We start from the raw sequence: 72,089 nt of genomic DNA, 5'->3' as shown, positions 1-72,089 counted from the left end.
CTGTTTAGGCGCAGAATTCACAACCACAAAGGGACACGCATGGGACAGGCATTGTAAATTCTGCGCCTAAATAGTATGTAGGATGGATTACCAACTAGCCCGAACCAACGCTTTATTCACTAGGGTAGCCATATGTATTCTGGGCTTTAACATGCCAAAACCATGATTTGATTATGAGGCATGCCGTGGTGGGGGACTCCAAATTAATTTTGACCACCAGGGGATCTTTAACTTGCCCCCAATGCAAGCACACGGGCGTTTTTGCACATCGCATCCGTCGAAATGCGGCCGCCGAGGCCGGTATTGAGTCCGCTGCCTCCAACTCAATAAATCGCAACATCCTAGCCACAAAGCTACAGCAGTGAGTATAGCCCCCCCCCCCCCCCTCACGAGTGCCTCGGATTCATCTTTCGGCCTTACCGCAAATGTTCTTTTTCGTGATTATGATGCTGACCGGCCGAAATCAGATGCCGAAATGGCGTTTATACTAAATTCAAGCACACATAGGCATCAAACTATCTGTAAATACCGTCAATAAAAAAAAAGACTGTCAAACTCCGTCACGTTCTCCAGTTCACCATCTTATCAAATCTGACTGGCTCCTAAGAGCAGGTACGCCTCCCTTGATTGCCTCAAGACGCCAGCGTAAAAGAATTTGGCGATGCACTAAATAGAATAAAAAACAGATCGTGAAGCTCACCAGCGCACACATAAAAAGGAAACTGAAAAGCAGACAGGCAGCGCTTGTCTGGTCAGCTTTTCGAGTTCCCTTTTTCGTGTGCGTGCCGGTGCACTTAAAGATTTCTCCACGCTGAACTTAAACCTATTACGCCAACTGTACATCTTGTTACGAAATAGCAACCGAGCTATAGAGGAACGGCGGTAGCTCTGTTCCTGTCCTCGCTACAGTGTGTATGGACGGCCACTCCCAACGGTGCTAACTCACTTTCATCACAGACCATTACCAGAGCACACCATTTTGGAATACCGACTTCACAGCCCATCTCAGCAGAGAGCGACAAAGCCACTGACTACATTTTTTTTAAGAACAACATGCCTGCACAAGCGGTTGTAACTTCAATTGGTGTTCGTTGTGTTGCACGTGAGACCGTGTTGTGATATTATGCGGGGATAGGGACCGGTTGTGATCGTGTGTCTGTGCTCTCTCTCTCTCTCTCTCTCTCTCTCTCTCTCGCTGCTTAAACTTCTGGCAGCCCCTCTACTGTTCCCCAGTGCTTAAAATGTTAAGAAGACGCCCGACAGCGAGCATTACCGGTCCAGTGCAGCTGAGAAGCAATAAGTTTTATTTTTCCAAGTGACAATAGATTTACATTACTCTTTTCTTACCATAAGAACACGGGGAGTGGAAAATTAAGGGCACGGCATTTATTATTTCTTGAAGTTCACTGTGAAAATTGGGGTCCGTGACACAATCTAGGATGTGTTACAAGACAGTAAATACTGCGAGTATACCAAGCGACGACGACTTTTTCCTTTTTTTTTCTTTTTAAGGAAGTCGGCGATCGAAAACGACAGGCTAATCTCTGAATATAGCTTCTTGACTTAAAGCGGCTTTCCATCCCAGCAACTTCAGCCCGGTTTTCTTGCTGAGTGGTTAGGCCCGGAGGTTTTATTGTTATTTTTTTCATCTAAGAAAGTGTAGCTTGTCGTCTACAAGCTTTTGAAGAAAGAGGATCATCACGACACTTCGGTTTCTACAGAAAGGGCTCCGTCAAGCGGAAGTCCATTGACGTCCTCCCAACGGGAATCCCAGTCGGCCCATTGAGGGGGGTAAGCCTGAAGGCTTTCGCAGTAGAGCAGCCACAAAAGCGAACCGATATATTACCACTCTACGTCGTGATACTTCCTGCTGGCGTTAGTTTTTTTTCCCCATCGAATGATCACTGCTATTACTATTCGATGACGAGCCGCGCGTATCCAAGGTTTGTTGGAACATTGTCGCAATCTTACGGCAAATTTTGGCTGTCCTCTCATACTGCGCGCACGTCACGAATGCAGTATCAATTCTTGAATGTACGAAAGCACCTGCAATTACTCGGGAACGTACGTTAAGACATGTATGTACACATCCAAATTTCATCGGGAGACGGCCGTTCTTGCCGCTACCGCTGTACCCTGAAAGCCAGTTGTGTTTTTTTCCGCGCCCAAGTTCGCGAAATAACGAGTTAGACTCTCAAGTTGCTTCATTATTCACCTTCACCACAACGCAACAATGTTCGGTCGCTAGTCGAACAGACACATTTGGTAGTAAATCACACGCAACGAGCATTCTCTATCGCAATTATTGGCGTGAACCGCAGTAAGCATTCATGAATTACGATAACATTGCTACCGAACGAGAGTGGTCGTCGCTATATGCAAGGCTTGGGAACTTAGGCACGTCTTTCGTACCATTTTCTCCGCGCCGTGCTTTCTGCCGGTAAATTATGCAGCAGAAGAAACAACCAGCAAATAAAGCATTGTCAAGTTTTTCTACAGTTTAGTTTCTATACCCCTCTGGCTGGCAAGCGAAAAAAAGGCCAACCGTTTGCATCGGGGCAGAAACCAAGAAAGGAGTAACTGTTTACTCCGAGACACAACAAAGGCTAAAAAGAAGCTCTGAGTAAGGAGACTCTCGGTGGCACTCAGACGGCGTTGCGTTTCATTGCACACGTCGAGAAGCGCGTCGATAAAGTAGGGTGCAGTGTTACTTACTTTCTCATGCACAAAAAAGAAATGTTGTTCGTTGAAATTCGCCACGAAGAGCTATAAGAGACAGCGCCACTGACATCGCTCTGGTGGTATCGTATACAATGGAAATAACAGCCGTACGATCATTTACATTCGCATTTTCTTTCGAACCACCGACGTGCTACTTTGGCCCAAATGAAGGTGCGCTTCGCGCAAACGTGCATGCTGCATTCCCTCCAGCGCTTGAAATAACCGCGTGGCGGTGTGCCTGCCGGCACACTCGGATAATGCTATGAACAAGACTGCGTTTCTAGAAGTGGGCCACATGCGGCGCCTCGCTTTCTGGTGCTTACTGTAACAAGAAAATGGAAAGTACGGTGGAGATAGAAAAATTGAGGCAAGAACGGAAACGTGCCTAGAGGGTGCTGGCATTGTTTGGAGCATGTTGAGGTCCGCGCTCTTTATGCGCAGCCAAACCCGTTCGGTGATTCCACCACGTGACACAGCTGGCTGGAAATTGCAACAGAATCCACTGTTTAACAAAGCTTTTTCCTGCACAAATGGTAGGGGGTGGGGGGGGGGGGGACAGTAGACACAGAATTCGCAGTCTCCAGTCAGTGACTGCGCTAAGCAGCTCCACTGCAGTGGAAGTAGGCGACGAGGCGCGGTGTTCGTTAATGTTCCTTTGTGTACATTTACGATGCAATGCAAAAAAAAATACGTAAAAAAATTAATCATTATCCTTATGACATATTTAATGTGATCCTTTAAGAACGCTTTGAATAGCGCAGTTGAATTACAAAGCAATTTTTTTTTCGATGAAAGAAGACGAAGATTGTTGCTTGCTCGCTTGCTCGCTTGGCTCCTCAGTACTTTTAGGGCTTTCTTTCGACTACAAAAAATTAATGTTATCTTTCCGAATAGTTGTTTTTAACATGACATGCTAAGACAATGTTAAGAACTCACGGAAAAAAGACACTCTTTTTCTTTTTGCGATGTAAGAAGACGACGAAGTGTGTTGCTTGCGGACTTGGCCCCTCGGTAGTTTTAAGGCTTTCTTTGAACAACAAAAAAGAATGAAATTTGTTTTTCCGTATGGCCGTCTTTAATTGGACAGGCTAAGACCATGTTATGAACTCGCGGAAAGAGACACTTTTTTTTTCTATGAAAGAAGACGAGGAACAGGGTTGCTTGCTCGCTTGGCCCCACTGTACACTTAACGCTTTCTTTGAACAACAAAAAAAATGAATTTTATTTTTCCGGATGACCGTATTTAATGGGACATGCTAAGACCATGTTATGAACTCGCAGAAAAATTGGATTTTTTTTCACCGGAGGTGCACCGCGATTGTCAGGTAGTAACAAAGCCCTGAGTTTCTTGGGTCAGACCTTTGTGAAATCGGGCACCATTTTCGGGCTTCAATTTCGTCTGCGAGTGTTTCAAGCCACCGACACGTTGCAAAGGGCCGTGGTGTTACAAGGATATCCCGATACCTGTGTCATAGCTGCTTACAGCAGTAAAACTGCGCTATGAAATGCTTCACATAATAAGTGGAATTCACGTGGTGTACGTCTTGATCCTTCGGCATGTTCAGGAATGTGGGATATCGGCCAGTAGCGCCATCTGCCGGTGGTGGTAGCTGTGCAGTTGTGTCATTAAATGGGAAATGAATTTCCAAAATTATCTACAATGCAACCCCTTCTGTATACACACAGGTTTATTCAGTTAAATAATCTGTATGTCATCCCCTCACTGCGTTCCAAGCTTTACTTTGGGGCAGAACGCTTTCTGGGTTCGACGATCATTTTTTACGCTGTCCCGAACTCCACAGCGATATTCAGAAATTTATACCAGAGCTGCGCCTTCATCAGCGCAAATCATTGAAAAGGTGTAATCAGCTATGACTCACTCTTTGTAAGTTCGTAAGTATAAACTTGTGATTAATTTCGCAAAGCTTCTGAAGTTAAAGTGCCCTTTTGTAAAGATCAACTGCTGTGAAGCCACTTTAAGGGGGCATGTACCCTTTATGAGAAAATCAGACGCCCAAGAAACGTGACATTTGCAACGCCTTTATGTAAAGTAGCATTTGTTAAAGGGCAGAACTTGCCTCTAAAACACCAGGGGTAAACAACTTCTTTAAAGTGAGATCCACTTTCTTCCAAATTTCCCGTCCGCCGAACCGAAGTGAATGAAAGAGCAATTTCCAGACAGCAGATCCTAAAGAGGTACGTTTACAAAAGCGAAAAAATGTTTTCTTCAGTTACTCATGTTGTGGAATATGCGAAATAACCCCGGTGTCGCCAATTTCTGACTATGCCTAGATCGTGCGGTGTTGCTTCATTCTCTTGACGTCATATTCTCAGCACACTGTGTAACGTTTTCTATAAAAATTTTCAAGAACAAGCTAGAACAACTTGTATTCATTAAAATGTGAGGCGGTAATACGGTGCCCTTTTCTTCACTTTAGCATATGGAGAAGGGCGCTGATACAGCAAGCGGTGATAGGCGGTTGAATGGAGAAGTTCGTGTTTTGAATGTACTCCTCCAATCCCCCCCTGCCCCCCCCCTCCCATCTACCCCTCGTGGCTCGCGAAGTGGTCACAAGTCCGAAATATCATTCTGCAAATGTTTGGCGATTATGTCAGATGAATACATATCACGTACATCGTCAGGATACCCGCTAAACTGGTTTAGCGGCTATGGTGTTGTGCTGCTACAGGTTTTCATTTCATTTCATTTCATCTTATTTCAGCATTCTTTTTTTACAGCAGAAAAAGAATGCTAGGGCAAGAATAAAAAGCTGCAAAACAGCAGCTTGACTAGGTCCTTGCCATTTTTCTTGGCAACAGGCACAGATTCATACATACATTCAGAGTACATATATTATGCATATACACACACGCATACCAGAAAACTTCCTTTTAGGTTGCCTATGAGAGAGAGAAAAAAAGAGAAGTGCGCACATATTCATCAATAGAAAAAAGACAAGTGCATTTATAGCATTTTCTTTAAACATTGTTCTTTAAACATTGTTACAACATTCAGTTTTCAGGAACTTGCCATTGTAACTCATACAGCCACTCATAACGGTATAATTTAGCACAGCAACATGCTTTCGTGCAAAGGATATGCAAGAAATATAAGCAAATTACCATTATATAAATCATTTTAATCAAATTGCTAAACCGTTTGTGTCACCGGTTCCATGCAAATGCACCGTATTCTGAAAGTTGGGCTGTCAACGTTCGCTTAGAAATATCATTTAAGATTATATCAACACTCTGTAAGGTGTTTAGTAACTTCGGCACGCGATATCCTAATCTAGTAAATTCATAATTTGTTCTTGAAAATGGCAGTAGCCAAGCATACCTTTGCCTCATATTGTACGGTGCATGTGTGGGGAAAGTTAATTTGCATATATCTAAGAAAAATGTATTGTTGTATAGAAGACTGCTTTTGCGCTTTAAAACAAGGTTTGTTTTGTACGAGTGTTCTACGGGAATCAAATTAAGGGAGCGAAATATTGCAGCTGTATTAGCATGGTAAGAGGCATTCACAATATTGCGGACGGCTTTTTTCTGCAGGACTAGTAGACTGTGAAAATTCGTTTGGGAAGTGGTTCCGCATACGAGATTGCAATAATTTATACGAGGAGCAAGAAGGCTGTTGTAGATTAAAAGTTTAAAAGTAAAACATGCCTGAATTTGCATAGTATGCCACAAACCCTGGCCAAAGACGTTGAAATTCGGGCGATGTGATCATCCCACAATAAATGCTCATTAAAAACTACTGCTAGAGTCTTTACTGTTTTTACACGCTCTACCCTTTCCGCACCAAGCTTTAACATTATGTTTCTATCATTTTTTTGCTGTGGTGGAGCAAACAGAATAGCTTTTGTTTTCGTACTGTTTATTTCCAACGAGTTAATTTTACTCCATTTAAGTAAACTACCAAGGGTGTCATTTTCCAGGTGCGAAAGGTAGGCCAGACTAGTTGACTGGAAAAACAAACTGCTGTCGTCGGCATAAATTATGAAGTGTTTTTTTTTTGCTTATATGAACGATGTCATTTATGTAGATGTTGAACAATGTTGGCCCAAGAACGCTGCCTTGCGGAACTCCTTGCAACATTTTTTGAAGAGTTGATTGCTGGGATTTAATTGAGGCGCACTGCTTTCTATGTCTCAAATATGACTGCATAAGTGCAACTGCATAAGCGCCGCGAAACCCATAATGTCGTAATTTATAAAATAAAATTAAATGGTTATTCCGGTTGAACGCTTTAGAATTATCAATAAAAACTCCTGTTGTTAGCTTTTTATCTTCAAAACCGTTAAGAATGAATTCTTTTTGTGACAGTAAAGCAAGCTCTGTCGACATTCCTTTTCGAAAACCAAACTGTTGCTTGGATATGATAAAATGTTTCTCGCAAAATGATGTAACCCTTTTACAGATAATTTTTTCGAATCCTTTTAAAATTACAGGTAATACTGAAAGTGGTCTGTAATTTGAAAATTCGTTTTTGTTCCCTGATTTAAACAGTACAGTAACTTTGGCATACTGCATGGCTTCGGGAAAGACTCCAGTAGATAAAGCAATATTGAATATATGAGTGAGGACAGGTGACAAAAGATCGAGCACAAATTTAATAGGCGTTATTTGCAGCCCATCAATATCACGCGCTTTGCTGTTTTTCAGGGATATGAAAGCTAAGAAAACCTCTTCCGGAGACGTTGGCTCAAAAAAGGCTGAATGTTTATTGGGTAGTACACCCAATAACTCAGTTGCTGTTTTGTTGTAATTGCTTGAGGCTAGAGAAGTAAAGTAGTCATTAAAGCTATTTGCTAGCTCTTCGCCCCTTAACATCTTGCCACCCACAGTAACTTCCAACTGATCTTCACGGTCTGGTCTTAAAAGCTTGTTAAGTTCACGCCAGACTGTTTCGCTTCGACCGTTTGCTTGATTAAACCGATGTTCAAAGTATGCGCGTTTTGTGTTTTTCAAAAGTTTAGGTACACCATTGTGGCATTTCTTGAATGCTGCGAGATCATTAATTGCCTTTGTTTTCACGAATTTAGCATATAATGAATTTTTCTCGCGAATCATCTTGAGACACTCATTCGTAACCCATGGTCTGCGTATTGTAGTGGACCTCCTTGCTTGTTTAAACGGAAAACAGCAAGTATATGCTTCCTTCAGAATGCTTATAAACGTATTGTAAGCGTTGCTTGCATCAATTACTTCAAGCACGGAGCTCTAGTTTATATTCTCAATTTTCGCGCGAAATTCCCCAATGTTTTGCCGTTGATTTCTTGTACGAGAAATGTATCAGCGTGATGTGCATCTCTAAAACAGTGATTAAAACGGCAGAACATATAAATTGGTAAATGGTCACCTAAACTAGTGAGAATCACACCTGAATCTGTACAATGTTCAGAACAATTTGTTATAAATACATCTATCAAGCTGTCAGAGAGATGGCCGATGCGTGTAGGTTCCGTAATAACATTAGTACAGTGATATGACTCGTGAACCATTCGCAATTCAGAAGATTTCGGTGTGTGGCGTAAAAAAATCGATGTTTAAGTCTCCTCCTTTAAGTTACTCCTCCTTTAAGTAAGACCCAGTTCGTTCACTGACACAAAGCTGAATAATTTTTCCAAAAAAGAAAAAAAAGTGTTGGTGTTTCCATCTGGTAAGCGGCATACAACGACAAACACGCATTTTCCACACTGCAGTGCTAGAACTTCATAATCTTCGGTAGCTGTGGAAAAGTCGTCGAGCAAGCTGCACGATAAGCGCTCTGACACAAGCTGCCACACGCCCCCACCGCGTCGACAAGGTCTGTTGACAAAGAAGGTGTTTTAACCAGGCAGGCACATTACTTCGTTTTCAGACGCATACCATGTCTCGGTAATCGTAACTTGAAAATGGAAAGAAAATTCATCGAAAAGTGCAGTGAGCTGGTCATGCTTAGCACGCGCAGACTGCGCATTGCATGTAGAAAGCTAACACAATCACTGTATTTAGGGGTAACAACGTCGCTGGATGTGACCATAAAAAAAAGATAAGAATGGACCGAATGCGCTTTCCTAGCTGTCTTTAGTTACCAATTTTTTGCAGATCCGCTTCACACACAATTCGCAATCCGAGTCGCGGTCGCTGTGGCTGCTTTTCAATGAAGGCGGAATGCAAAACGGTTCGCATATACCACTGGTGCACGTAAACAAACCCCATTGGGTCAAAATTAATCCACAACCTTCCTCTTTACTCGCCCCACAGCGCTCCGTATAATCCACTGCGCAGTTTTGGTACGTTGGTCCTCGCAATTTAATCCTTAATATTCGCCATCCGGGGTACTTGCAGCATCGCCAGAATTACTTCTATGCTCGAGCTACAGTAATTATTCTGCAGTCACTAATGTTTCTTCACGGTGGTCACTGACATCCGTATCATTCAGAATGTACAGTCTTTACCATTAGAAGGCACATTTCTTGCTTTGCCTCAACTGCTAGAAGAAGATCCATGAGATCATGCCCTGGTATTGAGAGTTAATTCGCTCTGGCACCGTGCCGTCAAAATGACACACAAGGAATCTAACGTAGCGGGTAATCAAGCAACGGCGCGTCCCAAAACTTTTTTATATAGTGCACAAAACTGGGGTCAGGCGCAACGAATGTTCAGTGCTAGCACGTTCCGGAAATTCGTAGTATAAAAGTAAAGTGCATCCAATCCCTTCTTCCATCAGCGTGATGTGCTCACTTACGCTGTCAAGGTCACTTCTACGTTCATCCATTATTTCTCGGCATTGACACACTAGACATATGATACAAATCAAAGGGGAAAATCTTAGTCGTTTCAGTGCCTTCAACTTGCGTTTGACCGATTGCCAGAGGCCCGTCAGTAAAAAAGAGACTGAGAAATCCTCAGCGATTCCTCCCGATTTTACTTCGCTTACTGCGATAGCAGCCGCTTCTCACACGTGACACCGCCATCGTCTCATGCGCCACTTCTCCGAGATGCGTACGACGATGCCTTCTTCCGATGTAGCATTGCCCATAAATACTTCGTTGTCGTGTAACCTAAAATGTTCACGCGGACTCCGTGTGATTGAGCTGCGAAAATAAGTATCAAACGGCACTTGTCCGTATTATGTATTGCATGATAGTTGTTTTGTCACATATGCTCTGTATGATGATGATGAATCAACATTTATTGGGCCCCAGATAAATCGGTGGTTCATGATTATATTGCGCTTAGTGTTACACTGATGATTTTAGGTGAAGGACAGGACGTAGACGTACGTACAGCAGACGTACGTCCATGTCCTGTCCTTCACTTAAAATCGTCAGTGTCACACTAAGCGCAATATAATCATGAACGTCCACCAACTAGCCCCCTTCATTGCTTTACTAAATCGGTGGTGCACGCAGGCGCCAGACGGGATGGTTCCCTAATTACGGGACCCATATGTTCCCTAAATGCACTGCTATTGTGCTCCGCATGTAGTGTGTTCTGATCAGTGTACTTTTAGTGACCGTACCCCCCTACAACACTGCCCCTTTCTGGCGCTGTACGCAGCTGTATAGATAAATAAATAAATAAATAAAATCTGCGGAACCCACTTCGCGATGACTGTCGATGGGAGGGCGTTTAGCATTGAGCCAATATAGTGACACAACGTAATGCCACCATTGAAACAAGTTATGTATTAGACGTGCACTGCAGTGGCATTGCTCTTTCGCGCTTCCCTAAGAACCCTCGGCGTCATCTAGCGCCGCTGCCCCGAAGCCTGCGCTTGCCTCCGAAATGCAAGGCGCGCCATACGCGTCACGCGGCAACCGGGCTCCTCCCTCGCCTTTCTTTATTGGACTCGCTTTGCCATCTAGCGGCACTGCCGAGAACTCCGCGCTTGGCCTCCGAGACGAGAAGCGTGGCGCCCGGGTTGCTGCGCATGCTGAGAATTGTTCTCTGGCTTGCCGTACACTCAGTGGCAAATACAAAGCGACCCAAGTTGGCAAGAGGTTCACTGAAGAGCGGCATATACCCAGTGCATTTGTGGCGCCGCCTGCTAAACCGTTGGGTTGCTGTCATTGAGGAAGCCTTGTGATATTGGTTCGATTCCACTCAGCATTTAAGGGATCTTTTTCGCCACTGTAGAGCGGCACCTTCCCTGCGGTCCATATATACCTAGTTCCCCAAGTTGGCGCCAAAAACGTTCATAGAAGAGCAGCACGCACCTACTGGTACATGCCCAATGACCTAAGTTGGCATCAGAGAGGTTCATCGAAGACCAGCACACATTTATTGGCACGTATCGATGGCTGTTTTCAAACCCTGTTCCCGCAGCACAGCAGCCAAATGCGCTACCGATTCGACCATGGATTAGCCGTGGCCTAGGTAGGCGGAAAACGGTTAGATACAAACATACGTAGTTAAACAGCCGGCCCCGGTAATTGTGTGAATTACCCTAATAATGCTAACGCGTAAAAAAATAAATAACTGTAACAATTAATAAATGTAAAGTATTCGAATACAAGCATTTAAAGACGATTATCAGGTTTAACATCGCAGACAATTGTAAAGACGGGAGAAGAATTTATAATAAATGCGTTTTAACAGAAAAGTAGAGAAAGGGACAAATCAGTTTATTATTCATAACGAAATAGCATACACTACAATAAGAATTATAGTATTGGGACTCCAGAACTCAAAATGAGTTGTGGAAGGAGTTCAAAACAAATATATTTGATAAGTGCGTGCATACATAACAGGGGTTAAAAGTTGTTTAAAAAATCATCGCCCAAGCACTCCGTACAGATGTTTAAGCAGCGAAGTTGAAACGTGCAGGCCCGGTGTTTATCACTTGGTTAAGCCCGACGGTTCATTAAGCGACGGCATGGTAGGCTGCCGTATCCTCGGTACGCAGTTGCTGCTTGCGCTAGGCAGCACGAGCCTGTTGTTGTGCCCGGGCTGCTGCATCGGCACGACGTAGTCGAGAACGTTCCCGGTTCTGCTCGCGGTTCCCGGTTCTGATCGAAAGATGCATGTTCCTCGGGAGTGCGTGCGACGCGTGGCCTACCCATTGCGGAGCCGGAGAGAAACTGCTGCGCGCGCGCTTGGCTACACCAACGACGTCACTACTGACGCAGCCATACGCACACCTCTCTCTCTCTTTTTTTTTTTTTCTGTCGCGCAGGCGCATGGAGTTGCGCTGGAGAGGTTTTCGGCGTACAAGCGACAGACGGAGAAATCGACCAGCCATGCACAGCTTTGCTATAAAAACCAATTTTTATTGACAGACAGAGAGAAAAAAAGTGTGCAGAACAAAAAGAAAAGCAGCAGCGAAAACTAGATTGTACAATTTTTTACAGTGTATATTCTAGTTTTTCCTGCATTCTTTTTCTTGCTTTCTGCACAACAGCATCATTCCGGATCTGTTCAGTGGTTTATGGGGGACGCCGTTGTGCGGGACTCGTGTTTTGATTTCGACATCCTCGGATTCTTTACCGTGCACGCAGCGCACGCTAACCGAGCGTTTCTGCATTCTGTACCAGTCGCAATTTGGCTCACTAGGGCGGGGATCGAACCCACCAACCTCGGGCTCAGAAGCGCAATGCTGTAGCCACCAGGCTACAGCGGAGGATGCCTCACTTTCGCGCAAACCCGTACACCTAGCCACGTTACGCATTTCCCAATTCGATAATGTCGACCTTCTCTAATGTGCACAGCAAGCCACCGTCTATAGGGGAAACATACGAGAGAGTGACCGCATACAGAAGTAGAAAGATGGGTGGATGGGAGGCGAGATATCACCGTCGCGTATCTGAAATCACAAGCGAACACTGCACGCAAAAAGCCTTTCTCGTGTCGTTTTTCTCCAAGCGTGCTGCTTTTGTTGGCGGGCCATCTTTTTTTCACACTCTTATTTTTTTTTCATTTTTTTCAAAATGTAAATAGGCATCTCTTGCTCACGAAGGCTTGCCCGGGCGGTCGGATTTTTATACGCTGAATAGTGGAACGGCATGCCCACCTTACCGTGAGATGAAGATGTGTTCTTTTTTTATCGCTATGGCTTCATTTTTCTGAGTGTTTCTCTTCTTATCGCACATTGCACCGAAACAGTAGCCGGCGCTTCTACGAGGCGCCAACATCTTGCATGCATTCAACAAAATAAAAATAAGGCATCGCTCCATTCTTGAATGCAACATTTTACTGCTGTCTTTTTCATTTATTTTACCCCAAGAGAGTCGCCGTACTGTTTTCCCTGAAGAGCGCAGTGTCACTCACAAATGGCGGCTGTGAAGTTGCATGCATAATGCAGTTTACTGAGAACCTGTGCTTTCTTTCGGGTTCTTTCGTTTCTTCCGGGCTCCATTGATGGACTATCGTTTCGAAACTCATGCATTATGCCCGCCAGTTCATGCATGCCTAGTGAGCCAAAAGGAAAAAAGCAGATCCTGATTCTATCTTTCGTTTTTTTTTATACTAGTCCATTGCCACGTGGCATAAGTTATTCCTCCTCTTAGCATATCTTCTATAAAAAACTCTTGACTTGGTGCCTTTGCTGCGTTCACTTCCGGCTTCATACAACACAGAAACAATATCGACACATTTGTTTTTTGTGAAAATAAAAAAATTGCAGGACGCCTAAGCTTAGCATTTAAGAGTGGAACGCGATAGCGTTCAAAGATCCCTGACAGCTTCTCACGCTTCCCGCCAACTGGAGCATATGTAACGCTAATGTTTACTGGGGAACGCTGGCCGCGAACGCTATGCACGTAGGTGGGCATTCTGGTAGAAACGCGACCTCTTGTGTGGGCCGCGATGAGGCGGGGACGAGCGCCATCTGGAGGTATTGCAAGGAACCGGGCGCGCCGCTCCGTGGCCTCCAAGATACGCACGCACCGGCGCGCTCAAATGGCAGACACCATCGCCGGTCTATGTGAGGTAAAACGCTGGAAAAGGGGTTTCTTTGAGTTGTCGCGTAACAGATTTATGCTTTCTCGTATATCCAAATTACATTCCAAAGTTAATATGCCGGTAGGTTGTGTGTAAGTCGTATACTTTATGATTTTTCTACGTATTTTAGCTTGAGAAATTCAATTGGTTCAGTAACTTCTTTGCGCGACATGGAGGGACTGGGTATGGGTGGTTCGAAACTATTTTTGTCGTAATAACGTCCGACACTCGGCACCGGACGCCGACGAGGGACGCCGACTTATGCGTAACGGTGCGTTTCCGTGGGTCCATGTGGTTATCTGTTAGTGAGTGTGGACTCGGACACTTCTTTGAAAACGTGCCGTGTGTACAAGGCTTCGTATTTTGTATATGTTATCGTTCTGGTTGAATTGTGCCGTGATTGTGACTCAGTGTTCGTATCGCCCTCTTGTTGAGATAAACTTTTTCTAAGCACACACACGTCAACACCTGATTTTGTGCGACACGGCGCCCTTAACGCTACCGCGTTAAAAACATTCGCGCTGACAATGGTGGTGATCGACAGTGCGACAAAGTTTGAAAAACTGACGACGAAGTATTCAGTGGCGATTTAGGGGCAAGATTCGAGAGAAATGCGTTAGCATTACGTCTCACAGCTCTGAGGTCCAAAATCCGCGATTTAAACGCGTTCACCACGTTGCGTAGTTTTGTTCAGGAGCTCACTCAACGCATTTGCTGTCCCTTCGAGGAGCGAAGTGCAGCTGTCAATAATCCGCAGCAGACCACAGTCAGGGTGGGTTGCACTATATCAGAGTGCGTATCACTCCTACGGAGACTTTAATCATATTTAAATATAGCCGTTCTGAAATAAACGGGCAATTCCTTCAGAGACAAGATGCCAATGGTGGCGACCACAGGGTGACAGGTGATACACGGTAATAAGTCGATGATGGACAAACTATAATTAATTGGCTTTTAAAAAGTTGATATAAGTGGGCGCGTTATCACCATGGATAAACTGAAGCGAGGTCTCCGTACAAGCCATATAAACCTTTGGATCTCTAAATATTCGATTACCCGCGAAACGGTGACACGACAAATTTCGGCCATCAGAGCGCGCGAAACCAAAACTGCGAAGCTGCAGCGAGCGCAAAGCTGCGAAGCGACCCTCTGCTTACGTCACTTAGCAGCTTCGCAGCCAGCGCGCTGCAGTTCCGTGCTCCTCGCTGTCGCAGAGCGCAGGCTGTCCGCAGCCGGGTGACGTAAGCAGAACGCCTGCCTCGAGGGGTGCGGCTTTACGCTCGCTGCAGCTTCCCAGTTTCGGTTTCGCGTGCTCTGATAGCCGAAATTCGTCGGGCCACAGTTTCGTGGGCGCGTAAGTGGACGAAACGTCGCGCTCTACTCAATCGGCTACGCAACGGAGCCGGGACGGAGTTCTGCCTTGCGCTGCTGGCATCCTCGTTGTGCACGCAAACAAGCGCTCTTGCTGAGCAGTTATTTCCATACGACTGGTGGTGGAACATACAGTGGTCTGAGCGGAACGAACTGTAATCTCTGAGTTACAAGCGTCAATGGTTTTGCCTTCGGTGTCATTTTGTACCCCTTCGAGGTGCAACGCCTGCAACCTCTGCGCTCCTCATAACGTCAGCGTTAATTGTAAGACGCCTAGCAGTGGCTAGGGTGCTGTTTCTACTGCGTAGGGAGTACTTGGTCCGTGTCCTCCGTCGCGCCAACTTTTCAGCCACGCGCATTGTTCGAAAATTGTCATGAGCTTCAGCGGAATCAAGGATGTTTTCAAAAGCTCCTTGAGAGCAACGGATAAACCTGTCTATCGGTAATCGCTATAGGTAATCGGTAAACACTATCTCCTTTTGGGCGAAAGTGTTCTTTTTTTTTTGTCTTGTGCATTGCCAATCTCCTTATGTGCGCCTCCGATGGTTAATATAAACATACGTATGTGTTTGCAGTAGCATTAATCACATTTTTGTTATTACGTCACTCTGCTTCGTCATTGAAACTAGCTCTCAAAGCGACAGCACTGGTACTCTCTGCATTCATAAATTGTTCTGCTTCGGCATCCGCTGAAACCAAGAGCATTATTAAATAAAATCTTTTTGGCTAGAAAGAAGAAGGCTGAAGCTTGGTCTTGTAGTGTCCAGTCGAGTTGTGATTGCATATTTCAATGTGCGCCGCTTTTGTTGGCTAGCCCTATAATATTAATGTAGGGCGCTCTGTACGAAGTGCTTAGTATAATATCGCTTTCACATAAAATTATACAAACGGAGCTAAGGAAATTTCACAACACCTCCTAAACCTATCAGAGCAACCACGGAGTTTCTTCAGGGTTAACTTCAAACAAGTTTGCTTAAATAGTATGCCAAAATGTACCACTTGTACCTGTTTCACATGTTGTAAGCGTGCCTACGGGTGAATATATTTCCTTGTCAACTTCTCAAAAGCCTTAGGCCTCATAAATCATAATATTCTGCATCAAAAACAGGATCACTATGGCATAAAAGGGGTCGCGCACAAATTAATTAAGTCTTATTTGCTATACTGTAGCAATTTGTTGTCACTGAAGTATAACATACCTCAAACAAATCGATTAAAACTGGTGTCCCGCAGGGAAGGATCCTGGGACCGTTTCTATTCATACCGTATCTTAATGAGACTGTATATATTGATGAAACGGCCGATTATATAATCTATGCTCATGACACGACTTGGTCGCGGGGTCGGATCGCGGCCGCGGCGGCCGCATTTCGGGAGGGGCGAAAGGCGAAAACACCCGTGTACTTAGATTTAGGTGGACGTTAAAGAACACCAGGTTGCAGAAATTTCCGGAGTCATCCACTACGGCGTGTCTCATAATCAGAAAGTGGTTTTTGTGCTGGAATATATTTCTCTGCGGCTGAAAGCACGCTCCCGCAGGGCGCGCCGAGTCATTGCGCCTGACGCATGTATGGAACCACGTGTCACTGACGTCACGCTGGTTCTACTTAAACGGCTGTGGAAATAAAGACGCGGCTCTTTCCCCTTGCTGGCGTTTTGGACTACAGTAGTCTCCTGTCTTTCGTCGATCACGCATTGATAGCGGCGGCGCCGATACGACAGTTTTGGCACGTTAAACCTCATAACATAATTTTTTTAATGACACGAATTTATTATGTTCAAGCAAACCATGCACCGAATTAGGTAGTCGAGTCAACAGCGAATTGCCTGAAATTAATGCATGAGCTCAAATGAACTCCCTAAAGCTAAACATTAATAAAAGAAGACCGTTTTATTTCACCCCGCCACACACATGTCCAGCTGCCCACCATTTGGTTAAATAACTGTGAAATTGAAGTGGTAAAAAGCTTCAAATCACTGGGCGGTGTATTTTTCACAAAATGTGACGTGGGATGATCATGTGGACAAGATTATTAATAAACTTTCTAGGACAACCGGCATTATGCGCCACCACTGCTACTACTTTCCTACCTCTATTAACTTACTCATATATAACTCCTTATTGTTGCGATAGCAATTATATCATTTCCATTGCAATTATATTCTCATGATAGCAATTGCCGTCGGGGTCGCCGTCGCCGTGAGGTTCCGTATAAAGTCCAAGGTTGATAAAACCGTCACCGCGCGCCGTATGCTGCATGCGCGAGAGGAAGCGTGCGAGTGTGAGCCGAGATAGGTGGTTCTTGTGGGGAAAGGAGGAAAGGCTATTACTATCTTCTGCAACCCATGCGGGAGCAGGGGTTCAGCGCCAGCAGGGCGGGGTAGGTGGGAGTAAAGGAGAGAAAGGGTGGGAGGGAGAAAGGTAGAGAGTCGTCCTAGCAGCATCAGAGCAGCCCGGCCGGGAGGCTCCAATGGGTTCGACCGGAGGAGTAGGCTGGTGATAGACTGTATGGTAGGTGGCCCAGCAGAATCGAAGTAGTGGCGGATCAGGAAGCCCGAAGTGATGGGATGGCCGTTAGGCTATCCGTCTTCGTAGAAATTTCGTACAGTCTCGCCGAGAGCCCCGACGAGTCGAGGTACTCGACGACACTTAGGAAGGCTGGTAGCCGATTACGACAGGGGAAGAGGATATCTTCCTGTCGTGAACACGGGAGCCCCAGGCGGGGGAACGCCTGCAGAAGTCGGCCGCGGTGCTGCAGGGGAACAGGCCAGGCCAGCAGGAGGTGCTCCAGAGTCTCTTGTGCACCGCAAGAGGCACAGGCTGGCGAGGTGGCTTTCCCAAGACGGTGCCGGCGGGCTGCCGTCCAGTAGTAGCCAACTCGCCGTCGGAGCAGCAACGAGGCATCCCTTCGTGGGAGGCCGTGCTGTGGAAGAGGCCGTGGAGGCCGGCGTGAGTGCGAGTCGGCAAACACGGTTCAATTGTGCGTGCGCGAGCGAGGAATGCGGGCTGGAATGCGAGGCACGGGGATCAGGCGAGGGAGGAGGGACGTTCTGCTCCGGCGACAGCTATGGTGACTCGATGTCCTCCTCGCCCGCCGCTCCGTACATAGTGGTGACAACCGCGGCGTCTACGGCGTTGGGCGCGGGAATGACGGGACGCCGTAGGGCTGGTGCTCGTGTGTTTTGAAAGTGATCTGCGACGTGGCTAAACTGCGCACCCGCGCGCGCCTCCTCTTCAAAGCGATCTGCGATGTTTGCAGAGTGCGCGCAGTGCCGGTAACTTCACATGCACTGGAAACTTCCACGCGCGGGCCTCGCATGCACCGTCGATACGGCGACAGCATGATTGCCGCGGAAGTCACGGCGCCGACGGCGCGAGCGCGCCTAGAGCGTCATTGTAATTGCTATCAGAATAAACGAGCAAATTGACTTTCGTGCTGCCTCTCGCTTCAACGCAAACTAAGCGGCGAAAACACAGAGCCCACGAAGCGCCACCAATGAGCGTATCTTATTTTATTTTTATTTTATTTTTATTTTATTTAAAATGTCCTTACAGGCCTCGTATGAGGCATTGGGTAAGGGGGGCGTTACAGTAGTATTTAAAGAGCATATAGAGCAAATAACAAAACATAATAGACATACATTATTAATAGACAGTGGAAAAATCTATACACATCTTATACAAGCATTAAATCATTGCCCAATATAACAAGGTCCGTAATGTACATATTAGAAAACGACAAAAGATACAGTTCCTTCAATAAACAACGAAAAAGAATGTAGCGACTCCAGTACAAATACTAAACAATACTAAAAACAAGAATAGTAAGCGAAATGATGAGCTCATAAACAAGAGAGCACATAACTGAAAAAACCCGTATTGACTCTTTACCCATCGCAGGTCGCTTTCAAGAAAATGCCCGCGCGGCCTTGCGCGGTGGGGATGTTATCTCCCTTGGCGTTTGTACGGAACATCAACGCCATGTCGACACCGACGCCTACGGCGAAAATCCGCCTGCAGTGTCCATGTACTTGATATCGCAACGAAGAAGAAAAACCAGAAAGCTCGCCCTATGGCGTTCCATTCGCCTCAAGCGTTTGGAAACCCCACGGATTCCGTAAGCTGCAATTGCCGGGAAGCATGTAAATGTCGCACACGAAGAAGGGAGGGACATCACTACACTTTCATGTGTAAAAGAAGAACCCGCCTAGCAACTGATTTCATTTGTGTTTGGATAGCGCTATGAAAAGACCACGCATAGTTATGACTCCTGAAGAGCAGCCTGAACACGGTGAGCGGCAACGAGAGCAGCAACGTCAGTGTGCACAACTGCGTCGTGCTCAGGCTAGGCAGGGCACAGCGGTTCCTGCCGAAAGCAATCCACACACAGATAGGGCGTTTGATGAACAGCGGGAATAAGCTGAGCGACAGAAGGAGCAGCAACGTCAGTATGCACAACGGCGTCCTGCTAAGGATCGGCAAGACCCACCCACTTCAAGGCTGTACATCACATTGGTGTTTCCGATGAGGTGACGCTACAATTTCGCTGGCCAGGCACCTTCACAGCGTCGACTAGAGCGCCCCCCCCCCCACCTTTATTTTTCTTGGTACCGTAGCAAAAAAGATGTACTTTCGTTTCGTTTCCTTGTTCCCATTTGATGCAGTCGCGCGCGCAAAAAACGAATATATAATGTCAGTTTGAACCGTACTCCAGCACCGCGATCATGCTCTTTCGTCCTCTTGCGCCTGCCTAACTGCTCCTAATTGTAGTACTGACTTGCATCGCTATTCAGGCGCTCTCCTACGGACTCCGCAAAATGATCCGCTGTGTGAAACGAGACCCACGCAACAGCTCGCGCGTGAGAACGTCACTGGAAGTGCGCCACTCAGCAAAAACTCGAGAGAGACAGACTAATAAAAAGAAGGTGGGGCTTGTGACGTATTCGCCACGGGATCGTCCGGCTCCGGAATGCGAGAACTGAGGGAAGGAATTTCGCTTGCTGAGGTTGGACGGGGCAAGTGGAGAGGGTGTCTATGTTGGCGGTGACTAAAATGCTCACCCTTCTTTAAATATTTCAATATCTACTGCTAATCAACTAATTTCGAAATTTCTTGCGGTAGAACACTCCTTATAGGGCACGTAACAAGTTCCAGAGCATAACACAAATTTACAGGGCGGCTTGATGAAGGGCCCTTTCAGAAGTGTTTAACTAGCGAGACCGACTTATATTCAAGCGCCCATGATAAACTATAGGTGCATGAACCATAAAGGGGACCCTGAAACACTTTTCTATGTAATGGTAGAATTGTCTCACTGTTAAAGGACGTCGCCTGATGAATCTCAGGCTCCAAATATTTTTTTTAATCCTTCAAGTATAAATGGAGCTGTCACACTGATAACGCGGCTCACCTTTTTCTTGTCATCTCTGCTAGCGCGCTGCGAGCTACAGACGGGAGAAGCCAAGGGCTCAAAGCCCAGCCCGGAAGTTGAGCGTCTCGTCGGCAAGAGCGCTCGTGCCAGCACCCCATGGCGGCCGCGGTAGGCTACACTGCGCGGCACGCCGCGGCTCTCTCGGAGGCCATACGCAGCAGATGCACGAACTGGCAGTGCAAAGTGCAAAATTACTTTTACTGCATTTTTGGGAGCATAGAAATATGTATCTTTCATTTTTTTTAACTCAAACTTAGCAATTGTGTATTATGGAGAATTTTGTCGCGATCCCGAAATTAGCCAATAGCCGTTGGTGGGCCCAGCTGCTTGTGAGGCTCTGCGTGACGATATTGTGGAAGCGAAAGCAAGCGAGCATTACCTGTTTTTTCGATGCGAGATTGTAAGTTTCCTGCTGCATGCCGTGCAAAAATATTTATCTCGAACATTCACAGGAGACCCTTGTACAGATCGCCAACGTTTTCTTTCTGTGTTGAAAAACTGTTTGAGGGCCCCTTTAAGCTTGAAAGAATTGATCACTCAAATCGTGTTGGATTTTTGTCCTGTTAAGTAAATTAGAAATATAGGAGTGTCCGCAGTAACCTCTGTACATAAAGGTTACCTGAGACGCCCGTAGACACTCCACTCTTTCTTTTCTGTTCTTTTCTTTTGTTTTGCTTTCTAGCTTTATTTAAGAAATTAATGAACGAGTGAATTCTGTGGTTTCACGTGCCAAAACCACAATTTATTTATGAGGCACAACATAGTGCGTTGCTCCTAATTAATTTTGACCACCAGTAGATCTTTAACGCGCCCGAAATGAATGGGACACGGGCATTTCTTTTTTTTTCTTTTTTTTTCCTCATTGAAATGTGACCGCCGTTGCCTGCATTTGCTCCCGCCAGCGGCAGGATCAAAGCCCGTGCTTAGCAGCGCAACACGACAGCCGGTAAGCCACCGCAGTGGCTAACTTTGTTACATAGGAATTCCAGATTGTATTAGAGCACTCCAAAGAGCGTATAATGAGTGTGTTGTATGCACAGAAGTGCGAGAATGCTTGGTATGGTTACTGAGGCGCGACAGAAAATGGAGTCAAAGAGACACAAACAAACAGGACGAGCGCCAGGGTGCTTGGGATTTGCTTTTCGTGCAAGAAAAATAATAAGCCTTCTACGTTTTTCTTCCAAAAATTTCACCTTATTCCATCAGTCTATAACCGTACGCTTGAGCGTACGTGGACAATAAAGCGCTTTCTGTTTGTTGGGTAATGAATGCATTGAGTTTCCATAGCATGTAAAATTTGCCGCCGTGGTCTTCAAATCCATATAGATCGCAATTAATTATGTAGGGCAGTTTGGTCGTTATAACTGTGTGCTGTTCTGTATGCAACACAATTGCCCTTAAAAAGAAATTCGCATCTGTAAACCTCCACAGGTTCTGTAGTCTGTACAATAATATTGTCGCTCTGCTATCCGTATTTATCCCCCGGGATCAATGCTAATTCCACAAAAATTCTGCGTAAAATTGGTAAGAACTTTGCAGAATATATATGAAATTGTTGCACCGCATGCGGAAAGGTTTTCTAGGGACATAACACTCATGCGGTGATATTTTCTCTGAGGAGAGTTTCAGGTGTATTATTCATCCTAACGTCACACACGTTTTCTGGCACTACACACACAGAAATCTGTTTTTTTCATTGTCGCGTGCAGTAGTCAAGTACGTGCAACGCCTCGCTTCGGTCCTCCGCGAAGCACGCGAGCAGTGGCGTGTCTGCGCTCACGGACAACTCCGGACAGCTTCCGGTGGCAATGGAGGAAAACGTGTCTGTGACGCAAACTTGTAAAGTGTCTCTTCTTAAGAGCGTCTTCTTAATACTTTGGCCTTTGCGCTACATTTATGGCCTTACGTAAGCACCAACTAGCCCCACGACATGTCCTGCAATGAGAGGAATAGCTACGGTTCTGCGCATGTGTTACCGCGCCGACTAGTCCGGCAACTTTTGAAAGCGCTCTCGGTTTCCGAGAACATGTACTGAATCAGCGTAGCTTCCACGTGCGGCGGTTCCGCATTTGCCCGAAACCGCAAGGGAAAAGCGCGAAAAAAGAAGCAAACTTTTGACCGAGTGGCGAATTTTGTGTTCAATTTTAATATGAGCACTACAGTTGAATAAGACGTATCATGTCTTCTGCTTCCCAGTTTAAACTTACCCGAATGAATCTATGGGACTATATTCATGAGCACTGTCACACGTGTGTACTTTGCCTCCACAGCTTTCCTTTGATTAAATGCTTTTTCTTCGGGTAAATGAGTCGTTGCCCGTGCGCTGATGTGCAGAATATGCTCCCATTATTCCGTCATTGAAATGGAAAAGTCACGTTGCACTGTTTAAAACTGTATAGAGCATTCATATAAGCGCTTGCATGTCTATTTAATACACGCTCGCAAACGAAGATATATCTCCCAGTGAAGTTGCGTTCTGCTAACTACGTTAATTCGTTTAACAAACCGTTGACAGCATAAGTGAATGAAACTATGACGTGTGAATATTCGTGCGAATATTTGTAGGTTTTCTATCTGCTAAATGTGATGGTAAGCTTCTTCTTGACATTTCTTGGTCCTTGAGGCTTATTTCCTAAGTCTCGCATAGCTCTTGCAAATTCCAAATACAGCGCAAGAAATACACATACACATAAAGAAGTCACGAAAGACGCGGACAAGCGCTGCTACTACCAACTGTTTATTCCAGTCGACACACCCTCCGATTTTATCAAGTGAGCCACGCACAAGTGTCGCTCCCCTTATCCTATGCGAAGGTGATAAACATAACTAAAAACTAAACTTTGTGTCGATTATAATAAACAGTTAGTAGTAGCGCTTGTCCGCGTCTTTCGTGTCCTTTTTTTGTGTGTATGTGTGCTTTTTGCGCTGCATTTGGAATTCACAATGTTCACAAATTCACCGACAAGCCCAACAGATGGTCGTTCTGGTATAGCCCGCTCTTTGTCGCTTATATTCCCAAGGTGTCATCATTTCACAAGAGGGAACGACAAAATATTACAAAGTATGTAAACCTGTATGTAAACACTCGAGAAAAATTACGAATGAGTTCGAAACCTGCCATAAGACAAAATTGTGGCCCCCCAAGATTTTATTGTTATTATTTTAATTTTTTTTTTCTGTGGCTTACAAACAGACATTCTCAACGAGGGGCACTTGTATGATCATATAACTGGCTATTGTCGTTATTACGGGGGCCAGACGACAGTCAAAATGGGCGAAATGCCGTATCTCTCGCTAAAAGTTAACTCACCAATCTCTGCGCATCTCTAATTATCCTTCTCGCACCCAAGGCACCACCAAGGCCATAATTATGGCTCCCCAATCACTTCCTTTTTTCGCGTTTTCTTACAAAAAAGTCCACACGATACGTCGCTATCTTCACAGTTTCAACCGCGAAGCACTACTGGCGTACCGGAAGCAAGTATCGACTCATTGGAGCACTGACCGCCGAGCGCAGGTCTCAGAGAAGCAATGAACGTGATCGCACAGGGGCCGGAAATCATTAATATTCATGTTGGTCAGATGCCACCTATCCCTCCCTCTCCCCCTCTCCCGCCCACCTCCCCCACATCCCCACCAATTCACCTTATCCGCCGAATTGCTCCCTCTGTCGCTTCGCCGCAGGCGAATATGATATCTGTCTTACAACCCGCCGTGGTTGCTCAGTGGCTATGGTGTTGGGCTGCTGAGCACGAGGTCGCGGGATCGAATCCCGGCCACGGCGGCCGCATTTCGATGGGGGCGAAATGCGAAAACACCCGTGTGCTTAGATTTAGGTGCACGTTAAAGAACCCCAGGTGGTCAAAATTTCCGGAGTCCTCCACTACGGCGTGCCTCATAATCAGAAAGTGGTTTTGGCACGTAAAACCCCAAATATTATTATTATTATTATGTGTCTTACACTGTGGCGGCGTTTGTTCGGGCCTGCGGAACAAGGCACCACCTGGGATCGTTATTTCCACCCTTTTGTTTTTATATTCAGCTTTCTTGTTAGCGCCGTGCGTATAATGCGCGAAACTGCTCGTCTGCACCGAGATGACGAAGAAGCGAGTGGGATATAACGAACCGACGAGCAGTCTAGTAATGAACGAGTCCAAAGAATGAGAGGCGCCATTCTCACGAAAAGGTACCTACGCCGGCACAGGTCGTAAAAAAAAAAACACATGCCAGCCAATTACGATGACGGACATAATATTAGCGACGTGGGCCAGCCAGTGGCAAACAGCACATAGGAACGAAAAGCTTTGTTGATTCGCTCCTAGGAGAGCGTGGGAGCTGTACCATATTTAGCCGGGTAACCACTGCATATAATTAACAGTCACTCGAGTCAAGGACAGCACAGGATAAATCAACTTCTTTTTTTCTATTTGAGTAGTGCAGCAGTTTTGGGCGATGATAAATTTTGGGTGATCTTCATAACCGTAAGCGCCTCTAGCAGGCGAGTTCGGGGCGGATGTATTTATTTTTTTTTTTCGAAGCAGCGGTTCTAGTAACTGACAAAAATGTTCTGTGCGTATATAGCAACTGGAATACGCCAATCGGCTCGATTGAAGTCCATGGCACTGTCATTTGTTGTAGTTCTTTGTGTACAGTTGTGTAGGTACAAACAGCAGCTATTTAGGGTGTCTGATTTTCTGAAGCAAGACTGCGAGTCGGCCTAGTTGGAACGAATTCATCTTGAAACTTATTGTGCGCAAACAAACAGGGACGAAGAATAGAAGAAACACAAGGACGAAGCGCTCGTCCTTGTGTTTCTTCTATTCTTCGTCCCTGTTTGTTTGCGCACAATAAGTTTTAAGATGATTTTCTGAGTTTCTTCTTATTATTTTATCACGTAGTTTCAAACTTCGTGCGCGCTCTGGGCCCCTCATTTGTTTAGCAGCATGCTACTGTTTACCAACGGGCGTGTGTGTGCCAAAAGCTGCGTAATAGCAATGTTTTCCTTGTTCGTTATTTTAGCCAAGGTGTCAATATCACTGGTACGTATCAGTATCTACCGAGTTCGCGCCGGTTGTGGCGTGACGGTACCATGATGCTCGCTCTAACGAAACAAAATTTTTGTACCCGATTTTGGCACTGAGACAAAAGAAAGATCCATCGGAGAAATTACCGAAGCGAGAAATCGATATACTCATTCGATTAATTAAGGAATATTCACTAATTAACTTAATAATAACTTTACGACACATGTTCTCATTTAAGAATTGCAGCCGGTGTCCTTGCAAGACTTATCCACTTGAAATTAATTTCCAGGATGACACCAGTTACGATATATTATTTCCCAAAATGTGGAACGGCATACATGGACGTCCCAGTTATTTTTGTACTTTAGTGTACACCCGCCGTGGTTGCTCAGTGGCTATGGTGTTGGGCTGCTGAGCACGAGGTTGCGGGATCGAATCCCGGCCACGGCGGCCGCATTTCGATGGGGGCGAAATGCGAAAACACCCGTGTACTTAGATTTAGGTGCACGTTAAAGAACCCCAGGTGGTCAAAATTTCCGGAGTCCTCCACTACGGCGTGCCTTATAATCAGAAAGTGGTTTTGGCACGTAAAACCCCAAATATTATTATTACTTTAGTGCATAAAGGAGCGTTTTATTAAAAAAGTAAGTGGAATAGCACTCCATCTTTTGCGGCAAGTTTCATGGCGCATATCTCCGAAAAAGCGACATTATGGAAGTTCATTCCAGTTGGATACACCTTTCAAACAAACTCGCTACTGAAGCATAACTGCGAGTCGGCCTAGTTGGAACAGATTTATCTTAAAACTTTTTGTGCGCAAACAAACAGGGACAAAGAATAGAAGAAACACAAGGACGAGCGCTCGCTCGTCCTTGTGTTTCTTCTATTCTTTGTCCCTGTTTGTTTGCGCACAAAAAGTTTTAAAACTCGCTACAATTGGCAAATTGCAGTATGAGCTGTAAAGTAAATAATTCAGCAAATGATTAGTAAATTTTTGTTGATCAGTTCAATACGTGTTTTGCTTTTTCATGCAAGTAATACCCACATGTCGGAATAATGCAGCCCAAGGGCAAGCATTAAATTACCTGCAACTGGCTGTCTTTAAAAATTCTATATAGCTTAAGATTATCCCCATGCATATATTTGAATGAATGAATCAATCAATCAATCAATCAATCAATCAATCAATCAATCAATCAATCAATCAACCAATCAATCAATCAATCAATCAGTCAATCGATTAATCTATATCTACATACAGATATGCAATACCGTTCAGAAAACACAGATGGAGGTGAAGCGCTGGGTCCTCATCTGCACGCACGTTCGTTTGAATTACGAGAAATGAAACAACGCGCTCGTAGGTACCACTTCGCACGAATGCGCGCATGAATGTTGAAATTAAAGTCGTAGACACGTGCGGCAACTCCCGTAGTTAATTAACATAAGGCTATCGCGAAGCCGTGGGTCATAAATCAATTGCCATCCTATAATTAGGCTCCTAAACAAACTCGCACATTCCGGGACAGCAGCCAGGCATTGCTCATCGGTCAAGCGTAAATGATATAGGCCCACTACACCGCTACGTAGCCATGTGCAAACTAGATCAATAGGGGAGTTTCTCAGTTCAGTGCAGGTGCGGAGGCCAGCTACGTGTACTGGTCAGAATTGGCTACGACACGCAAGGCCAAGTTCGCTCGCGCTGAAACAGGCAGCGCCCCCATCGCGCGCTCGAAGCGACGGCTCCATCAAACCAACGGAAGCCAAGATTCGGTTAGACGAAAAATAAAATGCGAGAGGTAGGCAAGTTACCACCGTAAATGCGATTTTCTACCCTATACTGGGTGAAAGGTGAAGTGGACATGAGGAAGGAGAGGGACAGCAGGAGTTTCCTACCATCGCACACTATCACAGTGCAGTGTCACGTCCAGTACCATCAACACCAATTAAAGCTAAAGCCATTTTTTGCTCGTCTGTCCTCGAGAATTGTAGAAGTGCCTCCGTCCCTCTCTGCTGAGCTATCTCGTGAGGTCGGCATTCCAAAATGGTTTATTCTGACAGTGGTCTGTGATAAACGCGATCTAACGTATAGTCGCGATCGATTGTAGGATAGAAATCAGATTTGAGAGAGCAAAAAGAAGTGTGCCAATGATCGCGCATTGCCGCATGGCATTCCCGCTGTAGTAAAACACGGTAGGGAGCATGGCATACAGCCTTTATTAAGCAGTGTCCAGCCTAACAGGGCGACGAAGGTTTAGTACAGCCTCGTGGCCTCCGAAATTGAAGCTATCCGCGGCTTCTACAGCGCGGCGCGACGTTATCCCGTGGACTACGCTTTCCGCACAAGGCGATAGCGGCACTCACGCTTAAACAAGCTGAACATGCTGCGCACGCGCCGAAATTCGCGGAAGAAAAATCGAGTTCTTTCCTCGACGTGGCATGGCGTGCGCGTCAATGCGTGGACGGTCACAAATCCAAGTCCAAAGCACCCGTTCTACCATAGGGCAACGAAAGACGTGATACCGCGGACGCCGGAAACAATCGGTGACACAAATGTCCGGTGTGTTTTGGGCACCAACTATATAGTCGTAAGGGAACAGCCCGGTTTTAACGAAGTGCGTGTTACCGGTCGATCTGAGCCGGCTTGCTTCGCGTCACTGCTTGCGGCGACTCGCAGACACTCGGGATCCCAGGCGCAACGTCCAGTCTTGCGTGCGTGTGCAGCCCACTTCTCCCTAGGCTGCCGATTTCCCAGCTTTGAGAGACAGCCGCACCGGTGTGCTGCCCGTCGCCTGTTGTGGGTGATGCTGTATAAGGCTCGCCTGGCTCTGCATGCAGCGGCTAGCAGGTATCTAAACCTTGGAACGGTGTGCAAATGACACCGCAATTAAGCGAAAGCGCAGCCGCTCGGACGCCGGGCGGCGTCTCCGGACAAAGCGTTTCATTAGGAAGTCCCCTCCCTCTCTCGGCGTGGCCACTGGCACCTGCACGAAGGGTGACGGGCGCAAAGCGCGCAGCCGCATCCATTAACTCCACGTCGAGTTTCGTGGGGAAAAAAAAGCTAGACTGGGCGGCATACTCTCGCATTACCGGGGGTGCGCTTTCGCTCGACGGGATACACGATTCGCTCTCATGAGGTAGTGAAATGGTATTGCAAGGCAACCTATCAAAGCACCTCAAACATGTTTTGTTTGCCTGGGGGAACTGAATGTCGTATATTCGAGAAATATTGGGAGGTCCAAAGGAAGCACCATTAAGTGAAGATAATAATACCTGATTGGAACTAAGGAGAAGGGGGAAAATCACATGTGACCGCTATGCTCGAACAGTTCATGTCATTCACCGTGCGTCTATAGAAAAGTTTTTTCGTCACACGAACTGAACGCGATGTCATAACTTCTGTATGATCACGTTGCTCTTGATGATGGCAGCCGCAGTAGACGTGATATAACAATACTGACGGCGTCCTCTGTGCACCCTACGCAAAGCTATGCAACGCCATTAATACCGTAGCATCTCATTTCCTTTATATTGTAATCATGTCGCCTTGAAGTCGTAGCGTGCTCGGAAAGAACAGTAAGTACTGTATTTGTGCTTACAGCGGGACTTTGAGAGAAATGGCTATAAGGTAGTGCACGTTTTGGATTTAGTGGAGGCTCCATGAAGTCGACCCGTTATTCTCACGCGTTGACTTCTACGTAAAGGCGACGAAATGAATCCAACAATGCAGGTTTCGTCATGCCGCGCAAGAAGGAAAAAAAATGAAGAAATGATGTGCTTGACGGCGTAGGTTTCTTGCAGCGAGTACGTTTATGTATATGTAGCATTTGTTGTTTCGTTGCGTAATTCTGTTGGGAGGAGAGCCGGCATCCAGCACATCGGGAGGGTTAGTACAGGTGCAGATATTTGCGTATACAGACACAGATATACAGGGTCTCCCACGTAACTTGAGCCAAACATTAAAAATATGCAAATGCCGTGTAGCTGCAGAGAACCAAGGTAATGCTTCCCGTTGCATGGAGATAGACTATTTTTTCATCCCGCTTAATTATTCTATGTTATTAATTACGTTATTAATTAATTAACTCATTGATTGTTAGTATTATAAAAATAATTAGTCTGAAATTATTAATCAGCTTTTCACATATTATAATTCACTGAAGCGTGTCAATGAGAAAATTGTACGGCAGCATGAAAAACTCCCAATACACCTTTCTGTTGCTCGATGCGTGCTACACAAAAGCGTTTTTTTTCCGAGCGCGAAAGAAGCCCGCGAATGAACGCAAAGTGCCTCGAGCGGCCAGTCGCGCGGCAACGTGAGGGCACAAATAGCCGTCGGATATATATATATATATATATATATATATATATATATATATATATATATTGTACGGTCCTCGTTGGATATTATTGCTTTACAGGACCAAAAGGCAACACCGAAGCACAAAACTTATATGCATCATGCGTGGTCGACACCGCAACATGTGGTGGTTGCGGCGACACATAAACGATTTGTCATGTTCTTTGCCCTTGCCCGCAGTGCAGTGTGCAGAGACAACCACTTTCCGTCGCGCTGAACTAGTTGGACGACTAGCCTGTGTCGGAAGAAAGAATTCTGAAACATCGACGCGACTTAACATAGGATCAGAAGGCCGTGCAAGCGTTACTGCGCTTCTTGAGATCGACCGGCCTGTGTGAACGCCTGTGATTGGAACGTCTTTTTTCTGTTTCCTGCTTCCTGTTTCTTCTTCTTTTTCCTCTGTTTTTTTTTTGTTCTTCTTTTTTTTCCGCTCGCTCTCTGCCATCTTTACAACGCCTATATGCCCCACCCTAGTGCAGGGTGGCCCAAGCAAACGCTCCAACCTATTCGCGTGCTAATGCACTTCCTGGAGCGCACCAGCGTGAGTAACCGTTCATAATGCTTCTGTGCACACACCCTCGTACACATTGTGTTCAATGCCATCTCTTTCTGTTCCCCATTTACCTTTGCTACCATCCTTGGGTAAGCCTACCGGACGCTCGCGTTTCCGACTTCTCTGCCTTTCTTCTTTTTCCTTTCTCTCTTTATCTCTCTCTCTCTTTTTCTGTCTCTCTCTCTCTCTCATTCAGTTCACCATATCTGCACCCTCACTAACATTGTATCTGTAAGCGCCGAATGGCTGGCACTCCTTATCCACTGCAACTAAATTTGCACAAGTCATGCAGCTTCGCATCCTTGCAGGCTCTATCAACAAGGGCAAGAGACAGCAGGGCGTCTTCCAGGACGAGTAGCTGGCCGTGTTGAGTTTAGAACACGCAAATTTGCGTGTTTGCGAGCTTCGATAACTTTCGCGCGTTTCTTCACTCCTTGCGATTACTCGCGCGAAAGCGCCAAGTTTAATTAAGCGAACTGCCTGGAATGGCATTCCATAGTTCCCCGCCATTAAGGAAACACTGACAAATGAAGTGCGAGCACGCTATCCCTGGGAAACACGTTTACTTGTTTTTCTTTTTTTTTTTCGGAGCAGCGCCAAAATTAACTAGTGATGTACGCAACGAACGAAACTAGGGGAATAAGATGCCCTTCAACGGTGACCTTTGAGATTGTCAAACCGCATGCGATTGTGCGAGCAAAGCCAGGTCCTATAGACTGTTTTTTCGTAGCCATATTGCGAAGCAGTGACGTCGCCTATGAGCAGCGCCATACTGGCTTGGGTGAAAGCGGTCTTTTGCATGGCAGGTATACGCTCGGCGGTAGGTTCTGGCGTTTGTTTTTGCGGTCGTGTGGTCTGTTTAGTATGACGTGCGTCTTCTACGTGGTAAACGGTTCTGTGAGACGTGCTGAAGTGGTTTAAGGCGTCATGGCCGGAATTTCTGCTGGCGTTGAGGTAGACGGAACACGCAGCGTGATGTGTGCGCGCATATTTGAGCCTACGATCAGCCTCGGAGATCAATTGTGTATTTCTGAATGTTCCAATCACTAATGTGACCTTATTGCAGTAGTATCCTCTATTTCTAAACTGCGGTTTAGGAGCCATGAAGCATACGCGACGATCGTAACAGCGTGGGTATACCGGTCTGCTACGATAGGAGCTGTGCTGTTATACTTTGACAAGCGTTCAAACTGTTCGCTGCAGGTTACATTGCGTGACTACTTGGTTTGATGGATGAGGCTTCCGCCCCTGAATAAAATAGTTTTGGCAAGCAATAGCAGCATACCTTACAGTCTGAATTAAGCTTGTCCAGCAAAGAGGCTGTTTACGAACTGCGCGAGCGCCCTATGCAGTGGTAGGTGCTGGATTACAGATATTTTTGTTCTATATACCGCATGGGTCAAGCATACCGCATCAGTGGTTATATATTCATAAACGTTGTGCGGTGTGACTATGCGAGGTCGTATTGCGGCGTTAGCCCGTTTTCTCTGGGTTTTTCGAGAAAGAGGATGATAAACGAATTTTTTTTCGGTTGTGCTCGTTCCGCTCTCTACGACGCACTCACACGTGTTACGGAAATTTTGTCCTCAAAAATAGGCATCGCATTCTTTTTATGTGATCCCTCTCACATATTATGGCTGTATACAGGCCAAAAAGGCAATGCCGATGCGCACAGCTTACATATGTATCGTGCTGGTTCACAGAGCACAGTGATTGCTGTGCTGAGCAGCGCCATCGGCCTCATGCAGGAAGGCTAGCGTAGACATATGGTAATTTTAAGCCTACTAGACTTGAAATGCGCGAGAACGATGCCGGTGCATCACAAATATTTGATAGCACCTGCCACTTAGATGTTTCGTGGTTGTCTTAGGTTGGCCGTGCACGAGCATGCGCTCTTATGCTTTGTTTTACTCCCTGCGCCAAGCGATCAGATAGTTAGCAGATTTACCATTTCATGCTGCTAATACAGAGACACCAGTATTTTTTGCTGAATTAAAACCGATATAAGCAAAATAGTTCACAACACCTACACACACCGCGAATGATAATGTGCGTACACCGCGGCTGATAAAGCGCGTCATATTTTTCCTCCCCCAAGAGATATTTCCGCCTACTGTAGTTACCGATGCACCGAAAGGCTACCCTGACGACCTTATATGAACGGACATGGCGCAAATTTCACAAAGTACTATCTAAAACATCTCGAAATCGTTCCGCAGCACGCGACAGCAATGCTCTCAAGCAGCGCCGCGCCGGATCACCCAAGCCAGAGAGGAGGAAAGGCTCTCCACGCGCCCTATCCTCCTCGCCCGACGAAAAGGTCTATAGCTGCACAGAAAGAACGGTGCGTGCTCAAAGAGCGCACGTTTGATGTGCGTGGGTTTGCCGTTGCACACACGTTTAACCAGTTGACGGCCTCCCACGGTCCTCGACGATGGCAGAAATCGCGGACGGCGCCGCGCGACGACGGCGTGATCCGCCTTGGGAGCTGGGGAAAGCGGCGTGGCGCAGTTCGTTCCCTATGTCGCGACCACCGGCATTGCGCTGCACATCAGGCTTGGTTTACGAGCTGGTTTCGTGGGCATTCAGCGAGAAGTCTTCAGCGAGACTGCCAGTCTCATATCGAGACCATAGCAGGTGGGCATATGATTACACATACGATGAATGTTTTATATAGCAAACGGTAAAAACATTAAAACATGTAAAGGGAAATACATAAAACAGGTTCAATGCACAATTTTACAACAATAATACTATGAATAATAAGAGCAACTCACATGAATAGTACACTTCCTGTTACATGTAAATAAATATTATTACAGTGTTCTAAAAACAAAGAAAGAAACAAAGGCGGTAAATGTTTAGCTATAATTCAGAAAATGGGAGTTCCGACGATTATATGTGCATAAGAACTATTTTTTTTCTAACTACTTATTTCATCTTCCAATAACTTAACGAAATCAGACTTCAATACTGTGTTAGTTATAGATGCATCTAGGTCATTCCACTCGCGAACAACACGGGGGGAAAAGGAAGACTAAAAAGTATCGCTATTACAAAGGAACTCGTTTAGTGTATATGGATGATTATGACGAAGTACGCGGGATTTAGAAAAGGTAACGTATGCAGAGGCATTTATTTTTAGTCGGTTGTGTAGTATTTGATACAGAAATTTTAGACGAGCGCGTTTTGCTCGAACAGCCAAAGTTGCAAGCCCTCACTGTCAGTGGCGTAGCCAGAAATTTTGTTCGGGGGGAGGGAGGGGGGGGGGGGCTCACGTTGCAGTTCGGCCTCCTCCTTAAGGGGAAGCTTTAGCTCAGGTGCTCCTATCTAAATACATGTAGAACGAGAATTAGTTTTTCTCGGCAACCACTGCACCAAATTTGACGAGGTTTGTTGCATTTAAAAGAAAAACTTACATTCTAGTGACTGCTTGTTTCGAATTCTTTAGTTAGGTTGTCAATTCTTTATTCAAAATTGGCAAAAATTTCACATTTCCAGAAAGCGAAACTATCAAGTTTAGAACTCTAACTCAAAATAAAAGATGATATCACAATTCTGTGAAGTGCACTTAATAGTGCATCTACAGCGAACAAAATTGATACGTTACAAATGAATCTCAAAATAATTTAGTATTATGTAAATACGGCTTTTTCAGATCCCTTGTGCACAACGTAACCAACTCACGTAAGATATAAACTGACATACCAAATTTGTACGCCTTGACTGTTATAGCATGTGCCGTTTACATAACGTCTATATCTGTTCTTGATTCAAACCTATTAGTTTGTAAACATTGTGCTTCTACTTTTATCGAACTTTCGAGTTTTTCAAAATATTTTAAACAAAATTCAGGCCCTAAATCGAAATTCCGCTTCCAACAGGCACTAGAATTCAACTTTCTCTCTCAAATGCAACAAATTTCATTAGAAGCGACCCAGGGGTTATCTCAGAAAAGCGTTTCTGCGTTTTACGAGTATCTGAATAGATCGCGTCGAAGTTGGGCACGGGCTAAAGCTTCCTCTTAAACAATATGTCGAGCGATCAAATACATGAATAATAACTGCATTGCCATTGCCAAAGATGCTGCAAACGAATTCTTGAACGCTACGCACTGTCAGAACAAGTAAAATATTTTGGTTTTTTTATAAAAGAATATACTCTTATGTGCGGAAAATTGTGGCCAAAGTAACTGATATCAATGCTTCCATGTTTTGCCTATTCAATAAGTAAAGAAAATATCACACCAACTTTAGAACTATATCAGTTCGAAACTAGCAAAGCATTGCATACGGCTGATATGAAAAATGTAAAGGTCATGAAATGAACAAGTTGAGGACAAATATGTTAATGAAACTTTGTCATTCAAGAACCTTGTTCACATTCTTGCATACATGCAACGGCCAGTGAAAAATCTCAATGACACTGTCATTTGCTCCAATGTATTACGTAGGAGCGGCTATCACCGGTCCTGTATCGTGAGTAATTGCACCGAAATTATGGTCGCAACAGTGAGCATGCATAAAAAGCAGGAGTTCTGCAAAATATACGAGGGCAAGTCAAATGAAAGTGATCCAATGCGAATATATGAGAAACGGAGTACCTTATCTAAATGTAGTCTCCATGAGCAATCCGATATTTGTCCCATTGACTACCGAGTCGCGTGATTCCCGTTTCATAAAACTCCTTGGGTTGCTGCTCCAAAAAGTCTGCAACTGATTCTTTCACGTCATCGTCCGACAAGAATCTGGTTGCCTTGTCCTGTTTTCTTCAGTTGCCCCAAAATGTGGAAGTTGCAAGGCGACAGATCTGAGCTGTATGGCGAATATTGCAGCGTTTCCCACTTCGCCAGTTTTATATTAACCACATCAGCGATGTGGGGACGGGCATTGTCGTGGAACAAGATGACCCCATTCGTCAATTTTCCACGTCGTTTGTTCTTGATTGCGACACGTAGCCGCTCCCGCGTTTCACAGTATCGGAAAGAATCGATAGACTCTCAAGATTTAGCAAATTCTATCAGTAATGGCCCGTGACGATCGAAAAAAAAAGTCAACAACACCTTTCCGGCGGAAATGACGGCCTTTGCTTTCTTGGGAATGGTGAATTCGAATGTTTCCACTGTAAGCTTTGCCCTCGTGTTTCAAGCTAGTAGTAGTGGCACCATCGTTCGTCCCCAACCACAATTGCAGACAAGAAGTCGTCACCCTCACTGTGATATCGGATCAGATGTGCCAAAGCAGCGCCGGACTTCTCCATCTTCTGGCGATGATTCACAATCTTTGGCATCCATTGTGCGCACAAGAGCCGATAACCGAGATGTTCATGAATTATGGCGTGAACGGAACCCTGACTAATGTTCACACGCTCGGTCGGTTCATCGATGCTTATCCTGCGTTCTTGTCTCATCAGCTCTTCAACCTTTGCAATTTTGTTGGGGGTGATAGCATGGTGGCTTTGGCCCGGTCTTGGATCGTCTTTGCAACTTTCACGTCCTTCTTTCAACAGTTTGCTCCAACACTTCACAGTGGCCAATGAAATGTAATGTTCAACGTACACGGCAGACATACGGCGACTAATCTTTTGGAGGGAAACACCTTCAGCTGTCAGAAAACTCGTGACACCACGCTGTTCAACTTCTGGAGCGTCCATTACGTCACGCAACTATGTTCAAACCAGTGTATGAGAGCGTTAAAGAACATTTATCCTCATACCTACTTGTCATTTTTGTAAATGAGAGATGCCTGTGTGCTATGCGCATGCCTCGCAGATAATGAACCGAACAATTATTGCGTGGGGTGGGTAGACGCACTTTCATTTGACTCGCCCTCGTACATTAGAAATGCGAAAATACAGCTTGATAAAGGGCAGAAAGGTGTCGCTGGAAACAAAGTTCGCTGCACCTATACACAGAACCTGGCAACAAGATATCTAAATGTACGTATAAGTCTCCAATGAATCTACGTATCTAAGAAAAAGTCGCTGTATATAAGGCATCAAATAAGGCAAATAAGCATGTTGCGCAATCACAGATTCACGAAATCCTAGATCCCGCCCTCATTCCATCCACTCCCCCCGATGTATCGCGCGCGACGGAAGCTGACGCGCTTCCTCCAGTCTTTCTCTCTTTGCGCACACAAGACTGAGCCACCATCATCGGCCCCCATGCCACCACCCCCCTATGCTTTCACTCGCAAATACAGCATGCAGCGCGCGGTCACGACGTTATCACCCTTGGACTTTATGCGGAACGTGAGGGCGACGGCGATGGCACGAATGCGCCCGTAGCGTCCGTATAATTGAATAATATAATAACAGTATCCGGTAAGTGAAGCGTCCCGTGGCCCATTGCTTTCCTTTCCGCAAAAGAAGTAACGAAATCGAACTTTCACCATGCGACAATTCGCTGCGCCACAACAATGTGTTCTTTCTTCCTTCTGTGGGGCGGGATCGCCGAAATGAAGAAACGGACAGTATCACCACAATCGAATGCCTACTTTGGGCCCATAATGTGGCTACCGAAGGAATATCGAAGAAAACGTGAGACGTTTGGTCCACCGAGAACCATGCGCATACTGCTCGGTGTCCTACACCGGCTAGACAAGACTTTCCAGAGATGTTGCTCTCAAGCGAACGCGGTGCAATCCGTCGAGTCCCCCCAGTGATGACGGCGAGTGACCATTGTTCCATTTTCTTGTCTGCTAGCCAGAAAGCGTACAAAACTCTGCTAGGCGAAAATCCACTCGGCCAGAGAAAACCGAACGCGCACCGAACGGCGCCGCGCGGTGGTCGGGGCAACATGAGAAAAACTCATGCGCTCTGGCTGGCTCTGGCAGCCCGCGGGTAGGGTAGCGAGAACAAAAACATTGAAGAGGCTCGGTGGGTCCTCGTGAATAAAGTCAAAGTAGAGAATAAATAAGAATAATAAGTAGAGAAATAAGAAAATAATAAGCATCGTGGGCCTGCTGGACAGCCCAGAGTTGGTCAGCCAGAAGAGGACTGTGAAGAACCGCCTCCCATCTGGCCGAGATGTTATCAATGATAGAGCGTGACCGGGCACACCGCCAGAGCATGTGGTCTAACGTGGCTATTTCTCCACAATCGTGGCAGGTAGCATTGGTGTACGTATCCGGATAGATTTTATGTAAAAGCGACGGATTGGAATACGTATTCGTTTGTAATAGACGGAGCGTTAATGCTTGAGCTCTATTCAGCTGCGGATGAGGAACAAAGTAGGTTCTACGGCTGAGATGGTATTTTCGGTGGATAAACCTAATTGCCTTTCTCTGGATGCTTTCCAGTCTAGATATGTTCGTTTTAGTGTACGGGAACCATACGACATTAGCATACTCAAGGACAGGTCTCACAAATGTGATGTAAGTTAGAAGTTTGACGTTAGTTGGTGCTAACCGCAGGCACCTTTTGAGAAAAAAGAGTTTTCATTATGCACAAGAAGTAATGTTGTTAATATGTAATGTCCAGTTAAGGTCGGACGTTATTGTTAAACCAAGATACTTATGCTGTTGAACTCTAGTTACGGGGCTGCCGTTAAGTGTGTAGTGGGAGTGCGATGGGTGCTTTTTTTCCTTACTGTCATACAAACCGGTTTCTTTGTATTAATGGTCATTTGCCAGTTATCACACCATTCGGTTATTTTTCCTAGTGCAATACTGAGCAGAACTTGATCCTCGTGACAACGTATTTCTCTGCATATTATGCCGTCGTCTGCAAAGAGTTTAATTTTACAATGAATGTTATTTGTAATGTCATTGATAAAAACCAAAAATAACAGCGGACCTATTACTTAGCCCTGTGGGACCCCTGATGTAACAGGCACCGGAGCAGATGGGATGTTTTCGATGACGACGAATTGGGATCGGCGAGATGTTCGGTGTGTTAAATAGGTTAGTATAGTGGAATCATCTGTTTTTCAAAATTAGGGACAATAATTTCAGTAGTTTTGGCTGTTGCAGTGCATCCGAGGGGCAGCTGCACTTTGGTATGGTGTGGTCTGAGATACCGTTTATGATCTCCTAGTTCAGTAGATTAAGGGGGAAGTTGTCACTAATCAATATTAAGTCTAGGATACAGTAATGGGTCCATTGCCAATCACAGCTGTAATTTTGGCAGTTAGTTTAGTGTGGCACACACTATCAAACGCTTTACAGAAATCTAGTAAAAGTAGGTCCGTTTGATTATGATTATTAATACTTAAAGTGAGATCGTGTACCACCTCTGTTAGCTGAATGACTGTCGATAAACATCTTCTAAAACCGTCAACATCTACTAGAATATGTTCTTCCAAATATTCAGTTAAGTGTTTGAGAATAATGTGTTCCAAAATTTGATATGATGTGCTGGTAAGCGAAATTGGTCTGTAGTTAGATGGTAGCGTAGTATCGCCTGACTTATGAATCGGTGCAATTTTAGCAATTTTTCAATCTTCAGGTTGGTCTGACGTCGAAAGTGACTTGCGGTAAATAAGGCCTATATATTTACTGTTATATTCAGCATATCTTTTCAAGAACTCGTAGCGAATGTTATCGGGACCGTTTGCTTTCTTCACGTCTAACTCAAGTCACTTCTTAAATATTCCGGAGTCGTTTATTGTTACTGTGTCAATAGTGGGGAATGATGACGGTGGCAAACATGGAATTGTGTCGTTATCTTTAGTAAGGACTGAGAGAAAGTGTTGGTTAAATTTATCAGCGACTGCCAATTTTTCCTCGCGTGGACGATCTGGTGTCGCTGCGGGGCGTGTGCGAAAAAAGTTACAAAAGCCATTAGGGTTGCGAGTTATAAGGTTAGGCAATGTTTCATTGAAATGGATGTGCTTCGCAAGCTTAGTCTTTAACTTGAGTTTGTCAGTAGCGCGGAACAGTTGTGATTTCTTGTGTACTTTAACCTTTCTTTTTCATGTTACACCTCCTGCGTTTTATTCTGCACTTGACGTGAATTATATCGCGTGTTACACAAGGAGTTCTTTTGTATGATTTTTTACTTCTTTTTTTTTGGGGGGGGGGATGTAATGACGCATGCAGTGCGAGGCTATACGCTTGAAATCAAGCCAGGGATCATTGACGTGAACAGAGCTATCGTTGGCCATTTCGTGAAATTCTTGGTATTCGTGTGCTAAATAGGTAAGTATAGTGGAATCATCTGCTTTTTCAAAATTAGGGACCATAATTTCAGTAGTTTTGGCTGTTGCAGTGCATCCGAGGGGCAGCTGCACTTCGGTATGTTGTGGTCTGAGATACCGTTTATGATCTCCGAGTTCAGTAGATTAAGGGGGAAGTTGTCACTAATCAATATTAGGTCTAGGATGTTATCACTTGTTCCTTGTGTTCGCGTAGGAGAGGTTACAACTTGATGAAGCCCGAAATTTAGCATCAAATCAATTAGCAAATTTGATGAGAGGGAAGTGTGGTGCGTGGAATTCCAGTCACTATCAGGTAAATTGAAGTCTCCCATAAGATTAACTCGGTTGCTAGCATGTTTCTGCATAACTCTTGTACAGGAATAACACTTTCGTGACCAGAAAGAGGACTTCTGTAAAAGCAACCAGTAACTATTGCAAAATCATCGCACATAATCCTGCAGAACACAGCCTCGACATCTGGAACGTCGACCATCAATACAAAGGGGAAGGGCTTCTTAATAAGCAGAGCTATGCCACCGCCTCGAGTTGGTCGATATTTGCGGATAACTAAGTATTTTGGGGCTGCTATTTCGTGGCAGTATATTTGTAGTGAAAGCCATGTTTCAGTAATACCAACAATGTCAGGGCTATGCTCGAGTAACAGGTTTTCTAATGCTTCAGTTTTATTGGCAATACTTCTCGTGGTCACATTTAGCAATTTTATTTCTGTGAAAGTTTGTGGCTTCGAGTTACTGGTCGACTTCTTTAGGCGTTTTTTTTTAACTGCGACTCTCACGTTTCTTCCGTCATCCCAGACAAACATGCTGTCGTTTATGTACAGTTTATCAAAGAATAAGGATACCTTTTCACCTTTCTCACGGCCTGATTTAGTGCTTTCCCAGAGTTTTCTTCTCTTTTGCCGCACTTTATGATGAAGTCTTCACCTATAGAGTAGTTAATGCTCTTGAGTTTGTAGCTTTTCTTCAGTATCGTTGATTTGTCAAGTAGCTTTAGGATGACCGGTCTGATCTTATCTTTAATCGGCCTGCCTAAGCGATGTGTTCGTTCCATGGCAACTGGCTCCAATCCAAGGGTATTCTTGATGATTGTTTGATTGACGCTGTGTTTCAATTTAGAGTTGTTTTCGCCCTCAACCTCGGGTAGTCCATAAACAATAAGATTTGATCTTCTGCTGTGGTTTTCTAAATCATCAACCCTGCTTTCCAATCTTTTGAAAGCTATTTCCAACTGCAATATGTTCTTTTTGCATGAGATTGCTTTTTCTTCAAGTTTGGAGAGTGCGTCTACCTTCTTTTCAATTGAAGTTAGCTGACGTTCTTTGATATCATTTATATCGGTTGCGATATCCTTTAGTTGTTTAGACATCTGGCTTAACTCGTGGCCTGGATTCTCTTCAACATCCCCAGCTACTAAATGAAGTTTCCATAAAAGCAAAGAAACATCCACAACTGCAATAACATAATATATGTGTGCGTGCGTGCGTGTGCGTGTGTGTGGGGGGGGGGAGGCGTGCGTGCGCGCGCGCGCGCAACTAACGGTAGTCTGCTCTGGAGCACCGTCGGTGTCACTTCGCTTTTCGCAGAGGCAGGACGTGTGTCTAGTGAGCTGAGAATCCATTTGCCATGCGGTTGATGGGGTTTAAAACACGCATCCGGGTCACCAAAGGGGTCTGACCCAATGTTAGCGAATTTTCTCTCATTTACCGCTGAATCGACAAACATCTTTTTTTTTTCCTTGAGACGCCTAAAATATGTATCTCCACAGGAAATATTGCTAAAGCCTATCTCCGTGGCGTTTGTTCCACTTGCACGAGCAGCTCGAATGAACTTTGTTCTTCATTCGCACGTAATATCGCTCTCATATTCACGCTTTACAAACTTGTGTATTGCAACACATCCCTTAGCTAGCAACATTCCATTAAGCCCACCATCACTATGTACCTTTTTACAAATCTTAAATGTGTTCAAACAGATGTCGGAGCCTTGTAAAGGCGACGGCTACCCCTGCGTTCCGAAGTGCGATAAAGGTCATCATCATCAGCCTGGTTACGCCCACTGCAGGGCAAAGGCCTCTCCCATACTTCTCCAACAACCCCGGTCACAACCTCCTGTGGCGATAAAGGTAAAATCACTTAAAGAGGAGCGAAGGCCATCGCGACATACAAGAAGCAGCTAAGAGTTCCCGCGAAAGTATTTATATGAATCGTGACACAGCTACCACATCAGAACACAAGTTCAAATCAGTTTGCATGATAAAAGAAGGGAAAAAAGGGATGTAGACGTCCCATGTTGGAATCTATGTGCAGCAATATTATAGTGAGGACAGATAATCAAGTGCTTATCAACCAACAGCGATGTGTGCAATTCTGTCTGCTTTCATCCCATGTAACGTTTATGGTTATGCATTTTTTATGTTTGTCCTCCACAAAGGTCACAACTTTAATATGACGCAGTTATTCATACGCGTATACTTTACGCCGCTCTCTAGCTATGCCCAAATGCAAACACCAGAAATAAGGCGTGCGTCACGAAGGTGAATCTGATGTATGCTTCTTGTCGAGTAAATACTGCCGATGCCAGTATTATATGCCAGTATGATGTGCCGTTATTATACGAGTATGCACGTAAACCTACGGCACAAATCTTCCCAGAATTGACATACGGTGCGTTTTGTGTCACAGTGCCACATATACCTATTATGGAGGGCGGCCCAAGAGTGGGCACACACCTAACGGCGCAAACTGAATGGCTAAATCTCAGAAAAATTAGTTAAATCAAATAATCCGTTTAATATGACGCGCTATTTCATTAAAAGTTTCGTATGCTTTAGGGATGCCTGGGAACCGACATTATATGTTCGGATTTTATGAAGTAAAAATTTTTTTTATTGCGCAGAACAGCGGTGCGCTTACTGGCATCACTTTAACGGTAAGCACGCAGTGGTTGTAGAACATTTGCTAATACCAGAACGTGTGATGAACACCGTGAATACAAAATGGTGTGCCTATTATTTTTGCTTCTGTCATTGGCGCAAGCAGTCACACAAAGAGACTTTGGGCGTCAATGACCACAGAGCGTAAGCCTTGCCCTTTTCATATCACCAAGAACTTTCTTTTTTGGTCCGATACAGTTGCAGCATTGGGCTGCTTTCCTTAAGATTTCTTGTTTTTCGCCCGCTTTTCTAAGCCTGTAACAACATAGGGAAGACTATCACGCGGCACCTTCGAGCATGATGAACGTCTTCCTTGAAAACTGCTCACTATAACAATGTGATCACTGTTCGTTACGGTTTTTTGAATACACAAGTTTCCATCCGTACGAGCGTTATCTTTGAATGCAACCTTTCTTTCCTTTCTTTTCTTTTCTTTCTTTTCTTTTCTTTATTTCTGTATTGGCCCAAGCAAAATTAAGGCCATTGTGTCGTGCATCACGTTCGAAACATTACCCGAGGGCTCTTCGCAAATGTTCAACGTAGTCACTGCGACGATGCGTTCCTAATGTTTTCCTGTCCACGTCGTCGGAAGTTAATTGTCTCCTACACGTGGCCTCGTAGAACCGAGGAGTAATTTCTACAAAAGTACTATCTCATTACATACGCGATTTGTGAGAAAAGAGACGGTGGAGCGACGCAGGTCTAAAAAAAAAAGAATTGCGCCGCTAAATCGCGTCGTTTCTTCTTTCTTTTTTTTCTATCTTTTTAGGTTAAAAGTTTCACCACCTAATTCCTCCGTTTTTGGCGCCACCATTGTATAGAGAGAATGCCTCCGCAAACTACCACCTCACCTTTTGTTCGCAGCGTGTGATCTGCCCCAGCATTTGAAACAGTCGCATATTAGCGTACAGCACGCTAGGTGCTTTACTCGGAAATGCTGGAATGAAGGGGGAAAATTGCGCGGGAGGCGTCGACGATGCTTGCCGACGTAAACGAGTCAGCGAAGGCTTCTATAAAGCCGTTCCCTTTGTCAAAGGGATATCGCGCTTGACGGCCTATATTTGTTGCAGTGTTGACATATAAGTAGCGTTTGTGTTTCGTATAGCGTAATCACGTGGATTATGATACATACCGTCAACAAGCTCATCAACCAGCATCTCGAGTAGCATGTCAGGTGACACGCCAGGCTAACTTCCCCATCTAACTAAAGCTTGTTTCCCTCTCTCTCTCTCTCTCTCTCTAGCACATCTGTTGGGGTCGTTAAGTGGCTGTGTATACAGGGGTTTTTTTTTCTTTTTTTACCGTACATACTTTTGCTTAATAAGTGGTAAGCGCAGCGAACATAGTGTTCTTGTGGACGAGTTCCTAGGCGAGGGGGACATACTTTGCCGCTAACAACGTGAGCTGCAGAACACTAATTAACAAAATGTAATAATTAACTCTTATTAGTGTCTTGTGGGCAGTTGTGTAGATAACAAATTTGGAGACAGTCATATTTTAATGCAAACCCGTTTCTTTTTAAAAAGCTCGAAAATCGCACCTAACTCGAGACGTTCGTCACGAAATTCCAAAACTCAATCAATGCAATATCGAAACCGAGTGCGTCCGGCTGCGCATCGGGCACCACCGGACAAGTTTGAGGGATAACACGTCGCGTCAAATCCTGACCCGGCACACAGCGGCACACGCTTGCTAGGCGAAGTGTGCCGCATCAATAGCTTCCGTGACTGAACGAGACGTTTGGTCTCAAACTTCCCCGCGCGTTTCCTCACGGGACGCTTCCGTCTGATATGATAGCGGGACAGCCTTGTATGAGCTCTCCCGGCGCACTTGATTTTGATATTGCCTGGATTTACCATTAAAACACAATTTTAAATATCTCGTATTAAGTGCAACTTTCAAGATTTAAATAAATTGAGGGTACTGTGACTGCCTTCAAATTCGCCATTCAAACCACTGCCCCTAAGACACTAATACAAAGTTAATTACTACATTTTTGTTGGTTACTCTTCTGAACGTCACGTTATTAGTGGAAGAATGTTTACCTCGCCTAGAAACTCCTCTGCAGAAACGCCAAGTTCGCTGCGCTCAAAGTCCTAGTCTAAGAAAAATGTATAATCTTAGAAAATAAACACGCACAAAAGCTGTATAAGCCAATTCGTCATATATGTGTTGTCTTCAGCCACGCGAGCGTATGCGTTGGAGGTGACTGCCATTCCCCTTTCCTGCCACCGAAGCTCTATCCCGCAGCCGCCCCATGGAGAGAGGGTGGCAGGAGAAGATGAGTGCTGTCTCAAGGCCGGTGCACTTCGATCCGTGACGTCATGCTGCCTTGCCCGACTGCCATAGAATCCAATGGGGACGCTCCCGAGTAACCCCGAAGATCCCTCCTCCGGAGTGACACGCATGTCCTCGTCCCCCCACGTGTCTGCTTCCTTCCCCACAATCTTTCTCGGATGGACGAAGTCTCTCTCCAGAGACTTCTGGCTGGGGAGGCCCTTACACCAGCCGTCACTTGTGCTTCGGGTCAACCAACCATACACGAAGACATTGTCGAGTGTCCGAAGTGCTCTGCTCCAGCGTCTGCAACGGATGCCCGCCGTCTACTTCTGACGTGTCCTGAGACAAAGTCAATTCACGAAAGTGTCCTTAAAGGTGTGAAATTGAACAGTGATCAAGTTGAAGAACATCAAAGATAGATTATGGACAACGCATTTTATAAGTCACTGTTGCAGTATCTCTATGAAACGGGCCTGCATGCATATAGTTAACTCCATCATGACGTATGCCGCATTGAAACCAAAGTGAAAAACTAAAAAAGAAAAGCCGCGGTGATTTTTGACGTCTCCGTTTTCGTCCCGCTGAGCGTCCCGCTGAGCTTGAGATTTCGGTCCAAGTATCATGAATTCCGTGTAGCGAAGGAGCCCAGCACTGCTGCGTGGTGAACTGCCACAACAGTGACAGAAACACCGGGGCCTACACCTAGCTACCTGTAGAGTTCTACGCTGATATGGATAAACGACACGAAAATAAATGCAGGCTGGCACGGATAACCGCGCCCGCAGAATGAAGTAATTTGGAATGTCATTGTTTGAGTTTTCCTGAATTATTGCTATTATTCGCAATAGCGTTGTCGCTCCCCCTTGTGGCTCTGTCATGAAAGCTTGGTTGGGACGACGAGAATGTCGCTGCAGCTCTACTTTCCTTTGAGGGACGCAATGAGCGCCGGCTAATTAGCGCGTGGAGCGCACATCACGCTTTCTCGCGTTTGTTTGACAGCGCGCGTGCACTTTGGGGACATGCAGCCTGATCGGTACCATTGTGTAGTAACAAGTTGCGAACAGTTGAACGCTTTAGCTCAGGCGTATTGTTAGACAGCCCATCTGTCAAAAGAATGTGCACGATGCTGCGCGGTATTTTGACACCGCGAGTTTTGCTGCGAGAGGAGGGCTGCGGTGGTTTGAATCGCTTCGGCTCTCACTCGTTCTTTCATAGCGGTGCAACACGGCTACTTTCGATCGCAATCAAGAATGGTTTCTGTTACGCGGTCCAACAACTCGCATCGAGTTGATTGAGCTCACTCGGCATTACGGTGCAGACTACAGCGTACGACCGCGATCTACTGGATCCGTATCGTGCAAGAACGTGGTCTAAAGTGCCCACGTTTAAGCACCCAATCCGGATGGTACTCGATCGTGATCTGAAGTGGCTGTGTGACATGGGTATCGATTGGTTACGGGTTACGAGACCTCAGGACCGACATTCGTTGTGTCGCACGACGCGATTTACTTGACTCCGCCAACGACAGCAGTGGTACACGCTTATCTCGTCTCTGTTTTGCACTACCCACCCGGTGTCGGCACTCCGCGCTTTCGCGACTTTTGTGGCACTGAACGGCAGGCTGGTGCCCACAAATGTAACTGAGACACAATCACGCTGCCCGTACGCTTGTATATAACACGCTACGCGATCACGCTGCACGGACACTTTTTCATTCGCTCCCGCGAAAGGCACTGCTCAGCAGCGTCCGTAGTTTTGAAGTGAGGGAAGCTCGCAGTAAAATTGATTATGAAGAACGCCAGAGGAATATGGTGGAAAGTAAATGGGCTGGGAGAGTGTTGAGGTATCTGTAGAGGAAGAACATTGATTCACAGTGAAGGAAAATAACTAGGAAGCTTACCAGCCAGTATGTGGCCTGTAGGGTGGGCAACACAGCAACAAAGAACGTCAAGCGGAAAATCAGAGAGGCTGACATAATCACATGGTTGGCGGCAATGGAAAAGAAACCTGCCATGAGTAACTACTTAAGAGGAAAAACTAAATCAGGAAAAAACAATTTATGATAACTTAAAGGGAAGCTCATTACTTTTCGGAGCGAGATCGGGATGCCTTAGAACAGGCACCTATAAAGCGAGATATAAGAAGCAAGAAGAATATGTGCTTGCTGCGATAAAGCTAGGGAAACGATGGAGTATGTTTTATTAGAATGTGAAGATTTCTACCCAGCAGTCGAGTTAGGCACCACTGGCATCCTTGAAGCCCTTGGATTCAGCGAGAGCAAGAGAAAAGTAAACATGTCCGCAATAGAGATTAGTAAGAGGCGATTGCAAGATTGATGGAAGAAAACTAGGGGAACGACAAAAACCGGAGACGTACGAAAGCCAAGTTCGCAATAGGGGGCCAGAAAATTTGGTTGTGGGAGTTCATAGTGGTTCTTTTTTTTCTTTTTTTTTCTTTATTAACTTAAGTAAGACATTAGGCAGTATAATAGCAAGAGCTTGGTGGCGCAACCCACCGCCCCGTTCCAAAAGAGACGCTCATAACATCCATCTATCCGTAGCGCCGCCTTGCTCAGGTTTGGAAGTCCATCATGCTTGGCGCTAGGCGACGAACTGCGACCCAAAATTCGGTGGCGAGGGAGCAGGTACTCATTGCACTGGCGCCGTGGTATCGTCGGAGAAAATTCGACTGCCAATCAACCACAAAAAAAAGGGACGAAAGAGCCAGAGAAAGGTTATTCGCTTTTAGAAAACGTTGTCGCTTTCCTAATTGTTTTTTCTCATCTCGAAGCCGCTTCACTTGCGCATCTTATCCCCCTTCTCCCGCTACTCAGGCTTCAACGCCGCAATAAGGGAAAAAGGTCGACTGCAAATTATGCGCACAATTCAAACTGGCCGAAGAGTACTAGTAAACGACAACCACAATATACAAGGTACATTTTACTGTTTGCCCGCCTCGGTGGCTTAGTGTTCTGGGGCGTTGCGCTGTCAGCTCGAGGTCATGGGTTCGCTACCGGCCGCTGCGGCTGCATTTCGATGTGGGCGCGTTAAAGCTTACCCCGCCTAGTGAAAATTAATCCGGGATCCCCCGCTACGGCTTGCCTCATATAATCAGATCGTGCTTTCGGCACGTAAAACCCCTGGATTTAATTTTGTTTTGCTTTGTTGTTTAACGGAATTTTTTTAAGAATCACCTGTGAAGGGTAGCACATTTTACTCCACGAGCTGAGTTACCCGAAGGGGCGGGAAATTGCTCAGGCGGTTAGAAAGCACACACTTTATTTTAAGTAATAAAGCTTAACCGCTTTTTCAGCTGTTGACGTTAGGGCGCTTGCTGTGGTTGGTGATGTGAGTCGTTCAGTTCTCACGACTCCTTGGTTCGAAGCACGAAACGGGCATCCCCTTTGAGATAAGCTCAACCATGCTTGAGGGCAAAATTTAACGTCCGAAAAGGCTAGTGGGTGTCGCCGCGAGCGTATAGCACGCGCGTGTTTGTAGCTCAATAAAGATGTCTGTCAGGACTTGACTACGTTCAAGAGACATTTTCGTGACGTCCAATAATTGTGGCTCGTGTGATGCATCTGAAACAATCTAGCATTGCTTTATAGGCTGCAGAGATGCCATTTTATCTTGGGATGTGCGTCAAGGAACTCAGCACAAAGACTTCTTATTTAAATCTACATTCCGCGCGGTATCTGGTGCCAGCTAGTTGTGACGATGTACCCTTTGAGATGTTTCTGCTGATTGGAACGTGTAGCCTGTGGAAAACACGCATGCTGGGTCGAAATGCCGGACGCATAATTTCATCAGCAACTCATCTCATTAAAAGGATCATCCAACCCAAAGATCTATACGAACGAATCAAATTTCGTCCATATTGGTATTCTGTATTGGTAAGATACTTATTCTTACCGCGATTTTAGTGTTTCTTGGGAACACTGACGGCGACCTGAGCAGCTCTTGTTTGTGCCATGGCGTTTAAATGGATTCTCATGTTTTAGGTGCCGAAGGCACGATATGATTAGATACGATGCGCCAAAGTTGGAGACTCCGAAATAATTTTAACAAACCGGAGTTCTTTAACGTGCAGCCAATGCACGGTAAATTGGCGTTTTTGCATTTCGCCCCCATCGAAATGAGGCCACTGCATACGCTGGATTTGATCCCGCACATTCGAGCTTAGCAGCGCAACGCCTAAGCCACTACGCCACCACGGCGGGAGTTTGTGCCATGGCTAACACCTATATCCTCAAGGGGTAAAATCAAATCGTTAACGGGGTAAATTGAAGTTTTCATTGTTGGCCAAAAGTTGTGACAAGATAAACACGACAACGCGAAAGCAGACGACCAGCACGAAAAACGGCATAAAATCAACTTTCACAGCCATTAGTGTCATGGTCTGGCGCCATATATTTCGGTGCGCGCCAGGTGGTCAGAATTGCTGCACAGTTTTAAAATACGGCTTTTCTCACCATATCTGTAGTTCTACCTCGATGTTGTGTATATTAACTCTTCTTTTTTTTTTTACAGCCTTACGGATTTGGTTGCTGGGCTGTCTGGCATTGCGCAGGCCGTGGCGATCTCGCAGGCTGCGGCACAAGAACTCTTTACAGTGATGTTGTCGTTGACGACGCATTTGTGGGCCACAGAAATAATTTCTTGAAAAGATGACGCCGTCCGCTCCAAGATCCTGCTGCTTTCACGTGCACCAAATGAGTTGGGAGCCGGAAGACTCTCCGAAGTTCGCTAATATTTTTTTTGCTCACTCAAGCCATGCGTTCTTACGCAAAACATGACGGAACAGAATTCTCCTTCCACAACTTCAAAGAGCCTTCGTCCTAATGCCGCAATCACTGAGAGAGCTTTCCGGAACATTAGTACGAGTACGCGCCATTCTGCAGGTGCGCTCAATCTCGCAAATTTCTCTTTTATCCCTCATTTCCTTCCACTCAGACAGCGCTTTCTCCTTTCGTTTGTCTCCTTCAGGAACTGCTGAAACTTTCGTAATTATTGTTCGTGGCGAATTCTAACGACTGAGTGCCGAATGGCCGAACGAGCGACAAATTTTCCGCACCCCCGAGAACGTTTTCGTCGCTCTAATGGCCGCGCGCATGTCCCTATAGTTCGATATGGAAAGCGCGTACCGACTAAATCGCGCCATCGCTTTGTATTTATTCTACGGCGAAAAACAAGAATATTGGCGCAGTACTTGCGCGAGAATCACTTTGGAAATACCGACGCGAACCTTTATTCTGCTCCTCACCGCTGCAGGATAGAACATAGATATATAGACAGACAGACAGGCAGGGAACTTTAATTAGGTCCTCAGGTACGCTACCGCTCGAGGCGGTAGGCTGCAAAATCGTGCTTCCCGTCGTCAGACTGAAAGTTTCTTGAGTGGAGCTTGTTCGCATGTTTTTTTTTTTCGTCTTGGTTGAATGCATCCATGCATAAACCTCCGTGCGAGCTGTGCCAGCTGCGCCATATAAACTCGATTTTTCGCGCGCGTATTGCGCTTCACCATGTGTCACTTTATAGGCGCGGCGAGGAAACTTCTATCGCGCCGCAAGCCCTTGTTGGGCCCTGTGCCCAATGGCGCTGTTTATTCTTCGGTAATAAACGTGCAGCGACGAAAGAATGCCGAACACTTTTCGCCAGTACACTCTTCGCAGCTGTGAAGCCCGGACTTTCGTTCCACCGAGCGTTTCCTCCTCAGTTTTCGCACGCACGTTCTTTTTTTTTTGTTCCTAACAGTCTGCTGCAGAAAAAAAAAAACTCCAAAATTCCTGGAACCCACTCCCGGTGCAGCTTAAGCACTGCATGAGCGTGTGAACTTTGGTTTGTTCGGTGTTCATTGCAGTACGCACTGTGTATGATGCTTCGTGTGTTTTTTAACCTGTGACTTAAGGCGTCAGCCGTAGCGTATCCATTTTAGCGTGGTAATATTTATAAAAATACGCATTTCAGATGTATACGTATGCCGTAGATGACGGCAAAAGATAGGCAGGCTCATAGAAGGTTTGGTAATTTTTCAAAAAGGTACACGGGGATGTCATGTTTCACCCTCAAACAAACTGTTTCACTCCTGCATGAGAAGCACAGCGAACATATCCACGTTTACACGAACGGTCCTGTCTCCTCGAAAAGTTCAGCTGGAGCAGTGGCAACTCCCGCGAAATGTGTCTCCATCCAATTCAAGACGCCTCACATTCCATCATCGAAGGATGCAGAACTCGCAGATATTCGTGCTGCTCTGGAGTTTATTGGTCACGAATCATCACAGTCATCTTCCACCTTTTGGGACTTGAAAGCAGCACTCCAACGTCTGCTGTCCCCATTCAACCACGGACCTAACGTGCAGTTAGTCGCATGCATCCGACTACTCCACCATCACGCAATCGACAAGAGACACATCATGATCTACCAGTGGATACCGAGTCACTGCGGAATGCCGGGAAATCACAGTGCGGATGGTGCTACCCGCTCGGCCCCCGACGGTGTCCGTATTATCCCAATACCACTGTCAAGAACAGATGCAGCCACAAGGCTTCGCTCCCTCGCACGTGAGCTTACGCAGAATCTGTGGAACACAAGTGAATTCACGAACGCACGTCTCCACAGATTGGATCCACGTCTGCAACTCCGTCTACCACCAGGGTTACCACGAGCGGAAGCAACACTTCTGTGCCACCTGTGGCTCGGCGGGGCATTCACGAACTCCTATCCCTTCCGCACTGGAATGGCCGACAGCCCGGCTTGCGACACCTGCGGCTGCGAGGAGACGTTCGAGCACCTCCTTTGTGACTGTCCCCGTTACAATGTGCCAAGAAAAGTGGTCGCAACCACGCTCGAAAAACTGAACTATCGCCCCTTCACAGAGGAAATAGTTATAGGATACTGGTACCGACGGGCTTCGGCACTCAAGGCCTTAAGAGCTCTGACCAAGTCCTTAAGGGCGTGTGAACTGTGCCACACACTTGTGAAGGTTCTAGCGCGTATAGCAAACGTTATTGTGTGAATTTTTCTCACTTCATTTTTTTTTATTTCTTCCTTTTTTCACCTTTCATTCCCTTTAACCCTTTCCCCAGCACAAGGTGGCCAGCCGGTACTTACACTGATTAACCTCCCTGTCTTTCCTTCCATTTCGTCCCACTCTCGGTAATTTTTCGTTAGGTGTGTTTGTAGAATCGATGTCAGTAAAATTTTCAGAGGCAGTATGCACTTTACTTAGGTGGCAGGCGTCATGTTTGATTTCCTGTAACATGACACCTGGCACCGCAATTAAATATTGCTGGGTCCTTCAAAATTTTACTATGATTTTACGTAGATTTCGCATTGCTTAAAGCTATATTAGCATTATTTCAAGTAATTCGTCTCTGCCGGTGTGCTTAACATTGTAACATTCGCGGTACTGGTCTCATTCTACGTTAGGGCCTGCAGATAAGATTTCTCCGTTTGCCGCGATACTTTTCTTTTTTGCCACCCCCTGATTGGCTGCTTAGTGCTCAAAAAGCGCGTCGCTGAAAGAATAAAGGTGTTTGTCTTCCTGGCGCTGCGTGGGTCGTTTGTTCCTTGGGCCGGTCGTCCTTCTGCCCTCGGAGTCTAGCCGCCGAATACGTAACAACATTCAGGAGCGATAATATTAGCATTATTTAAGGTAAACATCTTTTTTTTCATTTTTTCTAATATACTGTGCATTCAAAATCGATCCGTGCGAACTTGTGGCTGCGAGTGAGTGAGTGAGTGAGTGAGTGAGTGAGTGAGTGAGTGAGTGAGTGAGTGAGTGAGTGAGTGAGTGAGTGAGTGAGTGAGTGAGTGAGTGAGTGAGTGAGTGAGTGAGTGAGTGAGTGAGTGAGTGAGTGAGTGAGTGAGTGAGTGAGTGAGTGAGTGAGTGAGTGAGTGAGTGAGTGAGTGAGTGAGTGAGTGAGTGAGTGAGTGAACTTTATTTCTGTCCAGAGAAGAGACAGGGGCTGTCGTTGAAATTTGTCCCATCGTAATGTTAGCGGATACTTCATTATGTCCCTTGAGGACATTACATATCTGAATGTCAACTGCAGCCGTATCTTTCTTATTTTCTTGCTTACGGCTAACCTGCGCGCATGTTTGAAAATGGAACCGATCACTAGCTTTTAAGGAATCGGTCTAAACAATGTTTGGCACATTTCTTCCGGCTTTCTAGATAAAGGGACACTAAAAAAATACAGTTTTTTATGGCATTTCATCGTTATTTAGTGCTACGGACATCGGTTACCCGTATTAATGCGAAATCGTACGCCTTTGTAAAGGTAGGTCACCGGTTGCTTGCATGGCTCAGGGCAATGTTTGTGACTAGTGGAATATGTTCCGCAGTAACTCAGTTGCTGTGGCCTTGTGCTGTCGAGCTCGAGTTGGCGGGTTTGAATCCCAACTGCAGTGGCCGCATTTCGATTAGGGTGAAATGCAAATACGCCCGTCATTGGGTGCACGTTAAAGAACCCCAGGTGGCCAAATTCATTCCGGAATCATCACACTACGGTGTGTCTTCTAAACATATCGCGGTTTTGGGCACTTAGAGACCCAGAATTTATTTATTTTTTTCGCGTTCCCAGAAAGAAGTAGAACGCAGCCTCATCAAAATTACTTCGTTGCTTTTTGTTTACATCGGGTGTTTGAATACAACAAAACCTGACATTAATTAGAGCCCCGTTCACTGCTTCCGCAGGGCTGTCCGATTCAATGACAAAAGAAGGGCGGGGGGGGGGGGGGGGGGCTTGAATAGAGAAATGCACGTAATCTTGCCGTTATAGAGACCATCCTGCATATCGCGCTTGAAGATGGCTTCTTTACTAGCCGTGGTATGTGAAAAGTTTAGCCACAGGAAGGGCCGGCCATCCCAAAACCCTTAGCTAATAAAAGCAAGAAAGCCTAACGAAGTTACGACACACCGTCAAAACAAGTCTATAACAAAATAGCCGAACACAGTTGAAACAAGTCCAAACACCACGGAGAAAAAGAGTCCAAAACACGCGTTATAAGAATACAAGAACGACACAAACATCTTGAGGGTGTAAGCCATCCATAGCGGGCCTCGCTACCTCAAAGCTAGTCCCATCTGAGCCTCAGCACTCCTGCATTCGCTGAGCTAAACGTTGACGTTAATCGGAGAAATCGGTACTTGTGCGCCTGTCGCTGTAAGACGTGGAAAGGAAGGATAAATATTTGACAGCGCCACTGGTAAGGCCTTGCAGCAACGATCTCAAAGCAGGGCTCTGACGAGAGAGAGAGAGAGAGGATTAAGGGATCTCTGCCGGAAGAAGGCGCCGGTAATCTTAGGGCACTACGCGGCTAATTTGGCCTGGCGCCGAGATGCGACGCGAAAGACCGGGGAGTCCAAAGCAGCAGCGCCGTGGGACCGCCGGTGGCTCCCGCGCTGCTCGTCCCACGCGAAGAAGTGAGATTGCCAGAATATGAGCACGGAATGCTCCGCTCATACTGAGGTGATTGTTTAAGTGGTGCGGGTGCGCTTACTGCTTTGCACGTGGCAGTTCTACCCCGTTCTTCGATGCAAAGCAAGCGACGTGAACGTCCGCGGAAAATTATACATACACACAGGTCTCCCGCGTAACTTGGCAGGTAACAACACAGGTAAAACGAATCTACGTACAATACAAAGTGTTCAAGCTCATGCGCTCCGGATCTGTCTAGGCCTGCCTCAGAGTTCATCAAAAGCGGCTACGATAGCAATGGCGAGAGACCACTTTGTGAAGACCCACATTGAAATCGAAGTGCTCAGGACCCATATAAGGCATCTAACCAGGACTCTTCGTCACCACTTCGCCTCTCTACCAGCGGACAGACCTCGCACATCTTTCAGCCAAGCAATTACCGCACATGATGAATCATTGCCAACTTGTTTCACTCCGGCTGCGAGACCTTCGGTTCCTCCATGGTGCCTCACTCAGCCAAAAATCAATCTCACAATACCTGGCATCATGAAAAAAGCTGATCTGTCCTCACCAGCCCTTAAACAGCACACGCTACTATTTCTGTACGAGAACTACCGTGATTCTACACATATCTACACTGATGGATCTGTCTTGCCAAACAGCTCCGCGACGGCAATCGTGATACCAGCGACAGTCACAACAATCAAATTTAAGACGACCCACGTGAAAACGTCGACAGCAGCAGAGCTTGCAGCGATCTTTAGTGCCCTTCACTACATTGGTAATGAGCAGCCACACAAGTGGACGATATTCTCTGATTCTAAGGCGGCACTGCACCCTATACTGTCACCTTTACGACGGGTACCGCACGAACAGCTAATATCTCACATTACAAAAACGTTACACCATATAAGTGATGCAGGCCATAAAAAAATTTTCCAATGGCTTCACAGTCACTGCGGCATTATCGGCAATGAACGGGCCGATAAAGGTGCCCGTTCAGCCCATACTGAGGAGCGCCACGTACCAATTCCTCTTGCCAGAACTGACGCAGCACGGAAGCTCCGCCTGCTTGCTCGGCAGTACACCATGTCACAATGGAATGATCCCCTTTTAAGGAATACGCGATTGTACTCACTTGATCCAACATTAAGTCTTCGAGCGCCATCACAGCTTCGCCGTGGAGACGCCACGCTTTTGCATCGACTGTGCTTGGGCATTACCTTTACCAAAGCCTATGCGTTCCGCATAGGGATGAGCGACACCCCAACCTGTGACCACTACCGCCATGAAGAATTAATTGGCCATATTTTGTGCTCCTGCCCGCAGTACGGTCCACAGAGGGAATGCCTCCGCCACGAACTTGACCAACTGGACGACCAACCGCTATCCGAAAAAAGAATTCTACAACATCGAAGGGAGCTAACGTCACAGAAGAAGGCTGTGCAAGTGCTATTGCGCTTTTTGCGATCTACCGGCCTTTGCGAACACCTTTAACTGGAACGCCTTTTGTGTGTGTGTGTCTCCATGTGTGCGTGTTTCTTTTCTTTTCTTTTATTAGCGTTTTCATCGCTGTCATCCTTCTAATGCATATCCCCCATCCCCAGTGTAGGGTAGCAAACCGGAGACTCATGTCTGGTTAACCTCCCTGCCTTTCCTCCTAATTCTCTCTCTCTCTCTCTTTACCACTGCACGGGCGCTCACCGCTAGCTAAAATACGCGTTTCCAGGTGGCATCTTTACCTTTACTAATAGTAAAAATAGATAAAAAGGCATTACCAAGTGATAAACGCGTGTAAAAACACGTGTCCATCTACTTCATCATTCGACTGGTGCCACGATTCAGGCTAGCACTCAATGTCACTATTTCAAGAATGCTTATGGCAATATGTGAAACCATGAGACTGTGGCCATGCTCGCTAATTCTAGAGAAGGTTATTCTCCTATACCTCAAATTACTTTCTGCGGGGGGAAAGCTGCTTGCCAATGCCGTAGCGTCCAATAATTCGTTCTCACCCGCCGTGGTGCCCTAGTGGCTTTGGTGTTGCGCTGCTGAGCACGAGGTGGCGGGATCGAATCCCGGCCGCGGCGGTCGCATTTCGATGAGGGCTAAATGCAATGAGAGCGCTGTACATTGGGTGAACGTTAAAGGAACGACCCCAGGTGGTAAAAATTCAGCCGGAGTTCCCCGTTACGGAACGCCAGGTGGCGCCGAGGAGCGCAGACGTGTTCGCATCGGCTCCGTCAATAATCTTGCCTAGTAGCGGTCAAAATCATGTGACCACCACGGAATTCGCAGGATTTGTGTAGGAAGACACCAGGCACACGCTGATACCCCCTTTTTTGACAAGTGGACCCGGCTTCTTCCAAAAAGATAAGACCACCGCCCGAGCATGCCGGCCCGCCACGCTAAGCCTAACGGCGTAGCGGAGCGCGGACCCCCGGCAGTCAGCTCCCGGCCCAAGCGTAGCGCCGCCACGGCCCAACTTCCAACTTCCAACGACCCGGAACTAGCCCAGGACACCATGGACACGGACGACCAATAAGCCATCAAAACCCAAGTAGGATCTGCGGCCGACGCTGAAGAGGATTTCCTCTCGCCTGACGAGGTGATACAGGGGGAACAAACCAGCGACGCCGACGAGAACGAGGAAAAACTCAGCAAGGGAAGACGACGAAGCCAAAGACGGTCAGTGGCAACTTGCACTATCTTTGCGAGAACGAAAATGTTTAGGAAAATAATTGCGAGCAGCCTCTGACGACAGCGGAGCTCGAGGCGGCGGTGAGGGCAACAGCAGCTGCATTGCCAGGGTGCCTGCGGGAGAGCGAGCTAAACGTGGCGTAAGAGCCCGCCGACGAACGCGCGCGGTGCTGCTGCCCAGAAATGACATGAAAATTATCATGCGTCCCAAGCCACGGCTAGTTGTAAAAAAAAACTTAAAATCTACGAAGTTGCGCGAGCGATAGAACGTGCAAGTGGCGACCCGGAGACCTGCAGGAGCGATAAATTTCTGCTTCGCCTCCGCAGCGGGTCAAACATAATCATTTTAAGTGCCCCATACGAACAAGTGGCGGAGAAGATCGTGAAGATCAAAACGCTGGAGCTCAATGGCACTAAACATCCGATGACCACCTACATCACCACCCCTGAAGGGTACCTTAAAGGAGTGGTACACGGGCTGGAACGCGAAACCCCAGATGATCAACTTTTAAGTCATCTCTGAGTGCGCACTCTAGGAGTGACAATCGTCCAAGCCCGGATGCTCGGCAAGTCTGAAGCCGCAATGATAACGTTCGATGGACCGATAGTGCCACGCTTCGTCTACTATTACGGTGGCGAAATGTCATGTGTGCCTTATCAGCCCACGAGACAATACTGCAAACTGTGCAAAAGCAAGGGACATAGAACGGACCTTTGTCCAACGCCCACGGCAAAGGCGTGCAGCAATTGTTGGCTAAGGGACCCTCCTGAGGACCACACCTGTGACCCAGAGTGTCCTCTGTGCGGGGGGGCTCATCCCACGGCGGCATCGGAGTGCACCAAGAAACTCAAACGGGTCCCCCAAAGAGGCAGGCCACCACTGTCGCAACGTCTACACCAACCACATGCCAACGGAATCCTCAAGAGGCGCTGGTTCAGCACGTACCGTGAAGGCTGTGCATCACCAGATGGAGCCCGTTCCAGGTCCTGATCCAGTTCCCGATCCAGGTCCAGCTCCCGAGACCGCTCCAACTCCAGGGACAGTGGCCAAACAACAAAACAGCAGCAGAAGAGCAAGAAGACGCTGAACAAGGAAGGCAAAAACAAGGTGAGCTGGGCAGCAATCGCCCCCCAACCCCCACACCAAACAACACAGCTCACACGCCTAGAACGCGAACTAGAGCTAATGCGAGAGCGAATAGGAGACCTAGAAAGAGAAAATAGGCAATTAAAAAAGCAACAAATGCAGCAACCACTACAAGAACCTAAACCAGTCCAGACAGGACAGAAAGGACAGAAACTACCGAATTTAGAAGGCGACACCGTAATTACCTTGTCGATATTGAAAGAAACCATAAAAGAAGTTATACCCACAATCATAGAGCAGGTGATCATTCAGGTAGATCGAAAACTAGAAGCTCTGGACAAGAAAATTCAGCCACAACAAATAGAATTTACGAAAGCCTTGGGAAGACATGCCACAGGCAGCAGCATAAGAGAAAAAGCAGAGAAAGTATACAACAGGCCAGGCCTGTCGGTAATGACCCAGGCGACACACAATGCCTAAACATTAGAAGGACGCTTCCGAAGAGTGAAATATGGCAGTGGAACTGCCGCGGGTTCCGGCGTAAAATGGGACAACTGTCGCAGCTGGTGATGACACAAAAAATATCACCAGCTATCATTGCATTGCAAGAAGCCGGAACAAACCCAAAATTACAGGGATACGAAACTTTCAATACCGAAGGTGAAAGCTGGAAGGTCGCAACATTGGTGGACAAGAAATTCACGGCAATATGTCACAAATCCATAGAAGGAACGGACATTCCGCATATAATAACGAAAATCACATATAAAGGCACCAGAGGAAAAAGTGCCTTCATAATTAATCTCTACAGCCCGCCGAGTCAGAAAAGAGTAACGTTCGACAAACTATTTCAAGAGACAGCAAAAATGACGAAGGGGAGACCTCTAGTGATAGTTGGGGATTTTAATGCCAGGCACTCAAGCTGGGATTATCCAACCCAGAACAATAAAGGCAAAAATATCATGGGACAAATAGAAGCACTCGGCATGACACTTCTAACAGACCCTGCAATGCCAACAAGAACAGGGAATTGTATCTCCGCAAACTCAAGTCCGGACCTAACAATAACCAATAATTGTCCAAATGCAGAGTGGTGCAACACCCTCGAAAATATAGGAAGTTACCATTGCATTATAAGCACCACAATCCGCACAGCTCAAATCCGCAAACAGATAGGTACAGCTAAAATAACAGACTGGCGGGCGTACAGAGAATCGCTTAAAGAACAAACCACGGGCATAAATGATTTAGATAATTGGTCCGAATGCATACGAAATATAAAGCAGAAACATGCCAAAACCATCACCAGGACGGACAAAACACCTGAAGTGGACCCTCACCTATTGCATCTGTGGGATGCAAGACGAAGCCTGACCAAAAGATGGAAGCGACAGAACTGCAACCGCAAACTCAAAATGACAATCAAAGAAATGACCCAGAAGGCCGAGGAATGCGCTAATCAACTTACAACAGCCAGCTGGGAACGCATCTGCGGATCACTTAATGGAACCCTAGGGACGGCAAAAACGTGGAACATCCTCAGAGGAATGATTGACCCGCTCAAAACCAGACGCGAAGGACAAAAGAACTTGGAGAGATTGCTACACTCGTACCTAGGCACAAAAGAAGAACTCCTTCAGGCAGCCCATAGAAAATGCTTCAGTAACAAAGCCCCGATACCCCCATACCAAGCTGATTGCACCGGACACCCAAACTCAGAAATGGATGAACTCTTCACTGTGGCAGAAGTTAGAGCAGCAATCGCCAGTACAAAACAGAACACAGCGGCAGGGGCAGACCAAATATCAAATGCCATGATTAGAAACATGAAGGATGAATCCATAACATCCCTTACGAACTTTTTAAATGACCATTGGGTCAAAGGAACGATACCACAGCAATGGAAGCACGCTGTGATAATCATGATTCCAAAACCAGGGAAGAAATTTACTTTACACAACCTTAGGCCCATCTCTCTTACATCATCTCTAGGAAAGGTGTTCGAAAGATTAGTAAACACTAGAGTCCAACGTCATCTTGAAGAAAACAACTTAATGCCTGACACCATGTTTCGCTTCAGACCACATCTGTCAACACAGGACATACTCCTGCTTTTAAAAGAGGAAGTATTAACGAACGTCCCCAAGGCAGGAGAACACGTTGTCATGGTTGTCGACATAAAAGGGGCCTTCGACAACGTAAGTCACAAAGGGATACTGGATGAACTTGCAGAGATTAGCTGCCGTCAAAGGACGTACCAGTACATCCGAAGCTTCCTCAACCAGAGAACAGCAGTTATCAAAGTAGGAAACGATGAATCTGAAGTCATCCATCCTCCTAACAAAGGAACGCCACAGGGTGCGGTAATTTCGCCTACACACTTCAACATAGCCATGATTGGACTAGCTAAAAAACTCCAAGAAATCCCCAACGTCCGTCATTCCCTATACGCGGATGATATAACGATATGGATAACCAAGGGCAACTTGGGAGTGAAGGAGGAAAAGCTCCAATGGGCAGCCAATATAATGGAAAACTATACGCAACAAAGAGGACTCCACTGCTCTGCGAAGAAGTCAGAACTAATTCGCCTCACAAAAACCAAAAAACCAAGAACTGACCCGAGACTCAAACTCGAGATCAGGCTAGAAGGGACAATTATTCCTGAGAGGTCAATTGTAAGAGTGTTGGGGATGTGGCTGCAATCTAATGTCAGATGTAATCTAATCTAATGTAAGGACAGGAATGGGGAAACAAGACACCCTCAGACTGGTGAAAAGCCTGGTCATTAGCAGACTAATGTACTCCCTACCTTACCATACCATGAACAGAAGCAGAACATACCATACCAGAACAGAAGAAGCAAAGGCTCATAAAATAATAAGGATGGCATATAAGACAGCCCTGAGGTTGCCACGCAACACTTCAAATGAGAAGCTTCTAGCCCTCGGCCTCCACAATACATTTCATGAGCTGGCTGAGGCCCAACTCATAGCGCAGAGGACTCGATTGGCGCAAACGACAGTCGGCAGAGCTCTTCTTCAAAGAGTCGGCCTTGGAGAGTGCATACAAATATACCAAAACGCCCAGGGTCTACCCTGCCAGATTAGAGCTTTGAATGGAGTATCACCAATACCACAAAACATGGATCCGACATTACACGCATGAAGGAGAAAAGCTAGAGCAGAATACATAGACAAAACAACAAAATACTTGGACCCTGCACGATTCACGGATGCCTCACCATATCGGACCAACTCAGAGAACATGGTAGCAGTTGTCGTAAACCGTAAAGGGAAAATCACGGCCTGTGCTTCGGTTTCCCGAGCAACCATCTTAGAAGCCGAAGAGATAGCCATCGCCTTAGCTATAAGAGAAGGCATAGAGCGCAATGCTCCACTAACAATAGTCACAGATTCTCAGGCCGCATGTAGGAACTATCAGAGGGGACAAATCGGCGCGAGGGCACGCCGGATATTTACCGAAATCAACAGAGACCTTGACGTCAGGTATACCCAAACGATAACATGGGCCCCGGGACACGAGCGTGTTACTGGAAACCTCCATGCAGATGAGGCGGCTCGAAGTTTCACTAATTGCCGAGCTGCCCATGGCAACATGGTGGAGGACCCGACACCCATCGATCCAAGTTATAAAGCGATCTTGCAACACTACAGGGAATTCACAAGGCTCCACCCAGCCCCGCATAGGAACCTTTCAGCCGTGGACTCAGCGACGTTACACAGGCTCCAAACGGACACACACATAAACCTACATAAATGTCACATATACTACCCAACAGCGTACAAGGACATATGCCCGTGGTGTGGGGGCACACCAACACTACCACATCACATGGGAGTGCACAGCTCACACGGAAGAACAAGAAGATAATAACACGAGAGCGAGGTGAGAAGCATTGCTATCCAGCTCCGCCCTCGGGGATCAGCTCAGGCTCGTCCGGAGAGCAGAAAGGATGGCGAGGGCCAGCGGTGCCTTGGAATAAGGGCCCGACCACACGGCGTTACCCCGTTTTAGGGGCAACAAAGTTTTTCTACCAATAAAGTTTTGTTCTTCTTCTTCTCCGTTACGGTGTGCCTCATCATCGTATCGTGGTTCTAGCACGTAAAACACCAGAATTAAAATTTTAAGAAATTTGCTCTTAAATATAATGAACTTCTTTTTTTTATTTGTGTATGTAAGAAATTGAATTATGGGGTTTTACGTGCCAAAACCACTTTCTGATTATGAGGCACGCCGTAGTGGACTCCGGAAATTTCGACCACCTGGGGTTCTTTAACGTGCACCTAAATCTAAGTACACGGTTGTTTTCGCATTTGGCCCCCATCGAAATGCAGCCGCCGTGGCCAGGATGCGATCCCGCGACCTCGTGCTCTGTGTATGTAAGGAGGGCACATAAATCAACCCCTTTGGTATTCACTGTCGCTCGTGTTAGCCTCCACTAAAATATCGCGAAGGGCACTCACGGCACCTCTCTGCTTTAAGCACTTGCCTACCGCCCATACACTTTGCTCACTGCGAAACGACGTCTGTCAAGGATGCACAAACGATGACGCTTGCGATGCCGCAGTTGGTGATATTTAGGAGATTATAGGATAAACAATTTTTCATCTGAAGATACTTAAGCTTACAGACTGAGTGTAGCGACGTTACTGTTTTGTCTTCTACATTGGGCTCATTTTCCCGCGAGCTCATCTCAGTGTCGTGATCTCCTTTTGTACAGCACATGAACAGACTTGTGCGGTCTCCTTCACTTTTTGTGTAATTCGTGACCATCCTGTAGTCTGTCTGTCTGTCTGTCTGTCTGTCTGTCTGTCTGTCTGTCTGTCTGTCTGTCTGTCTGTCTGTCTGTCTGTCTGTCTGTCTGTCTGTCTGTCTGTCTGTCTGTCTGTCTGTCTGTCTGTCTGTCTGTCTGTCTGTCTGTCTGTCTGTTTTTGTAACCATATTTCGTAAACAGACAAGTAACGGTCATCTAAATTTGTCTGATTATCACTTACACCAGTAATTTTTTTTATATTTCATCATTTTCAAATGTAGCCCCGCAAGGGTGTCTGCGGCAGCAGGCGTTTGGTGTGTTGCGACAACACGTACCCGAGCACACGAAAATTGGCCCCTCCCGCACCTAGCCGTGCGTGGCTTTGCCGCGTCCGCGGAAAGAGGATCCTGCGGGTTGAGCCGACGCTGAGGGTTCGGACCTTTATAGCTCCTCAGGCGGAGGCCATACACCTCTTTGGCCTCTCCTTCACCTAGACGGCACCTCTGGACTGACCCTTCCGGGGGAAATCGGCAGTCACCTTTTCCTGTCCTCTTCCTCCACGCGCCTTTTCTTTACCCTGTTTTTTCATATCTGTCTCATCTTCTTGTATCTTCTATTCCCTTCTAATTTTTGTAGGTAATAAGGGTTAACTTTGTGTGGCCAGCCTGCCTTGGTTATGTCGTATTAAGTTATAGCCTCGGTGTACAGCTGGCGTGGGCAGCACTTGCTCACAAGTTCCTGTCCCGTCCTCTCGTTGGGCTCCATGGTGGGCGACTGGCACCGTGTCCGTACAACACAACTTTTATATGGCTCCTCCTTTTCCTCAAAATGACCGTCCCACTTATAAAAGAGGGTGGAACGAAGCAGCAGATTCTTTTTTTTTTCAGAAAAGAAACGTAACCTTACCAAAATACCATGTAGCACATAGTGAAGTAGAAGAAAATCTAGCAAGAATCTTGTCCCCATTCACAGTATCCAAGTCCTTGATAGAAGCCCTAGGCCCTGGCTACAAGCTTTCCAAAATGTCCAGCGGCGATTTGCTGTTCGAACTATGAGACAATGTACAATACCCAAAGCTGTCAAACAATGAGTCCATTGGGGACATCCCTGTCTCCGTCACATTCCACCGATCGCTCAACACTGTGCGCGGTGTAATATCAAAACAGAAATCGCTTTCGTACACCTCACAGAAAAACAAATGCTTGAAGAGCTCGCCAACCAAGATGTCAGAGACGTTCACCGGATGAAAATCCGGAAGGACAACATGGAAATCGACACAAAACACCTGATCCTCACATTCAACAGCAACATGCTCGCCGGATCAATGGAAGTCAGCTACATGAAAATAGATGTAGGACCCTTGGTTCCCAACCCTCGCGGATGCCTCAATTGTCAGAGGTTCGGCCGTGGCTCACAAGGTTGCCGGCGCCGCAAAACATGCTCGAAATATGCTTTGAAGGAACATGTTTCCGAAAACTGTGACGCTGCGGCACATTGCGCAAACTGTGAAGGACAGCATGCCGCATACTCCAGGGCTTGTCCGTCCTGGAAAAAAAGAAAAAAGGAATCATTGCGTTGAAAACCAAAAAGAACATTTCATTCAAAGAAGCAAGAAGGCGTATCGCGCTAACAAGCGCATTCTCCTTCAATGGAACAAAAAAACTTTGTCGATGTGGTGCGACGGAGTGTAGCACCACACCAGCCTTCGGCGCCTGCTTAGGCCACGGTTACCGGACCGGCCTCCTGCGGAGCCACCCACGCCCCAGGCGGAGACAGCGCAAGCTGCCCTGCCGCCTGCCAAACGGGGCACGCCGGCCCCTCAGTAGACAGCCCACAATGCTCCTCCCCAACGGGGGAGGCCTCAAACACACACCCCCGCGATTTCGTTGAGCTCCAGTGCCTTGGGAGAGGCCATGGATACAACTACCAATTCACCCTCACTAGCGCGTAGGCACAACTCTCTCGAAAAAAAAAAGAAAACAGGCAAGACCCCAATAATGGGCGCTCGAAAACGAGGAACTTAATTGCTTTTAGCCACATTCCCACAATATAACTAAACATGGCGTGCCTGACACATTCTAATTGTCGTGGAATTATTAAAAATTACAGTGACATAATATGTATCTCAAATTCGTTTTATCCTGTGGCTTTATGCTTACAAGAGACTAACTTAGGACCACAACATAAGAATTTTTTTTTAATACAAAGTCTTTCGTTGTGACGGAGAGCAAGCGAGTAGGCTCTCTGGCGGTATCACAGTCAGTGCAAAAAGGTGTTGCCACTCGTGAAATCAGACTGCAACCGAGATATGAAGCTGTATCAGTGACTGTTCTTGATTTTAAAACAATTACAACATGTACTATGTATATCGAAGGACATCTAAATGTTACACTTCACGATTTAGAAGCACCTTTTAAATAGCTACCAGAGCCATATTTCGTAGTAGGGGATCGTCTTTTTGGGGCAGTTACCAAGCGGACACTATAGGCCGTATTCTAGAAGATTTTATTCTATATAATAATACCTGCCTGCTCAATACAAGAAAACACACATATTGCTCTCCGAGCTCAGGAAAATTCAGCTGCTTAGATTTATCTTTTAGCTCTCCATCAGGTTTTAACTACCTTAAAATGAATGTTATTGGCAACCCCTACGGAAGCGATCACCTTCCTGTAAAAATCAATTTATCATCCTCACCACAAATCATTCCAAGCAAACCACGCCGTTGGAAGCTCCACTTAGCAAACTTTGCACTGTTTAGGGAACAGGCCAGCCTGGATTAAGTTTTCTCCCGTAATCTCAATGTCGACTACCTAAACGAATTGTTCCCAACCTGTATCATTACTACTACGCGGCTAGCTATTCCTCAGTCCTCAAGAGTGGTTCAACATAATCACAAAATCTGGTACACGCAAGAATGTGGGGTAGCAACAAAAAAAAACAGAACATAAGCCTGGGGAATTTTCCAGATACCCAACGCACGATAATCTTGTAAATTTTGAAAAGGCGAAAGCCAAAGCACGCCCCATTTGCCGCGACGCTGAGAAAACTTCCTGGAAGAACTACATATCATCTGTCAACAGTTCAATCACATCCAAAGAAATGTGGGAACAAGTCCATAAAGTAAACGGCAGCTTCTCCCCCCTTCACAATTCCGTTTTTAACAGCTCCCGGCACACAAACAAGTATAGACGAACAGGCAGAAATACTAGGGTAACACTTCTCTAATGTTTCGAGCTCCTCACACTACACACACTCGTTCCTGAAGTACAAATATGTAGCCGAAAAACAAGGACTTCCTACAAGTGGCAGTACAAATGAGCCTTAGCGTGTTAAACAACTGTCCATCTTATCCGTCTGGAAAATACAGTCCGAGAAGCATTCGCACACAAGCAACACTGTCCAGCAGTCTCTGATGTCGATAAGGTTTACGATACCACCTGGAGGTTGGGTACGCTCCGTGGCCTCGCAGACCTTGGTATCCGCGGTAGGATGCTCAACAGCTTGAGATATTTCCTGTTCGACCGTTCATTTTATAAGCGCCTGGGTGCAACCCTTTCGAAGATGTTTGTCCTGGAGAATGGAATGCCGCAGGGTTGTATTTTAAGTACGAAACTTTTCATGGTAAAAATGAACTCCATAGCAAGAATCATTCCAAGGTCCACTATGTATTCTGTATGTGTCGATGACCTTCAGAAAGCATACACATCCTCCAGCTTGCCAATGTGCGAGAGACAGATACAACTGAAATTGAAGAAACTGGCGATTTGGGCAGACCGAAATAGATCTTAGTTTTCACCACAAAAAAAACAGTTGCTGTTCTGTTCTCAATCAAAAAGAGCCCTACAGGTTGACTCCACCCTGCATCTAAATGAAACCGTACTTCCAGTAAACGAAGAAAAATTTTTAGGCATAACTTTTCACAAAAAGCTCACATTCTTACCACACATAAACACCCTCGAAAAGAAAACTTCCCAATCGCTGAATATACTCAAAGTACTATCATGTAAACACTGGGGGTCTGATAGAACATGCCTTCTGCACATTTATCGCTCTTTGGTACGTTCCTCCTTAGATTATGGCTGTATAGTGTATGATTCAGCAAGACCGTCATTCATAAAGAAATTAGACCCAGTACATAACTCAGGCTTGCGTCTTTCATGTGGTGATACAAAACGTCTCCTATAGTCAGCCTTTGTGTAGAAACAAATGAACTCCCACTAGAAAGTAGAAGAGCTGCTATGACCTGTGCATATATTCTTAACATACAATCTGTACCAAAACTCATTTGCTATTCACTTGTAAAAAATGTATTTCGAGAATAATATTCAACCACAAACCACCAGCTACTAGACCACTGCTCCTGCGATTTGAAGCCATGTGTCAGAACCTTGGCATAGTGGGCACGTTACCTTACCCGGCAATTCCCACAGACATGATCCGCTGCCCCCGTGGTTCACCTTTCCCACCGCTTGCGATATCACTCTAACACAGTTCCGCAAAGCACAAACTCCACCACAACACATTATTCAGGAATTCCTTGCACTAGAGAGGAGGGAGGAGGAAAGAGAAAAGAAGAAGGCAGGGAGGTTAACCAGAATAACGTCCGGTTGGCTACCCTACACCGGGGGAATGGGAAATGGGAAAGCAAAGATCACAGGGAGAGAGAGGAGGGAAGGAAAGAATGAAATTGTGGCAAGTTCGCTGACGCGTGCGGTTTTACAGAAATTGCCTTAATAGTCACAGGTGGTCGCACAAACCCGTCGTCCTTAAGAAACACAAAAGTGCCTTCACCGCTTTATGGGCCGATGGGCGATGGGGGCGGTGTTCCAGCAGCACCTGCACAGAAAGCGGCCGATTGTCCAGTTTTTGGAAAGCTTTGGCAAGTTCTTGTCGCTCTAGAGCATATCTTGGACAGTGGCACAGCAGGTGGTTGATGTTTTCTTCGGTGCCACAGACCTCGCATGCTGCACTGTCAGTCACCCCAATTAATGTAGAGTATGCCTTTGTGAAGGCCACTCCTAACCAAAGGCGACAGAGAAGCGTAGCTTCACGTCGAGGAAGTCCGGGTGGAGGTCGGAGCTGCAGGGAGGGGTTTAGTCGATGTAGTCGTGTAAGTCGGAAGTTTTGCGAGTTCCAGTCGGTCACTGTGAGGCTACGTGCCAGGTGTCGAAGCTGCCTTGCAGCGTCAGTCCTCGAAAGCGGAATCGGAATGCTGTGCTCTTCTTGATGAGCTGTGCGAGCAGCGTTATCGGCGGACTCATTGCCACTGATTCCACAGTGGCCAGGTACCCACTGAAAAACGACTTCGTGGCCTTTTTGTTGGACATCGTGGTGAAGTTTCACGACTTCGTATGTCAATTGGTCATGACATCCGTGTCGGAGAACTGACTGCGTGCACTGTAATGCCGGTTTTGAATCACAGAACACAGCCCATTTTCTGGGTCTTTCCGAATCAATGAATTCCAGTGCTCGACGCAGGGCTGTTAGTTCTGCCGCCGTTGAGGTCGTGACATGCGATGTCCTGAACCGCAGTGTCATTCCTCGCGTTGGTATAACCACGGCACCACCAGAACTGCACGACGTAGCCGATCCGTCGGTATAGATGTGCACGTGGTTGCTGTACTTTTCATGCAGAAGAAGTAAGCTCAGCTGTTTTAGAGCAGGGGCCGGTAGATCTGTCTTCTTCTGTAGTCCTGGAATCGTTATCTCAACTTGTGGACGGCTCAAACACCACGGAGGAAACGCTGGCTTGGCCGCAGGTGCGTACCCTGAGGTAAACGACGCACGATGTGCACTGACAATACCGCTAAATGTCGAGCAGGGCCTTGCAGCAGTGAGGCTCGCCAACTGGTGGGAAGGGGTCCTAGCATAATGCCTGAGATGCATACGCATTGTCTCAACGGCAATGTGCGTCGTGATCGGGTAATCCTGCGCTAGGGCAATGGTTTCAGCCGTTGATGCACTGCGTGGTAAGCCAAGACATATCCTAAGGGCTTGGGCTTGAATACTCTGAATCGTACGCAGGTTAGTCTTGCAGGTGTTGGATATTGCAGGCAGGCTGTATCGCAGGAATCCAACGAACAACGCCATGTACAACTGTAACATAGCGTGTATAGATGCTCCCCAACTTTTTCCTGCAAGGAACCTGAACAGGTGACAGATAGCAGTCAGCCGCTTTTTCACGTAATTGACGTGCGGAGTCCAAGACAGGTCTCTGTCAATTACGACTCCCAAGAACCTGTGGCTTCTGCTGTATGGTATAAGTTGTCCGTTAATAGATACGCCGTAACCAGACATTGGCTTCCTCGTGAATGCCACCATTGCGCACTTTCCGCATGAAATTTCAAGTCCTTGTTGACGAAGGTAGCAAGATGTCATTGTGGCTGCCTTCTGAAGCCGAGCACGAAGCTGAAGTCGTGTCACACCTGATGCCCAAATGCAGATGTCGTCCGCATAGATGGAAAGTCGTACGGTGCTTGGCAGGTTGTAAACTAATCCAATGAGGGTGAGATTGAAAAGAGTCGGGCTAAGCACTCCTCCTTGAGGGACTCCTCGGCTACCGTAATGCTCGGACGTCGGGCCATTTTCTGTGTGCATGTAGAATGGTCTCCTCTGTAAGTAGTTGCACACCCACATATACATCTTACCACCAAGTCCGACGGCTTCCAACGTGCTAAGGATGGCTTCATGGGTGACATTATCATAAGCTCCTTTAACGTCTAGAAACAGAGCAGCAGATAGTCGCTTACGGGCCTTTTGGTGTTGCACAAATGTTATCAAGTCAACAACGCTGTCTGTTGACGAACGGCCCCGTCTGAATCCGGCCATAGCTTGTGGATAGATTTCATAGTACTCTAAGTACCATTCCAGACGTGTTAAAACCATTCTAGAGAGAGAAAATACAGCAGTTTCACGGGCTTTCATACTGATGGTTCGAAAACGACTGGTCTTGTGGGAAGTTGTCCAAGGAAGCTGGGAAGAAACAGTAAGACTTCCGCATTCATCTTCCATCTTCACTGCTGAATGTTACGCCATTTCTATAGCCGTAGAGAAAATAGCAAAGGAGAACCTCGCAAATAGTATTATATACACAGACTCCCTAAGTGTACTCACAGCTCTTCACTCCAGAAATACAGTTACACCGCTATTGGGGGACATTATGCAGCATTTAATAAAAGCCAATACACAAGGACGGAACATTAAATTATGCTGGGTTCCGAGCCACGTCGGAATTCGTGGCAATGAGAGAGCAGATGTATGCGCGAGACAATCCCGGCACAAACAAATAAAAAAAATAAGCATACCTCCTAACGACTGCATGAAGTTAATGCATTATAAACTAAGAGAAAAAGAGTAGTCTGCTTGGAACAATGAAGTAAACAACAAACTACGCTTGGTAAAGCCCGTGTTAGAAGAATGGGAATCTTGCAAACACCAGGAACGTTTCAAAGAGGTGATTCTTAGCCGTCTTCGCATAGGACACACACACCTCACACGCATCATTCTAACAAAACTCGACAAACCCCAATGTGAAACATGTGGAGATGAACTAACAGTAAACCACGTCTTATTTTCATGTAGAAAACTTGAAACACTGAGGGAGAAGTTTTCTTACTCCGTTTTACAATGAACACATTCCTTTTCACCAGCTTAGATTTTAGGCGAAGATTCGCTTGTATATATAACATCTATTTTTAGCTTTTTTAAAGGAAACATTGCTCTCAGAAAACTTTAAAACTTCTCTGTGTGCTTCGCTACATATTACAGAACACCTCATCCGCCTTCTCATGTCTGAGAAGAAGGCCGAGGTCTTTAGTTAGTTTGTTGGGGCTCCCAGGGCTCTTGCACAGACAAGGACTCACTGAGGTGACCCAACTTTTTTAAGGAATTTATACCTAGTCTTTAGCGCATGATAGCCTTAGTTGCTTCAGTGCAATTAAACTCCACTTTCAAATATGGTGTGCTTGCTATAAATTTAATGCCGAGAGATTACTGTTTTACTGTTTCCTATTCCGCTTTTTAAATAATTCCATTTCGGCTTCCTTATATCTTATTAAGGATGCTTAGCGTATATTGAACACCCCGATTTTCTCCAACTGCCGTCTCCACCGGCTGTACCCAACATTGAAGCTGCAGATTCCATCGCATTTCTCCCGCCATGATGCATCTTTACTGTGCCTCAACTAGTTAAGGGTGGATTTTACGAAAGCCTACTCATACTTTATTGAAATTCCCAGCACACCGATTCGTGACTCAAGTAACTCTGAAGAGACAATCGAGCACGTGTTGTGTTTTTGTAATCTCTATGACACCGAACGCGACGTTCTTCGTAGGGTGTTAGACCGATTAGACCGCAAACCATTTTCAGAGACTAACCCCCGTATTCATAAATGCATTTAGCTTGAAGCCCACGCTTGACATGATTTAAATGACGGCTGTCGTGAACGCACGTAAGGAAACGCAAAGAGTGTCTGGGGCGCGTTCACACCAGGCGTCACTTATATCATGTCAAGCATGGGCTTCAAGTTAAGATGCATTTACCATGGCCCCACACGTCGCAGGCTTACAAAGCGACGCGGGTATTGCTATGGTTCATGAAATCGACTGGCCTAAGTGACCGATTGTAGGCGTGAAGTGATGCACCATCACACGTGGTCGAACTGATAGTGCCATCATTCCTCGCTCTCCTTTCTTTCTTTTCATTCCTTAAACCCCTTCCCCCTGTGTAGGGCAGAAAACCGGACGTGCGTCTGGTTGACCTCCCTACATTTCCTTCCTTCTTTTCCTCCTCCGCCTCCCTAGCGTGTATTAATTAATAGCCTGCTAAATGCAAAAAATGACCGCAGACAAACTAACTTTACGACAACTTCTAAGTTACGTTGACCTTGCTTATGCTACGTGACGTTTTCGTTCGTGCGCGTGGGCCCGCAAACAAATGCGTACATTATCAGTGTATCTTATCGGTGTCAGTTTATAGAAGATAACAAATGGAGCTTGCGGTGGGGAGAGGGGGAAGGGCGATTACCTTCTAATACAAAACCAATTTGTTCCAATGTCACAAGCCACGTAAGCACTTCGTCTGTCATATCAGAAAGAGGGAACGGACCGACTTAATCTTGTTTTTTTTTTGTTGTTGTTGTTTCCTGGCAGCAGACGAGTCTGTTTTTCTCTTTTTAGGCTCAATAGTTCACCCTTCGTCGGCTGCAGAGATCATAACTGCAGTTTCGTCGTCTGTTTTCCATTAGCGTCAACCGACGGCTCAATGTAGCTTTGCGGCTAGGGCATCCCTTGTGTTCGAGAAAAAAATGTTTGCCGCAGAGTTGCTTCGAAAATT

This window comes from Dermacentor variabilis, chromosome 6 (assembly GCF_050947875.1).
Source record: "Dermacentor variabilis isolate Ectoservices chromosome 6, ASM5094787v1, whole genome shotgun sequence".
NCBI classification, from domain to species: domain Eukaryota; kingdom Metazoa; phylum Arthropoda; class Arachnida; order Ixodida; family Ixodidae; genus Dermacentor; species Dermacentor variabilis.
The sequence above is the reverse complement of the archived record's forward strand: the minus strand, read 5'-3'. Positions refer to the sequence as shown.